Source organism: Rhineura floridana, chromosome 3 (assembly GCF_030035675.1).
Source record: "Rhineura floridana isolate rRhiFlo1 chromosome 3, rRhiFlo1.hap2, whole genome shotgun sequence".
NCBI classification, from domain to species: Eukaryota; Metazoa; Chordata; class Lepidosauria; order Squamata; family Rhineuridae; genus Rhineura; species Rhineura floridana.
The window spans coordinates 71,971,943-72,044,031 of NC_084482.1; the positions used below are offsets into that span (position 1 = coordinate 71,971,943).

A 72,089-nucleotide genomic window follows, 5' to 3' on the forward strand; every position below is an offset into this window, starting at 1 on the left:
TCCAGGTGTGTGTGAGGGAGAGGCTTAAATAACCCAGATCGTGAAGACGAACTTGCTTCTTAATCCCCATTTCCCATTATGTTTTTCAATGTATTGATCAACATTTATTAAATGTAATATTTCTCATGACACGGATTTATGCCCTTGTTTGCAAATCTCTTTTAGGTGCCATTACTGTATCTGGTTATAATAATTATTAGCATCGTTATTATTCATTTTTAGCTAAAACTAGACCCTAACCTGTCAGTGAAGAATGTCATTCTTGTCCAGGTTTTCCTATAAAAATGGCAGCTGCTTTCGGTTCATCTGAATTTGCTCCTTGTGTCAGCCATTCTGAACAGGGCTTCCAGATGACCCTTACTTCAAAGCACTGATGCTCAAAAGAAGGCAGACTGTTAAAAATGTATATAAAAAAAATCATACACTCACAGAACATTCGCCAGCACAAGTGAATGTTCTGCATGTATGAAAAAAGTCATGTACAGTGGATGTTCATTGATCACAGGCATGTGAGCACACATGCACATGTACACACACACTGAGTTATTACCAAAATTCACTACTTGTGGAATATGAGGAAAATATCAAGTTTCTGCAGAAGAGGGCTCCTTACTCTTTTACCCCAACTGTTGGAGATGTCAGGGATCTAAACTATTCCTTCCCAGAGGGGCAGCCAGCTGCCAGAGACAGCAAGAGTAACCGGCATATCTGAGATCTTTACAGGGTCTGAGGATGGGAGCAAGTATGACCCCCTCCTTTTTGGGCCATTCCTCTTTTTTCACAGAAGGCAGCTGTGGCTCTCCAGATGCTGTTGGATTCCAACTTTCATCAGTCTTTTCCAGCCTGGCCAATCATTGGGGATGATAGGAGCTGGAGTCCAATAACATCTGGAGGGCCATATAGGTTCCTCATCCATGCAGTAGAGAGCACATGCTTTGCACTTCTAAAGAAGGAGAAACACTTATAGTCAGGAAAACCTAAATAGGCAGGTCTTTTATCTTGATCCTGTTGGCACCAGCATCAGGGCTGAGAGGATGGGACAAGCGTGCAGGTTTTATTAGCTATGAACTTTTCCCCTGACAGGAGTGTGTTTCTAAAAGAGCAATAAGTGCAGTAAGTTTTAAAAGAAAAAGAAAAAACTGCTAAAAGAGTAAATAAAATCTTGTTTATAATTCTAAAAGAGAGCCAAAAGTAATATAAACTTCAAAACAAACAAAAAGAAGTTAGAACTTAAAATGGAATAGTATGTTGCCTGACCTGGAAGAGGTATCGGCTGCTCATTCAGTCTCTGAGTAGGTTTTCTTTAGTGTATCAGATTTTATTGGATGAATTTCCATTTCTGAAACTGAAAGCTGTGAATAAAGATGCTAGGCTCTGCTGTCCCATCACACGTCTGCTTGATTCTTCTTTGTTGTCTTCATTTTGAAAAGTGAAGAGAAACTCCTATCATTCCCAGTCAACACAGCCAATGGTCAGGGATGATGGGAGTTGTAGACCAGAATGTCTGGAAGGCCCCAGGTTTGGAAAGACTGATCAAGATACTTTTGATTATTGACTGATTGTGTTTAATCTAGCTTCTGGCCAAGGGTTAGAACTGAGACCACTTTGATCATTCTTTTTGGTAACCTTTTATAGGGAGAATGTGGCCTTGTTGATTTTCTTCTACTATTCTGTGGCTATCAGTATAATTAATCATGGTATTCCCCCTTATCAACTCCTTGGGTTGGGGATAAGAGGCACTGCTTGCCAATGGCTGTGCTTCTGTCTTGCAGGGACAGTCTATGTGGTACCAAGTAGTGTGTTCTTCTCTGGAAATTCTGCATGCAAGGCAGATACTCTACCACGGACCTATGGCCCTTTCCATCTCGTCTTTTTACAACTCATCCCTGAATGATTGCCCACAATTGAGAATAAGCTAGATAAGCAAGAATATATCGAAATTCAGCCCAGACAAATCGAATGTGCTCTTGGTGGGTAGGTTTACTACTGAAGAAATGACAAAAATGCCTGTTCTAGATGGGGTCACACTTGCATCTCATTAGTGCTCCTGGATCCAGGTCTCCTCCTAGAATTTCAAGTGGGGGGCATGGCCAGGGATACATTCTGTCAGGTCACATGCAAGCTCCATCCTTCCTGGTAAAGAGAGACCACATTGTGCATGTCCTGACAACCCCTGAAATTGATTAATGTAATGTGCAGTATATTGGGCTGCCCTTGAAGACAGCTTGGAAATTTCATTTGGTTCAAAATATGTTACCTGATACTGGCATTAGCCATTGGGGCCACATAACATCAGTGCTGCAAAAGCTCCCCACAGGTTACCAAGTGGTTATGGGTCAAATTTAAAGCACTGAGCCTTAACTTCAGTTTTTTATACAACCTGGGTCCAGAATTCATGAGGGAACACTTTCCCCCAGGTGTACCTCGCCACTCTCTTGAGGTGCAATAACGAGATCGTGTTGTGGGTTCCCCTCTTTTTAGATTATCCTCGAAAGCTAGTTGAGGGGATTTTCAGTGATTGTCCTGAATGTATTTGCATTATTTACCACTGGAGAGGTCTGGGAGCCTGGTCTGTTTAAATGGGCAGTTGAAAAACTTCCTGTATTGGGAGGCTCTTAATCTTTGAACATTAAGCATGATGAGAACAGATTTGGTTATATAGATTTGTTACCGTGATACAAATTACAATTGATTATAGGGGTGGGGGACTTTTTTTCAGCCTGGGGCACATATTCTTAGGAGCCACCTTCTGGGGGCTGCAAGCCCTTCTAGGGTGAAACAGAAGCAAAAGTGGGTGGAACAACAGATGTGATTCCTACCTTTTGTATAGGAGGCAACATTTCAGCCATGCAAAAGTCAAAGGTTTACACACACACAATCCAGGCAAGCAGGAGGTGTTATTACAGTTCAAAGACACCTTCCAACTGGGCAAAAACACACACAGTGTGGCCAGTGAAGGGTGTGTCCTGGTGAGAGCACTGAGGGCCAAATAGAGGGTCCTGAATGGTTGCATTTAGCTCCTCTGCCTGAGTCCCCCATTCCTCATTAGTTGTTTAAACTATATTTTTCCATTTTTAAACATTATTCTCTGCTTTAAGAATTTATATAAATTGAAAAGAGTCAAACAAACTATACAATATACAAACTATGAATAAGTTATCTGCTCTTAGAGGCTTGTCATTTGCTTCATGGGCACATAAGATGATAGATGGTTTATCTTTTTAAAATGAAGAAGTGTTTGTCACACTCTTTAACTGCTTCCCATCCTCTCAACAGCCTTGTGGCTTAGGTAATTGTTCCTGTTTCATAGGCAAATAAACAACATCTGAAAATATTGAGACTTGTTGAAGGCCACCAATTGGGATTACATCTTATACTCATGCATAGAAATTAAAATCATCAATCATGTGGTATTTAGAACAAAACAAATGTCCAACACATATCCTAAGAAAGATTTATGGCACTCTGGTATGAGGGATGAAGACTCTGGACTAAGGATGTCACTAACACATGAATTCCTGAATCATAGTAGAACACACAGAACCTCATAGGATTTTTTGGAATGCTGTGACAGCCTCTCCCTCATGGCTGAAACTCCTGCTGTTTTACTAAGGTTTGCAATCAGGTATGAGTGGTGGATCATATGAAAGAGTCACATCAGCTTTACTAGTGCTAGGGAGGTGCAAAGATGACATGCAAACAGGGCCTACCACTAGTCAGAGTGAGGTGGCCACCTCAGGCAGATGATTTTGAGTGACATGAAAGAGCAGCAAAATGTTATGTGTAATTGTTATTATTGAATTTGTACTGCCAGTAAAGGAAGAAGTGTTTATGGGATCTTCTGCCACAGGTGCCCAAATAACCTTGCCTTGGCTACTACGCATCTTGTCTTGGGGTGTGCATACAGGCACATGTGTCATTTACAGGTCTGCCTCAGGGAGAAGGCCCTGCATGGGAACTTCCCCATGTGACATACACACATTTCATACATCAAAATGTTGCCAGAGTGGTGTGGGGTTGAGCTATAGGGAAGCAGTAATTATGCCATTCCTGTAACAAGCAGGACCCTAAGCCAGGGTTGGGAAGACTTTAGGCTTGTGGAATTTACTTTGTTGTTTACTAGAGCCCTGAGGTCTACCAACAAAACATTTTTTTAACACAAGTGTACCCGGCATGTGACCCAGTTTTATCTTCTTCTGATCTGTGTCTTTTTATTATTTATTTATTAATTAAATTTATATCCTGCCCTTCCTCCCAAAGGAAGCCCAGGGCAGCAAACCAAAACACTAGAAGCACTTTAAAACATCTTAAAACAACTTTAAAAAACAACTTTTAAAACATCTTAAAGAGCAATTCTAGCACAGATGCAGACTGGAATGTCTCTACTTAAAAGGCTTGTTGAAAGAGGAAGGTCTTCAATAGGTGCTGAAAAGATAGCAGAGATGGTACCTGTCTAATATTTAAGGATTAAATTTAAGGAATATTTAAGGAAATTCCAAAGGGTAGGTGCCACAACACTAAAGGTCTGCTTCCTATGTTGTGTGGAATGTACCTCCTGAAAAGATGGCATCTTCAGGAGGCCCTTATCTCCAAAACACAGTGATTGGCTGGATATATAAGGGGTAAGATGATCTTTCAGGTATCCTAATCCCAAGCTGCATAGGCCTTTGTAAACCAAAACAAGAACCTTGAACTTGGCCCAGTAGCTTAAGAGCAGCCAGTACAATTCTTTCAGCAGTGGGGAAACACGTTGGCGATACCTTGCCCCAGTGAGCAGTCATGTCACTGCATTTTGCACCAGCTGCAGCTTCTGGACCAACCACAAGGGCAGTGCCACATAGAGTGCATTATAGTAATCCAGCCTGGAGTTTACCAGTGCATGGATAACAGTGGTCAGGCTATCCTGGTCCAGAAACAGCCACAGCTGTCTTTCCAGATCAAGCTGATAAAAGGCACTCCTAGTCACTGAGGTCACCTGGGCCTCTATGACAAAGATGGATCTCCCAATTCAGATACTACAGAGAAATAGAGCTGGGTATCATCAGTGTACTGCTGATGCCTCACCCCACAACTCCTGATGACCACTCCCAAGGGCCTCATATAGATGTTAAACAGCATTGGGGTACCCTGCGGTACCCCACAGTACAAGTCTGGGGGCCAAAAGACAATAGCTCAGTGCTATTCTCTGACAACAATCCTGGGGATAAGATCAGAACTACTGTAAAACAGTGCCTCTGATATCCATCTCACCAAGTCAGCTCAGAAGCATATCATGGTCAATGGTATCAAAATCTGCTGAGAGATCAAGTGAGAATAACAGGGTCGCACTCATCCTGTCCTTCTCCCGATAAAGATCATCCATCAGAGCAACCAAGGCTGATTCAGTCCCATAACCAGGCCTGAACCCAGACTGAAATGGGTCAGCATAATCTGTTTCATTCAAGAGCAATTGCTGCACCACAACTCTCTCAATCACCTTCCCTAAAAAGGAGGTATTTGCAACCAATGGGTCCAGGGTGGGCTTTTTCAGGAGGAGTAGGATCACCACCTCTTTCAGAGTGGCTGGGACCGCTCCCTCTTGCAAAGATGTATTGACCATACCCTGGACCTACTTGGTCATGCCCCCTCAGCAAACTTTAACAAGGGCAAGGGTCGAGAAGACACACTGCTAGCTGTATCAACACAAGGGCCTTGTCCATGTCATCAACTGAAACTGATCCCAAGAAGTTGCGGCAGGCGTTGCACTGGACACCTCATTGGGGACTACAGTAGATAAAGATGGGGCATCAAGATTGCTATGGAGACAAGCAACTGAACCCTTGAAGTGTCTTGCAAATAATTCACAGTAGGCTTCCGAAGGGTCTAAAACCCAATTTCCTGGAGTATATGTTAACAGACCCCTGACAATGCAAAAAGCTCCACTGGACAGCTACTGGAGCATGCAATGCAGGCAGAGAACTCAGCCTTCTTCATCGCCATCACTGCCACACAGTAGGTGCAGTTATGATGTTTTACTCATGCTCGATCAGCCTCACAGCATGCCTTTTGCCACTTGTGCTCTAGCTGTTTTTTGTTTATACTTTTTTATGTACAGTTTTGAGAATTTTTCCCCTTGATTAAGTGCTATAGACATTTTTATATAAATAAAAATATAAATAAAATCCTGCTCTTTTACCTCTAGCAGGCCTAACATAAAAAACGACTTCAGTCGGGAGGCCAATAAAATGCAGATTTGCAATAAAATGTTATAGTGTGGAATGTTTCTCTTCAGGTTTCTAGCCACTCCATCCCATTCCTGTACCCCACCCCCACCCCAGTTTTTCATTTGACTCCTCCTCTAGCAGTCATCCAGCATTCTCTGCCCACTGAACATGCTCAGTCCACACTGGGCTGTTTTTTACCCAGATCTACTGTATTCTATGATTCAAACCACAAGGTTAAATGTTGGAATTTTATTGTTGTTATGTGCCTTCAAGTCAATTATGACTCATGGTGACCCTATGAATTAGCGACCTCCAACAAGCTGTTTTAACCATAGGCTGTGCATTGTTGAATAGTGGCTCTCACATTGTTACACACTTTAGGTATAACATGCTTTCCCCTCAAAGTGTTCAAAGCACACCAAGAGTATTATCTCGGTAATGTTTAGATTGTGCTTTACAACAATCCTGTAAGGCAGGCTAGTATTTATTCCCCTGTGTTAAGCACCAGGACTGAAAGACAGTGACTTGCCTAGGGCTATCCAGCAATTTCAAGGCTTATATAAGATTTGAGTCAGGCTTCCAGCTCAAAGTTCATACTATTTATAGCCATGCCACATCTGCAGAGGGTTGCTTTGGTTCATATACAATTTCCATATCTGGAACCATGAAAACATAAGATAGTCTGCATAAATAAGACTTACCTGCTTAAGAAACAGAATCTGAGGTCTTCAAAGCAATTAAATTACCAAATGCACTTTTAACTAAGGAAATAAAATGAAACAGAGCCACACTATCTGCTTTCCCAAGTCAACATTCTAATGAAGAAAATAATTTGTGTATGTGTCCACTTCATGTGTGTATGTGTACAAAGCCTCTTTTCCAGCACAGGAGTTCAAACAAGTCATGTGGAAAGACAAAACCAGTCTTTTCATATGCAATACCATCTAGTCACTTCTCTGCTTGCGCCCTACTTTGCTAGATTAAGAATGAAAGTCACAAATGTCTCAGTTTAGAGTTAGCAAATACAGTAGGGCCCTGCTTTTCGGCGTTCCGCTAATACAACATCCGAGAAGGGCATTGGGCTCCATTTTTGATTCAATTTGGAGTTTGCAGTGGCGGCGGTTTCTCTCCCTCTTGTCCCCTCTGCGCCCATGTTCCCGGGGAAATCTATGGGAAAGCTGCAGCCTGCTGCAGTCCTTTCTCTCCTTTCCTGCCTAAATAGAGCAGTACCTTCCCACCTCTGAGAAAGAGCAGCAACGATGGGAAACCCCCCCCACACAGGCCTGGGTATGGGTGGGCTGCGGCCAGCACAGCAAGGCCGTCCCCACTGGGTGTCAGCAGCCCAGACTCGTGCACATGCAGCAGTGGAAAAAGAAGCTTCCCCGGGAGTGGGGGGGCATGGCTGACAAGGCGATAAAAGAACACACACGGCCCATGTGAGTCCAAGGACAGTTCCTGGCATCTCACTGGGCACTTGGCGCCTGAGGCAATCTGTCCAATTGACTCACTCCTACCATGACTAGGAGGCGACCGGGGGGGGGGCTGGGACGGTTCCCGGCTACCCCTCCACCATCGAAGACCAAGAGCTGTGGTGATAAAGGGGACGCCTCCCAGCTGCCTTCCGCCTGATCGCCATTTACCTTCTCCGCTGAGGAACTGTCGTCCGCCACTGCTGGGCAGCAACAGAGGGGCCAGGGATGACTCCTGGCTATGTCCTGAGGTAGAGGCAATCTCTGAATAGCAAGGGAGGGGCCTGTCAGTAAGCAAAGGCTATGTTCCGCTTTACGGCGATTTTCGCTTTTCAGCGGGGGACTGGAACCTAACCTGCCATATGAATGGGGACCTACTGTATTTGTTTACTCAGTAGTCTCTTTTATATATTAGGCACACACCTCTAGGCAGTTGCTTCTTGCTAAATTGTTTCGGGCAGGAATAAATTTCATTGAAATGTAGTTGGAACTTCGCAGAAAATTAAACCCATAATAATTGTTTTATAAATGTTTACGGCGCTTCACTAATGCGGCAGTCTAGATGCAATTAGACTAAAGCCCCACTCATACGGTGCTTGTTCCGCTTTTACGGCAGTTTTCGGGTGTCGCACACAATTCTATTCAATGAGTTCTGCTTTTCGGCAGTTTTCGCTTTTCAGTGGGGCTCCGGAATGTAACCCACCGTATGAGTGGGGCCCTACTGTACAATGATGCTGCCTCTTCAGCACTCAGCTCAGGAAGCTTCATATTTATTTATTTATTTATTTATTTGATTTCTTAGTCACCCATCTGGCTGGCTAACCAGTCACTCTGGGCGACATACAAAATAAGCAAAATAGCACAAAATGACACATCAGTACAATAACATTAAAATCTAAAAGCAATGATGTTAAAATCTAGCCCACCCCAAAGGCCTGCCTGAAGAGCCAGATCTTCACGGCCCGGCGGAAACTCATTGTAGAGGGGGCCTGGCGGAGATCTTTTGGAAGGGAGTTCCATAGGGTGGGGGCCACAATTGAAAAAGCCCTTTCTCTAGTCCTCACCAGTCTAGCTGTTTTGACTGGTGGGATAGAAAGAAGGTCTTTTGAGGTCGATCTTGTTAGGTGGCATAGCTGATGATGCTAGAGGTGCTCCTTCAGATAGGCTGGGCCGAAACCGTGTAGGGATTTAAAGGTCAAAACCAACACCTTGAATTGGGCCTGGCAAGTAACTGGTAGCCAGTGCAACTCTTTGAGCACTGGAGTTACGTGATCTCGCCGGCGGCTGCCTTTAATCAGGCGTGCCGCCGCATTCTGTACCAGTTGCAGCTTCGGGACCATTTTCAAAGGTAGCCCTACGTAGAGCGCATTACAGTAGTCAAGGCTAGAGGAGACCAGGGCATGTACCACTTATAGGAGCAGATGATTGGGAAGGTAGGGGCATAGCCTCCGTATCAGATGGAGTTGATACAGTGCTGCCCGGCTCACAGCCGAAACCTGAGCTTCCATGGACAGTTGGGAGTCAAGAATGACCCCGAGGCTGCGGACCTGGTCTTTTAGGGGCAGTTGTACCCCATTGAGCACCAGGTCCAAGTCCCCTAACCTTCTCTTGTCTCCCATGAACAGTACCTCGGTTTTGTCAGGGTTCAGTTTCAGCTTATTCCTTCCCATCCAGGCAGTCACCGACTCCAGGCACTTGGACAGGGTTTCTACAGCCAACCTCGGTGAGGACTTAAATGAGAGATAGAGCTGTGTGTCATCTGCATATTGGTGACACTTCAGCCCAAATCTCCTGATGATAGCCCCCAGCAGCTTTGTATAGATGTTAAATAGCATTGGGGAGAGGATGGAGCCCTGCGGCACCCCACAGGTGAGACGCCAAGGATCCGAAACCTCATCCCCCAGTGCTACTCTTTGGTACCTGTCAGAAAGGAAGGAACAGAACCACTGCAAAACAGTGCCCCCTATGCCTAACCCCTCCAATCGGTCCAAAAGGATACCGTGGTCAACGGTATCAAAAGCCACTGAGAGATCCAGGAGGACGAGGCAGGTGCATTCACCCCTATGCAACGCTCTCCTCATATCATCCACCAAGGTGACCAAGGCTGTTTCAGTCCCATGTCCAGGCCTGAAGCCCGACTGAAATGGATCCAGATAATCTGTTTCCTCCAAGTGCGCTTGCAACTGCTTTGCCACTACCCTCTCAACTGCCTTGCCCAAGAATGGTAAGTCTGAGATTGGGCGAAAGTTGTTCAAATCTTGGGGATCCAAGGAGGGCTTCTTTAAGATTGGTTTTATTACTGCCTCCTTGAGAGCTGATGGCATCATGCCCTCTTCCAAGGACTCATTTACCACTGCCTTGACCCCCTCGCCCAGTCTATTCTTGCAGTTTGATGGGCAGGGATCAAGTAGGCAGGTGGTTGGCCTTAAGGTTGAAAGCATCTTGTCCACTTCATCAGAAGGAAGAAGCTGGAACTGATCCCACATCACCAGAAAACCACTGGCCGACTCTGGCTCACTCACTGTATCCACAGTGTGCGGAATCGTACTCTTTAGACAATCGATTTTATCCGCAAAGTGCTTTGCAAACTCATCACAGGAGGTCTTAGAATGTCCCATCAGTTCCGAAGCAACTGGACCGACCAGGCTTTGGACCACTTGGAACAGCCTCCTGGGACAGCACTCTGCAGACGCAATAGAGGCAACAAAAAAACCCTTTTTTGCTGCCCTTATTGCCACATGGTAGGCCGCTGCAGCCACTCAAAGCTATGTCCGATCGTCCTCGGAGCGAGATTTCCGCCACCGGCGTTCTAGCCGTCTCACCTCCCGCCTCAGAGTTCGCAACCATGGAGTATACCACGGTGCTGTCTGAGTCCTATTCGGGGGAGAGGTCGTTTCAGAGCCACCCAGACTAATGCCCCAGTGATTGCCTCATTCCACTCCTTCACCAGGGATTCAGCCGAGTGCCCATCTGCAGGCTCCATAAAATCCCCAAGCGCATTCAGGAGTCCATCTGGATCCATCAAACGCCTGGGGCAGACCATCCTAATGGGTCCTTTGCCCCTGCGGAGGGTGTGTGGCATCAAAAGGTCTACTCTCACCAGATAGTGATCTAACCATGACAAGGGGGTAAGAGATGTAGCCCCCATTTTCAGATCACTCCCCTCCTCTCCCAAGGCAAATACAAGGTCAAGTGCATGACCAGCTACATGGGTGGGCCCCATGGAAATAAGGTGCAGCTCCCAGGAAGCCATGGTTTCCATGAAATCCCGAGGTGCCCCTGTGAGGGCAGTCCCAGCATGTACGTTGAAATCCCCCAGCACCAGCAAATTTGGGGACTGCGCTCGTACATCCAAGACCACCTCCAGCACCTCGGCCAGGGAGTCCGTCGTGCAGTGGGGTGGACGGTACACGAGCAGAATCCCTAAGCTGCCCTTTGGGCCCAACCTCCAGTACATGCAATCCACAACCTTGGTCTCATGGAGAGGAGGTCTGGTGAGAACCAGGGACCCCCGATAGAGGAGCGCAGATGATAATATGTCTTAACAGACAGAATATCAACAGGTGAAACTTTCCCCATAATTATATTTCCATACTAGGAAAGGGATTGCCAGATCTCCTGTTTTTGCCCAGAGCTTCTGGATTTTTGGGGTCCTCTCTGGGTGAGTCACCCCAATCTCCAGACTCTCCACTTTCATTAAAAAAAATGAAACCAAGTGGTCTGTGTGACGTTCCCACCTTTGGCTCCACCTGTCAGGTTCCCACCTGCTTGTGGCTACCACCTTTCACGAGGCACCACCTCAGGACACCACCTGTCATCGTATGCTGTTAATATAATTGTTTTTATATGTATTGATGACTGTCCAGCATTTTTATTTACTGTTATTAATATGACTGCATTGTTATTGTTGTATTTTATCTCATTTTAATGTACGTCGCCTAGAGTGGCCATTTGCCAGATAGGCGACAAACAAATTAAATATTATTATTATTATTACCAGTCAGGATCGTTGTTTTTATTTTTTCCTCACTCCACTCTAGCACAGATCTCTCAAGATCCCACTGCTAGGCAGCAGCACCAGCCACTCCCTGTAAACAATACTGCTGGACACTTCGCCTGAGTCTCCCTATGACTTCTCTATAAAGCATACAATCCTGGGTTGCTCTGGATACTTGACGATGTTACAGTTTCTTCCTTCACCGCTGCCACCATTAGATACAGTTTCCCTTCAGTCTTGGTAATTACCCTGCCCTCCCTTCTGGTCTGTGTATTCCCAGCCAAGGATCAGGCTTTTGGTAAACCAATAAAAGTATTTATTTGATAACACTAGGAAATAACAAGATTACTCTAGGAATGTTTAACAATCGTATGGTTTCATACAGTGTCACTCTTATGTTTCCAGTTAGATATATTCTGTCCAAATATCAGCCTAATAGAATCCAAACCTCCCTCAGAACTCTGTCAACTCAATCCCAACTGCCTCCCACTTCAACTCCTTTCCGATCACACTCCTCCCAACTCCCTCCAACAACCTCCCATTTATACCTTCAACCATTCAAACACTCAGCCAATCATCATGCAACATTCTCCAGCATTCCAGCCCATGTACTCCCCCATTTTACTCAATTCACTTACCATATATCCCTATATAAACCCGCACTTACCATATTTACAGTTTTTAACATATAAGGACATCACAGTCTGGTTCAGGAGATATACACCAAAACGTTAGTCACTGCTCCCTGCTAAATCTATTAAATGAACTCGTAGCTGGCTGCTCTAACCCTGTTCTTTCAGGTTTGTAGCCAATAAGTGAGGTCAGGGTTGTGATTGACAAGGGACTTGTTGCCCTCCAGGCAAAAACTGGAACCCCTGCAAGTCCAGAAAACTGTTGCCTTTTCCTGCTTGTTTGAAAATCTCATAATTTGAGTAAGTTTATAGCTTTCAGCAATAGCAAACATCCCTTTCTCTCATTGTGCAAGAGATCTAGAACAAAAGATCACAGTAGGATCTTGGTAGGCATGCACAGTAAACAATTTCAGTTGTGATTATAATAAAAGTGTACATGTAGTTTTTTTTAATTACTTGCAAAAATAGCATATTATACATTTTATCTTTCAAATAATTTTTGAACAGAAATTTTTAAAAAGTGCACATACAGCTTATGATGCCATTACAATATGTTATACTTTTCTAATTATGAGGAGTCAAACAACCTTAAATTTTCCTGAGCTGTTGAAGATGGCAGTTTAATTTGTCTAATTCAGCCTTTCCCAACCAGTGTGCCTCGAGATGTTGTTGGACCACAACTCCCATCAGCCTCAGCCAGCATTGCCAATGGTCAGGAAAGATGGGAATTGTGGTCCAACAACATCTCGAGGCACACTGGTTGGGAAAGGCTGGTCTAATTCATAGCCTGTTTTGAAAACCTTCCCAATATGAAGCTTTAATCCTATGCTTTCTTCTCTGGGAGTAAAGCTGCAATGCTAATACCACATACCGGGAGTAAACCTTATTGAATTCTAGGATTTACTTTTGAGTAGACATGGTTAGGATTGTGCTGTAAATCAGTGGGACTTTTGAGTGAACATATCAAGGGATTGTGTTTGTGATGTAAATCTTTCTCTCCTCTCCAATCCTATTTTTAAAGCAATTAGGCAGGACTTACTTAGGGGTCATTGCTTTTATTTTGTAGGAAACTAATACTAATGCCCAACAGGTTTTGACAATAAACTATAAAATGGGGTGGATGTATTCTTACATCTCTGTGTATATGGAGTCTTTCCAACAACCCTGTGAGGTAGGGTTGCCAATTGGAAACCAATGCAGCTCACAACAAGAAATAAATCCACTTAAATTCCAGTAATTATAAAAACAAGTATAAAACAGTTGAAAAACTGCTTAAAGTGGCATGATTCTGACTTTTGTGTTGGGTGAATGAAGTTCCTTATCACTTGAGGTTGCAGTCCTTTGCACACCTCCCTGTTTGAGTAAGCCCCATTGAATACATTGGGACTTGCTTCTAAGTAAATATGCATAGGACTGCACTATAAATATCTTTACAGGTTGTGTTAATAATAAACATCTCTGACAGTCATCCTTATATCATTTTTTTATGCTATGCCCCAGTAAGTATCTGATTTCACACTATAGTTGTATATTATTATTTCCTCTACATTTTGAGTGTGCCCTTCTTCCTTGGATGATCATGGTCCCTCTGTTGTTTTCATCTTGAGGGGCAGATTAGGGTGAGAGAAGGTGAGTAGCCCATGGTCACCCAGTAAACTTTGTAGCTGATTTCCATTTTGATAAATTAATAAATAAATTTTAAAAGTTTACATGGAGGCAAAGTTTATGAAGTAGATCCACACAATACATTTAAAGCACATCCAACTCACATTTAAAGCGCTTGTATTCCCCCAAAGAATCCTGGAAGTTGTAGTTTCACCCTTACAGTTATAGTTCCCATGATCCTGTGGGGGGATTCATATGCTTCTAATGTGTGTTGAATATGCTCTAAATGAACTGTGTGGATCTGCCCTAGGTATGCTGTGCATTCATTAGTGAATTGAACAGAACAATTTTAAAAGATACTTTTTTAAACAGGAAGGGCTGTAACAGTGGTAAGGGATATGTTTTGCATGCAAAGGTCCACAGTTCCAAAATCCAATCTTTAGAAAATACTATTGGCTGGAATCCTGGAGAGCCAATGCTAGTCCATTTCATCAGTACTGAGCTGGATGGTACCAAATGGCCTTAGTCGGTATAAGGCCGATTCCTTTATTCCTAAAACAGGAAAGAGACCTAAGGGCCACAGTGACTCCAAAATTTATTTATGTATTTTATTTACAATATAAATATATATATACCACTTAATTGTAAAAAACTCAAAGCAGTTTACAGAAGGAATTAAAACAATAAAATTATTAGCAACAGTTAAATACAGGTATCTAAAAACATTCAAATTAATAAAACCAACAATGAGTTAAAAAACAGATAAAAATGTAATAGCTTCCACATGTCTGGGTAGGCTTGCCTAAATAAAAATAGCTTACAAGAGCAGAAAAGGTACTATGCAGCGCCCGTAACATGGAATGCACATCTTGAACTTGGCCTGGTAGCAATTGGCAACCAGTGCAGATTTCAAAGCAGAGGTATTATGTACCAACAGGGTCTCATGACAGCAATCATGCCATAGCATTCTGCACTAGCTGCAATCCCTGGGTCAGGTTGTGCTGCATGGGGATTTCTGTGACCTTGGCTGACTGGCTGCCAGGATTTTTTTAGTTTGGGTTTTTGGTTAGGAATCCTTATTGGTTGTGGGATGTTGAGTTTTCTGCCTTACTTGTAGGAATCTTGTTGTAGTTAGTATGGTATTGCATTTAGGAAATCATCACTATCATTATTTTTTCTATTTGAATTTCGTTTACCTTCAGCCTCACTCCCTTACATCCATAGTAGCAACAACAGGGTTCCATGCGCTCAGCTAACTCCCTTAAAGCCACTGATGATGCACCTTGTTGGTTGCATAACAGCTTGTTTCTTGCCCAATACATTTTGTAAAGCTTTAAAGACCTGGCTCTTTCAACAGGCCTTTGGGACTTCCGGGGAGGGTTAATTACTGAGATTGAAATGCCTCCTACCCTGTTTTAATGTTATTGTCTGCTCCTGTATTGTTTTTATACTGTTTTTATATTGTACCATTGTATTTTATCATATTGTGTTTTAACTGCCTTGTACGTCGCCTAGAGTGGCCATTGGCCAGATAGGCGACACAGAAATTAAATTTATTATTTATTATTTATTATTATATACTGGGAAGTGTGGCTGCAATTGCTGTTGTTCCCAAGCTACTGCCTGTGAAGGTAGACCAAACCATGTCTGTTTTCTCTCTGTCAATTACTACTCACTGAAATTGGGTTGGCTGTCAAAGTGAGTTTATAGCAGCCCACAGGATAGGAAGAAAAGGGTAGAGAATCTTCTTACCCTTACTCATTTCTTAAACCTCTTCCTGAAGTGAATGGTCAAGTCTGTAAAGAGGTTTGGGGCAGCCAGGTTAAAAGGCAGGGGCAGGGCATTCCAGGCAGGGGGTTGCCAACCCTGGTTGGATATGGATATCTTTGAAGAGGATCCCTAGTCAAGCTTTACCAACAGCACAATCCAAACCATATCTACTCAGAAGTGAGTCCTATTGAGTTCTATGGGGCTTAGTAAGTGTGTTTAGAATTGCAGCCTTCAGGGGCATCCATCTTTACTCCTGAGTGCTCCCATCTAACATATCCACAACACTAGGCTCCCTTCTTTCTACATTGGCCTTCTGGTGCCTGGCCTGGTCTGAAAGCACTCAAACCCTTCTTGCCAGAAGCAAGTAGGCCTGATTAAATGTTTGCTGCTCAGGCTCCCTAAGCAGGTGAGAAGGAATGATTCTGTCACTTTAACTGGATCTGGGAACACCATCTTTTAGCTACGATTTCTACCTTAATTTTCAATCAGAGAAATGTTTTTGTTTGCATGGTATGCTCCAAGCAACTGTGGTTGATGCTTAATGTCTTATGTTTAATGACACCACTAGGGCCCGCCTTTGTGACACCACTAGGGTCCACCGCCGCAATCTCAGGGTTTGGGATGCTTCTACCCTGGCAATCCTTCACACAGCTGTTAAAAACACAAGAGCCCTGCTTTCCCCCAATGCCAACCCTAAATCTTGCATATAACTGAAGAGTAAAAACAACATAATTTGTGCACCTTAATATATTTTAAATTAAAAAAATATTTAAAATGAACACATACAATTGTATAAAAACACATTCAAAGCCTTGATAAACAGCAACAAAATACACTGAGCGTGTGCAATTTCACATTTTAAAACTCACTTTACCCATCTTTTTTTTTTTTGCTCACTTACTGCCTTGGGCCAGCCACTAACTCTCAGCCTAACTGTTGTGAAGATATAGAAAGCAGAATTAAAATAGCTTCAAAAGGAGATTGGCTGCAATCTTAACCCCACTTAATAGGGAATAAGCTCCATTGGATTCTATAGGACTTCTGAGTAGACCTGGTTAGGATTGCACCAAAGGCTGCAATCCAATACACAATTACCTAGGAGTAAGTCCCATTGACCAAACAAGAGATGGATTGATTCCATAAAGGAAGCCACAGACCTGAACTTACAAGGTCTGAACAGGGTGGTTCATGACAGATGCTCTTGGAGGTCACTGATTCATAGGGTCGCCATAAGTCGTGGTAGACTTGAAGGCACATAACAACAACAACAAGTCCCATTGAACCCAATGGAGCTTACTTCTAAGTAGACATGGATTGGATTGGAGCTGAAGTCCTTGTATCAAAGACATAAATCTTTTACTTCCTTTAACCAGAATCATGAATGTTTGTACTATTAAGCCCCATGTCCCCCCTCCCCAAATAGTACAGCTTCAACAGAATCTTAATCTGGTTTGATTACTGCAATTTGATTTACCTGGGAGTAAGCAACTTACTTCTGAGTAGACACGTATACCTTGTACTATAAGTTACTATACAGTAAATTTTTAATGAGTGCCCAGGTGTGTATTCATGGATGGATGCTCCGGGACTCTGTCCCGTTACTTTTTTTGGCAGGTGGCCTTCCAGGATCCCTCTGTCTCTACAGCCAGAGCCATTCCGGTTGATTGATCTTCCCTCACTGCTGCTGACAAAAGATGGGGCTGAAGCGCCCAGCCAGCCCCTTCCCTTGATGAATTCACACCACACATGCCTCACTCATTTGTGTGCCGTGCTGCTCAGCTCTTTGTGTGATGGGAACCCACTGTGCCAACCAGAAGGAAAGAAGGGGAGGTGAAATGGCTGTGTGCACACTCAGTGCAGGCTAACATGTTGGTGGTGAACAGACCAGCCATTAATTACTTTTTAAAATTAATAAATAATTCCTCTTTTGGCTCTTTGCGACACCCCCTCCCAGGATGACTTCCCAACCCCCAGGTTAGGAACCACTGTGCTACAACCCCGTCTCTCTATATAAATTTAAAACAACTTGTCATGTCAATATTAAATTTGACACAGACTGCGGCAGGGTATAATTTGGCTGAATTTTCCATTTTACAATGGGCTTGTAATTCATCAGATGCATTTGTACCATGTGTTGGGAGAAGCTGCACCTGCAGTATTTCTGCCTGGGCATTCACTACACATTACCATGGCAAGGGAACACAATGGGTTTTATGGATTTAACAGGCAGAAATTCTTAGCTGTGTATATAAAAACAGTGTTTTGGGAAGCTGCACATGTATAATTACTGGTTATCAGTTAAATACAGACATTAGCTGAGGTATTCTGACTTTGCTCCCCATTTTAGGAAGAATTTGCTGTTCCAGAATTTGCTGATAGAGAGGGCTTTTTATTTTATATTTCACTCTGCCAGTGTGGTGCAGTGGTTAAGGTGCTGGACTATGACCTGGGAGACCAGGGTTCGAATCCCCACACAGCCATGAAGCTCACTGGGTGACCCTGGGCCAGTCACTGCCTCTTAGCCTCAGAGGGAGGCAATGGTAAACCCCCTCTGAATACCGCTTACCATGAAAACCCTATTCATAGGGTCGCCCATAAGTCGGAATCGACTTGAAGGCAGTCCATTTCCATATGCCTCTCACACTGTTTTTACTCCTCTCCTGTAAGGCTAGGGACATTACCGGCTTAAAATGCAGTCACCCCTTTTTTTTAATTCAGGTACACTCAATGTTACCCTGCCCACAATCCACCAGTTTCTTCTGAAATAAACGGCCTTGGTCCAATGGACCTGAGGGACCACTTACGCCCAGATGTACCTGCCCGGGATTTAAGATAATCTGCCTCTGGTCTCTTCTCTGTGCCTGGAGTGAAAGACGTTAGACTGACAGGCACGCGGGAGAGAGCTTTTTCAGCTGTGGCTCCCAAGCTTTGGAACACCCTACCCCAAGAAGTCTGCTCTGCTCCCTCCCTGATGGTTTTCCGGAGATTTCTGAAAACGACGTTCCGGAGAGCCTTTGGGAGGCACTGAAGGTAGAGCCTGACACTGATTTTATGCCTTCTACATTAAATTTTACCCTTGTAGTCTCCTTTAGTACCACTCCCTGTATATGTGTGTGTGTGTATAGTATTATGAGCATGGGGGTTGGGATGGATGATCTGTGTGGGTCCCCTTTCCAGCCTCTGATTGGGAATCCTGTGCCTTGGAATGAGGAACTCTGTGCTGGTCAAATGAGTCTTTTGTTAACCAAATAGATTGGCGAGGTAAGATAATGGGCCGATCAGTTGCCTAGCAACAGTGAATGAGCCAGGGAGACCCTTTTGTCATTGAAACTCTGCAGGAGAGCCTTGTGATGTTCCTATATTAATGTATATATGGTAAGTGTTGGTTGTTTAGAAGATACATGGTAAGTGGAGTGAAAGAGGAGGGGGAGTGAATGGGCAGTAGAATGCTAGATGATTGGCTGAGTGTTTAAAATGGCTGAACGTATAAAAGGAAGAGTGAGAGTGGAATCGGGGGGGAGAAGAGAACTGAGTGGGTTGCTTGGTGGGGTTTAGAGAGTTGTTTGACAGGAGAGAGTGGAGAAGGAGGGAGGTGGAGTTCGGATTAGTATTGAGTAAAACCATATGCTTATGTGCTTTAAGAAGAAATCTTGTTAATCTTGTTAGCTTTGTTATCTTTAATAAATACTTAATTTAGTTTACCAAAGGCCTGATCCTTGACTGGGGTTTCACAGACCAGAAGGGAGGGTAAGGTAATGACCAAGGCTGAAGGGGAACTGTAACAAATGGTGGCAGCGGTGAAGAGAATAACAATACCAGTATTCAGAGTCTCTGGGAATACTAGTATTGGGACGTTACTGGTGGTTGCCTAGCAGGGGGATCTGTTGAGATCTGTGCTAGAGCGGGGAGAGAAACCATAAGAGAGAGCAGTCTGGACTGGTGGAGTCCCTGGTGGTGCCTAGTGACAGGCAGTAGCCACGCGCAGGTAGGAACCTGACAGGGAGAGCCAGGGAAGGACGCCTCACACGTGGTGGTAGCGGTGGGATACGAACAACAGAGAATCCAGATCCGAACAAAGGAGACTATGTCACAGGTGTTGGCTGTAGCAGTGAGATACGAATACTAGAGAATCCCTACCAGTGGTGTGGCAAACAGAAATAACAAAACAAGATTACTTGTGAGAGTGACTGGCAAAGAGTGAGTGAACTCAAACACCATGGCTGAATATATAAAAATGAAAAGAGAGGAGCTGGTGGAGAAGTGCGTAACATTCAATTTACCTCACGAGGGTAAAGGGGTAGATGAATTGAGGGTAGCACTTATAGGATTTGCAACTGCCCAGCAAAAACAACCTGTCAGAGAAGAGACCCCAGAAGGATATTTAAGCAATCCCGCTTATATAGAGTACTTGAGAGAGAAGTTGAGGATGGAAACTGAGAGAATGAGGATGGAGGCTGAGGAAAAAGACAAACAGAGGGAGTTGGAAACTGAGAAGTTGAGAATGGGGTTTGAGGAGAGGGAGAAGCAACGAGCAGTGGATGCCGAATTACAAGTAGAAAAGTTAAAATTTGAAAGAGAGAAGTTTCATTCTGATCAAACAAGAAAGGACAGAGATGGAGCAAAAATAAAAATTACTCCAAAGGACTTTGCTGTCTATGAGCCTGGTCAAGATCCTCAAATTTACCTCAGCACCTTTGAAAAAGCAGCTCAGTTGTGGGGGGCTACCTGAAGATAAATACATGCAGTATTTATCAAACCTGATTAAAGGGGAATTGGCTGAGGTATACCAATATTTCCCCTCAGACAGGCCCGTCACCTATGCTGAATTCAAAGAAGCAGTGTTTAAAAGATTCAGACTGGGGCCTGATTATTTTAGAAAGCTTTTCAGAAATTGCCAGATACAGACAGGGAGGTCTTTTGTGGAGCTGGGGGCAAAACTGATGGACATATTTGGGAAATGGCTGACAAGTGCAAAAGCTCAGTCTGTGGAGGAGGTGAAAAACCTCATGATATTGGATCAATTATACCATCAGTTACCACCAGAAATAAGGCTCCTGGTCAAAGACCGTTCCCCTACATCTGTGCAGGAGGCCGCAGAGATGGCGGATCACTTCACCTCCAACAGAACTGGCTGGGTGGGGAAAACATCAAGAGATTTTAAACCCAGACCATATAACGCTGGCAGAAAGGATGTGGTACCACAGCGAGTGAGTCCTCCATTAAAATCTGAAGGGCACAGGACACCCCAGAGTGGATCTGTGTACCCTAAAAGTGAGGAGAAATTATGCTACAAATGTGGTAGACCGGGGCACCTACATTTTCAATGTGAGGTTGCCAACCCCATTAGTAATCCTGCTCAGACAAGGGCAGTGAAAACAGAGCCCAAGGCTTTAGAAACAGCGAAAAAGGTTCAGTTCTGCCAGATAAACTGGACAGAAGTGACAGACCTTGATTCAAGTCTGAGAGAGGAAGTGAGTGTACAAGGGGCAAATTATTGGGCATTGCTTGATACTGGTGCCGCTCAGACATTACTGAGGCCAGATTTAATAAAATCTGAGGTAATATTACCTCAGGAAACTGTGACTATCCAAGGAGTGAGGGGTCAACCAGAAAGTTTGCCTGTGGCCCTGGTGGAAATGACTTGGAGAGGCCGAGAGGGCCGATATAAAGTAGGCATTAATGCCCAGCAACAAGAACCAGTAATACTGGGAAGAGATGTAATGGGCGCCCAAGGAAAGATCTATGTAGTGACCAGACAGCAAATGGGCAGAGAAAAAGAAGCCATATTAAGGGGGGCTGAAACAAACAGGGTGGAATCTTTTACCCAGCCTCAGGTCACCATAGCAACCACTAGCAGGCCTGCTGAAGGAGACAAACTGTATCAAGTGGTCTCTGGGGAAGAAGCAGATCAATTCAGGGAAGAGCTGCATAAAGATATAAGTTTGAAGCAGATAAAGGAACAAGCCCTGACCCAACAGATTCCTTTCACTGACAAACTGAGGAATCAAGTTGTGTGTGAAAATGGGATTTTATATAGACTGTGGATGCCTGCTGAGAGAAAGGGTGAATGTGAACCAGTGAAACAAATGATGGAAGTGGTGAAAGAGAATTTGAGTCAAGCTCAGCAGAAGCAACGTTACTGGTATGACAGAACAGCCAGGGAACGTGTGTATGATGTGGGAGATATGGTTATGGCGTTCATACCCAGGAAACATGACAAATTACAGGCTAACTGGGAAGGACCATCTACCATCAGAGAAAGGCTTGACACAGTGACGTATGTAATCACCACAGACCAATTAAACAAAAGCAAAGTGGTTCATATAAATATGTTGAAGCCTTACCATACCAGGGATGCACAGGTGTTGCAAGTTACCTTATTCCCTGAGGGAAGTGGGCCTGAACTTCCAGATTTGGTACAGGAAAGCAAAGACAAAGGAGGGGTAGATCAAGTGGAATGGTCAGAGGAGGTGAAGGAGGAAGTAAAAGAAGAGATTCGGAGAGTTTTGAAAACCTATAGGAATCTCTTTAGCAACAAACCTGGCTGAAGCAGTATAGTTATACATTCCATTGATACTGGAGATCATGCCCCAATCAGATCTGTTCCGTACCGTGCGAATGGGAAAGTTTTGAATGAGATCAAAAAGGAGGTGGAAGATATGCTGGAATTAGGAGTGATCAGGGAATCCATCAGTCCCTGGGCCTCAAGTATTGTCCTGGTTCCGAAAAAAGATGGAACGACAAGGTTTTGCATTGATTATCGGCTAATCAATAAAATTACTGTCCCAGATGCGTATCCTATGCCTAGGGTAGACGCAATGTTAGAGTTATTGGGGGCAGCAACCATTATCTCTACACTAGATCTCTGTAAAGGATTTTGGCAAATGGAACTAGACGAGCAATCCAGAGCCAAAACTGCCTTCAGTACACCAGATGGGTTATATGAGTTTGTGACCTTACCCATGGGACTAAGGAACTCACCAAGTTCATTTCAGAGGCTAATCAATACTGTGTTGCGAGGCATGTCAGATTTTGCAGTGGCCTATATCGATGACGTGGCCATTTTTAGCAAGTCAGTGCCTGAGCATGTCCAACACCTGACAACAGTATTGGAGGCCTTAAGAAAAGGAGGCCTCACAATAAAAGCTAAGAAATGCCAGTTTGGACTAAAGGAAGTAATCTATTTAGGACATAAGGTGGGGAGTGGGAAAATCACCCCCTTATGGAGCAAGGTGGAGGCAATACAAGCGTGGCCGATCCCCTTAACCAAAAAACAAGTAAGGGCATTTCTGGGTGTGGCTGGATTTTATAGGAAGTTTGTGAGAAATTTTGGGGAAATAGCAACCCCCTTGCATGAATTAACAAAGAAGAAGTGTTCTGAGCGTGTGGTATGGACGGATGAATGTCAGAAGGCTTTTGATCTACTGAAGCAAGCCTTGTGCCAATGACCCATATTAATAGCACCAGACTATGAGAAACCATTCATCGTGGCTACAGATGCGTCGGACCTGGCGCTGGGAGTCGTCTTGCTGCAGGAGAGAGAAGGCACCAGACATCCAGTGGCGTACCTGAGTCGCAAGCTGACGCCGAGGGAGAAAAACTATTCGTCGGTCCAGAAGGAGTGCCTAGCGGTCGTGTGGGGACTGAACAAGTTGCGCCCATACGTGTGGGGACGAAGATTCACAGTGACTATGGATCATCGGGCCTTGTTATGGTTGCAGACTATGAAAAACCATAACACTATGCTGCAGAGGTGGTCCTGGGCCCTACAGGACTATCAAGTGGACTTCCAGTTCATCAAAGGCAAGGACAATGTACTGGCCGATGGACTTTCCAGGCAAGTGGCTGGGACTGCAGTGACGTGACCAGATGGAGGAACAAAGAAAGACATTTTCCCCATAGAGACTTTTATTTGTTAACGTGACGTATAAATCCTGGAACAGGAATAATACTCTGCCGTTGTTTTAAGGGGGGGGGAATGTGATGTTCCTATATTAATGTATATATGGTAAGTGTTGGTTGTTTAGAAGATACATGGTAAGTGGAGTGAAAGAGGAGGGGGAGTGAATGGGTAGTAGAATGCTAGATGATTGGCTGAGTGTTTAAAATGGCTGAACGTATAAAAGGAAGAGTGAGAGTGGAATCTGGGGGGAGAAGAGAACTGAGTGGGTTGCTTGGTCGGGTTTAGAGAGTTGTTTGACAGGAGAGAGTGGAGAAGGAGGGAGGTGGAGTTCGGATTAGTATTGAGTAAAACCATATGCTTATGTGCTTTAAGAAGAAATCTTGTTAATCTTGTTAGCTTTGTTATCTTTAATAAATACTTAATTTAGTTTACCAAAGGCCTGATCCTTGACTGGGGTTTCACAGACCAGAAGGGAGGGTAAGGTAATGACCAAGGCTGAAGGGGAACTGTAACAAATGGTGGCAGCGGTGAAGAGAATAACAATACCAGTATTCAGAGTCTCTGGGAATACTAGTATTGGGACATTACTGGTGGTTGCCTAGCAGGGGGATCTGTTGAGATCTGTGCTAGAGCGGGGAGAGAAAAAATAAAATAAAGGACAGTCCGGACTGGTGGAGTCCCTGGTGGTGCCTAGTGACAGGCAGTAGCCACGCACAGGTAGGAACCTGACAGGGAGAGCCAGGGAAGGACGCCTCACAAGCCTCCCCCCCCCCGACTCTGGGCAGCTAGCAGAAGTTGTGCTTGTAGTTTTAGTGTGTGTCTAGAGAATTGCTGGGAACTGGAAGGCAGGCAGAGAGACTGGCTCTCTGCACCATGGCGTTTGGGGTGCCTCCTGCAACCCAGATGGAAAAGCTGGATATTGGACTGCTGATGCATTGAACCCCTCCATCCTTGAGCTCAAGTTGGAATGTGTGTAAATAAATAAACCATATTTCATAAAGACACCGCAGTCTCCGCTGACCTTTTCCCCAAAGGAAACCAAACCCTGGAGGAGCACAGGGACCCCCAAAATCTCACCGCTCGGAGATTGGGGGAGGCGCACAACAGTATTTTATGTACTTTAATTTATTTTAATATTTTTGTGATTTTATTGTTTACAATTTTATTATGTATGTGTTCGATTTTATTTTTGTAAGCTGCCCTGAGTGCCCTGTTATAGGGTAGAAGGGAGGGATAGAAATATTTTAAATAAATAAATAAAATATTACATTCTGATGCGGTATAAACAAAACCAGCTTCACTCTAACCTTAAAACTGTTTGAGTGGTGAATCCCAGATGTATACAGTGGAAACGTTTCCTGGGGGTGGTCCTACATGCCTGACATCAATGGTGTATATGTGTGTGTGTGTAACACAGAGGAGCATCCCGTTTCCCTCCCACTCACCACCTGCCCACTGTCTACTTAGAAGTAAGCTGCAATGAATTCAGTGGGACTTAATCCCTGGTAAATGTGCTAGGATTGCAAGTCTCATTAATTTTCAAACAAGAGGTGGCAGTGGGGAAGGGAAATCCACTCTCATCTCTGCCCATCAGTCTCTGTGAACAAGAAAGGTGGAATTTCACTCACTTTGATTATTTAAAGTGCGAACATCAGAAGAAACAACAAGATGATGATTTCCAAGGGGGAGGAGTTGGAGGAATGAAAGCTCCACCAATAGGAGCTAGCGGTGGGTGGAGGAGTGGGGGAACCGAATACAGACAGCAGGTGGCTGGAGACACTGGGATTTGCAAACTTGAATTGAAAAAGCAGCCAGGAAAAACAGCCTTGCTGCATTTTAAGCCTCAAATGTGTTTATTTATTTATTTATTACATTTATACCCCGCCTTTCTTTTCATGATAGAAACCCAAGGCGGCTTACATATGGTTCCCAGGCGGTCTCCCATCCAGGCACTGACCAGACCTGAGCCTGCTTCAGGAGGGAGCTGGCCTTATGTGCCTTCAGACCATACCCTAATTCTCCTCCCCTTTTCCTTTTACACTTAATTTGTATCTTATTCCTTCCCACAAACAAACTGCAACTTTCTCTTCCTACTCCTATCACGTTCACTTCTGTTATTTTTGAATTAAATTTTAATATCCCTTTATAATGTGCTCTATGTGGGCCTGCCCTTGAGGTTGGTGCGGAAGCTGCAGCTAGTGCAAAATGCTGTGGCAAGACTGCTTACTGGGGCAGGGTATCGCCACCATGTTACCCTGCTGCTAAAAGAATTACACTGGCTGCCCATTACTTACCAGGCTAAGTTCAAGGTTCTGGTTTTGGTGTACAAAGCCTTATACAGCTTGGGAACAAGATACCTGAAAGATCATCTTTCCCCTTATATACCTAGTCGATCACTACGCTCTACAGGTGAGGGCCTCCTGCAGATACCACCTTATCAGGAAGTCCGTTCTGCACAACATAGGAAACAGAACTTTAGTGTAATGGCCCCTACCCTTTGGAATTCCCTCCCCTTAAATATTAGACAGGCACCACCTGTATCTTTTCAGTGCCTACTGAAGACCTTCCTCTTTCAATAAGCCTTTTAAGTAGAGACCTTATCCCAGTCAGTGTTGGAATTACATTTTAAGATGTTTTAAAAGCTTTTTTTAAAAAAGATATTTTAAAGGTGTTTTGCTTTAATATATTTTAAAGTGTTTTAATGATGTTTTAGAGTGTTTTGATTGCCACCCTGGGCTCCTACTGGGAGGAAGGGCAGCATAGAAATTTAATAAATAAAATAAAATAATTTCCTTCAAACCTCCTCCAGCCCCTTTCCCCCAGAGCAGAGAGACCTCCCTTCCTTACCCCACCAACACAACTTCTCAGATTGTCAGCCACCTTTACTCACCAAGGCAAGGAGTTGCTGATGTCGACACTGGGTTCAACCAAAAGGCTACAGCACTTTTAAGCTGTTGCTAGGCGACAGTTGTTCATACTGAGCATGTGTCAATTTTCTTTTTGCCTCCATAGACCAACATTGGCTGGAAAATGCCTTTTTAATAAAAACTACAAGCATGGTACGCTACTATTAGGCGATAGTACATGCTAGACTTTCCCCTTGACCGAGCACAGCAAACCATTTCCCAAAAGATACAAAACGGACAAATCTTTCTGGAGTATCCAACCCTAGTAAAATCTATGGAAAAAACCCTGCAAAGTACTTGCTGAAAGGCTAGTCACTCAAACATTTAACTGAGTAAGACATGGCTTACTTTGACCTTTTCTATCCAAATTTGGTATGGATTATCCTCAAACCTACCTCTCCTATGTTGCCAAGTTTGAAATCAACCTGTTGAGCCATGTTAAAATTATCAGCTACAGAATCCCTCTCCTTTGATCCCCTGCAATTTCTTATTATAATGGCGGAATACAATTCAGCTGACTTGCCCTTAACATATAATTACAGATAAATTTAAGCAAAGGAAAAAAGAATAATTAGGTCCTACGTGTTATGGGATCAGATCTACTCAAGCCATAATAGTTAAGGGATAACAGTGCAAGAAATCTCCTTGGGGAAGGATAAATGGAGAAGAGAAAACCCAAGAATGTAGTCTTGAAAACTTTCTGTTTAGGGAAAGCAGCCTAAGATCTGCAGCTTTACTTTTGCATCATAACGTACAGTATCAAAACCCATTTCAGTACAGCCCAAAGACCATGCAAAAGCAGCCAGAATACACTTTGGTTTTTTAAAAATACATTATTTTATTATAAAAATATCCGCAGTCCTCACTTTTCTTGTAAAAAAGTATACATTTGCACAAAGCAGTCATACCCAAAGCTTCATACAGAAGAGAGGCCAAAGGGAATGTTTGTTTGCATAGTTTAACAGTTGTGGATCAGCAATAGTCTTCAAGATTTTAAAAAAGCAAGCCGTATTGGGCAGAGAAACCACCACAGAGTACTATAGAAAACACAGTACAAGACTCAGTCAGGCCTATGAAAATCCACCATGAAGATTCCACACCAAAAGTCTCTCAGCAGCTCAGGGAGCAGCTGACTCCATTGTGAAGATAAATTCTCAAGTCACCGTAGGGGCCATTTCTGTGCAAAGAGTATTCAAAGAGCTGGCAGTACAATGCTTTGGCAGAGTAGTCTTTGGCAAAAACACAACAAAGCTCATCGACCAACTATGTGGATGCCCCACCAATTAATGGCAGCATGACACACTCTGAATTGGCGTATGATGATGGCTGTGGCTGTCCCATGTTGACCTAGAAGGAGGAGGAAGAAGAAAGTATTACCAACTTGCATTACGTCTACATGAAGAATGTATAAGAAAAGAGAAAGCTGAGCACTTGTTTGGTCAGGACCTAGGAGAGAATCCAGCTCAATATAAAAAAACAAGACAGGGTGGGTTGTGTAAGCTGCTTGTGCAGAGCAGAGAGCAGCTGCCCCATTCAGTCCCACCACTGCTGCTTCAGTAAACAGTCTCAGGAGGACCCCAGGGCTTAGCTTGATTTTCTTGCTTTGCTGCCTGCCTTGAGTTGTGTGTATCGAGAGTTGGTATAAGCGGCCTAATCCCCAAAGAGAGTCCTAGAGTCCAAATGGTGCAAGTTAGATAAATTGATCCCACCCCAAGTAGAAAGTATGCAGGCAATAAATTCTAGACAGACAACCCCAAATATTTACACCATCTTTAAATGTTGACTCTTATCTCAAGACAGGTTTTTGTTTTTTTAAAGCACAATGTGGTTACTTTCCCCACCCCTTGCACTCTGCCTTAAAGCAGGAGTGGGGAACCTGTGGCCTTCCAGTTGTTGTTGGATTCCAATTCCCATCAGCCAGCCTTGCTTGTTAGGTGGGGCAGCCACCATTCTAGATGGGGTATTTTGGTGGGAGAGGCACATAGCGGTGGAGAGGATGTCAGGGCCAGGCCAGGGGAAAACAGAGTGACCTTTCCCCTCACTCCTCCATCCAGAGTGGGTATTAACTTACAGGAATGATGTTTAATCTGTTTAATTGTCTCACCCTTTTTCAGAGATTCCTAGGAATACCAGACTCAATACCTTTGCCTATAGCTACACTCCCCTTTCATCTGTGGTCTGTCCCTGTGTTCTGATTCTTCATGAACTAAACTACTTTGGTAATGACAGTGAGCTCCTGAGCTTGGCTTTGATGCTGCATTAGGTATCTCAGATTTAGATTCCACCTGAAAAACAAATTTATCCATACTAAAAGTTTAGTGAAGGGCAGAGAGAAAATAAACAATTTACATGTGTTTGTTAACTCCTCCTTGAGAGTACTCCTTGTTCCTGACCGTTAGATTTTCCCTCCTGTTGGACAATCAAAGGAAAACTGGCTGCTACATAAAAGACTAACAAAGTAATTGGAAACTAATTGTGGAAAGCAAATGGATTTTTTTTTACTGGTTGCTGGGTTGATTTTTCTGTTCAAAAACCTTGAAAAAAACTCATGCTGCACATATTGGGAAAATCAGAAATTAGGTCTGAGTTACAGCCTAGGTAGCCAGCCAGCCATCTAGTTAACTGTAGTTTACACAGCAATATTTCTATTCCTCTGGGGCTTTGCCATCAAGTACTCAAGCCACTATGATTGTAAGTTTAGTGAGTACTTTAAAAGAGTAAAGGGTATCTTTGGGTAGATATCTTTTCAGGTGACTTTAAGTTATCTCTTTATTTGACCCTTTAGCAATAATAAGCACCCAATCCTCCTCTACTTATTATAGTAACTGCAGAATAAATAAACTTTTTACTGCAGGCATATTGCTGGCTGGGTAAAGAACACAACTGAAATAGAAAAACAGAGCAAAGGTAAGTCTAAGGCCAGGCCACATCTACACTAGACATTTATTTCACATTAAACAGTCATGGCTTTCCTGGGAAGTGTAATTTGTGAAGGGTTCTGAGAGTTCTTAGGAGACTATTATTCCCCTCACAGAGTTCCAGTTCCCCAAATTCTCTGGGAAGAGGGGCTGACTGTTAAACTACTCTGGCCACTGGAGTTCTGTGAGGGGAATGAGTCTCCTAATAACATTCAGCACCTTCACAAACTACACTTCCCAGGATTCTTTGGGGGAAGCTATGATTGTTGAAAGTGAAATAAATGTCTGGTGTGGATGGGGCCCAAGGGGTGAAGTCTAACCCTAGCCCATAATACAAAGTTCTAATATTTAACTCTTTGAGGGTCATGTTACTATATTGGCTTTCCCCCCAGGATCACTTAATTATAGATTGTGATCATGAAAAATCCACCTTTAGTTAGGGACAGTCTTGAGCGAGCAGAATTTTGAGGGGTCTTCTAGATGAAGCTTTTGTTGTGTACTTGCCCTCGCTTATTCACTGGGTCCTACTCTTAAATTGCTCATGTTCTTAAAAAAAAGATCATTCTTTAAATGGGAGGTTGTCACTGTCTGTCATGTCACAAATTAAAAAGACAACAATTTCTCAAGAAAATCCTGTGGAGGGGCAAAGCACAGCTCGGGAGGGGGCAGTGCCCCCATCCCCTACAGGGATGCCATCAGCCCCTGCTAGCCAGGCCAATGATCAGGGATTATGGGAATTGTAGTAGTGCAACGTCTGAAGGGTCACAAATTCCCCATGCCTGCCTTAACTGTTAAAATGGCCCAGGAACAGGCATAGGACAAGTTTTTCTCTTTGCTAGGGCATCACAGGAGGAGTTTAAACTTCAAGGAATAAGGAGTAGCAGGTTAATTAAACAGATAATTTAATTCACCAGACAACCAACCTGGCAAAAAGCTTATCAGTATCTATGTACCTTCCTTTTAATGAAAGGGAGTTACCTCAGTGCTCTTGTGTAAATGCCACTTTATCCCAGAACTGGGAAAACCTTCCTGATTCTGCACAAATAGAAAGCAACAGGTTGCTTTTCTAAAAAAAGGCAGGGGGAAGGAGAAAAGCAAGGGTCTGTTTCATTATTTGGGTTCTGGAGTATACGCAAGCACCTTGAATGATAGATGGTTTGTTGCGCCTGTGATGAAGATGGAAACTCTTCCTCTGCAAGCCTAAAAGTGGTTTTCAAAGATGATGGGATAATTTGCAGAGAACCCAGATAAAACAGGTGGAACAAGAGTGCCCAGTTCCCTTTTGCATTGGAGATTTCTTCAGCTAAGATTTCAACAATGTGTTTAATGCCAAAAAGACAAAGGCAATGGCTGAACCATGATATCTTCTCACCAAGGGGCAAGCTAGATATCATTGTGGCAAAACCCAAGATGAACCATTTCAAGCTCACAGGGGATGGGGGGAAGAGACTTAAAAGTGCTGTGTGGGGAAGCAAAGGTGGGAAAATATGTTGCCTATGCTCCCCTCCCTCCCAACCCCCCTGTTTTGCCCAGGGGTGTAGTGTCCAGGGTCTCAGGAGGTCTTAGACCACTTACTTTTTTAGGAGCAGGGTCCCTATGTTTTCAGCATTCTGCAAGCCAATCAGCATGAAAGGGGAGTGTGTTACCCACTGAGAAGGGTTGTCTAATGTACTTCCACCTGCGGATTGGAGTCAATCAGAGTGAAAGGAGATGAGTCAGCCACTGAGAAGACTCTTTTCAGTAGCTAACACTCTCCCCTTTTGTGCTGATTGGCCCCTAGGGATGTCTGTCGTTGTGGGAGAAGGCATTAACAAGGATCTCATTCTCAACTCAGGAGCAAAATAAAAAGTGGGGGGAGGGAATGTGGCTATGATTGCCATGAAGGGACCCTGCACTTCTGAATTTACCGCTACATTACTGGTTTGGCCCAAAGTGTTTCTCTCTCAGTAGGGTTACTGCCCATTTTTGAGCCCAACTGGGAGGAAAACAGCTGGGGTAAACAGTTTTGGGTGAAAGTACAAGCAGAGAGAGGATTCCGCTCCTCTACATTACTCATGCCATTCTTTAAATCATCTCCCGCAACTGTATATGAATTCAGCTGCAACCTGTGTCTGTCCCTGTGATGTCTAGTTTGCACGCAGGCAAGCTTTTGTTACAATCTATACAGCCTCCAGGGAGCCAGGAGCAGAGGCTTCTGCTGAGAGGAAAGGCGGGATGTAAATCAAATAACAAATAAATAAATAAATAGAGCTTTGTGCATTTCAGGAAGAGGGAAAAAAGGATTGTTTGGGGAATATTACATGCTGCTTAAGGGACAGTCATCGCACAGCATCTAAATGCTTTTATTCTATTATACAATTGCTGCTTGCAATAGGGTAGTGAAGCAAATGGACAAATGCAGCGTAGAGTACCCAAGGGACAGAGATATTAGATTCCAGGTCCAACTGAAGCAAAAACCTCAGCAAAAGACTGGCATCGTCAAAGTAGGCACATAAAAAACCATTTACAGTCATTCATACCACCGCTATCCCATATCAAGCGCTGGAAGTTGGCATTAAAATTTTCAGGAAACGTCTCTTGAAATTATACATGCTCTATCACTTTGAAAATCCATTAAGGACAGAGAATCTCATCATGTTTCTGTGGTTTGGGATAAAGAAATATTAAGTTTTGTTTTGTTTTGTTTAAGAAGGTGGACTACAATGCCACTCGCTCACTGTCATTCAGGGCTGGGTTACATAAAGGATTTCAGTCCCCATCAGTTGTAGACATTAAAATCTATCAAGCCAAGATGGCAGCTCAAAAGCTGCCTTTTATACAAGCCACATCATGAGAGGCCTGCACCACAGTCTGAGAACCAAGTTTAATTTTCCAACACTGAAATTAATCTGTGTTACTTGAAAAATGTAATATAACTCCAGGGACCTAAACATCTTCTATTATACAGATGGTGCTATATGTCGGATAGGAGTAAATGTATGTCAATTATGGCTCCAGATATTTGTAGACATTGAGGCCCAGCTGGTACAAATCTGAAGCACATTTTGTGGAATCATAAAAAGAGAAACTACAGAAACTGATATTGGAAACCATCCTAAAACAATAGGGTATATCTTGCCTCAATCAGCAATGTTTGTTTTTTTAAAAAGGTAAAACGTGCCCTTTTGATCTTGGGGTGAATTTGGTATCAAGAGCCAGAATATGCACAGCAAAAAATAGGAAACTAGCAAATGTGTCTTTGGAAAGTTTATGAACAAATGGAAAGTATAAAAACAGTAGACAGTATAAAATGACTAAAAAACAAAAGGAAACTAAGTGTTTAACTCATTCTTTGGAAAATATGGAAAATGTTTGTTACTGGAATGCAACAGTGAAAGGATGCAAGGCTTTGAGATATACAACATCATTAGATTTGTGACAGAGGTTATTTACTATGTTTACTCTATCCAGCGATTTTTAAATAAAAACTTTAAACTGTAATATGCATATTGCAATCTGTGAATAGCATTGCAAGTATGCAATGCACCTACATACCAATGCTGCCACACGTGTTACAGTTTCCTGACATGTGTGCTCAATCAGAAACATACATCTATGCTGAAGTACAGACCAGCCCCTTCCAGACACCACCCATTAAAGTATGCTTGAAAAAACAACCTTTGAAGTGTCTCAGAATATAGGCAGATGAAATGACTCAGTACATGTCTCCAGCTGATTTGAGGCATTCACTCAAAGCAATGAAGAAGCATGACTTGTGCTTCCTCTATGGCTGCTTCTGTAGGTTGCATGAAGGAGAGGGGATGCATACCATTCCTGCAAGAGAGGCTATGCATCTTCCGCCAGCCTTCATATCAGAGTTAAAAAAGGGATGGACTTGTCTGCTGCCACTTTGGATGGCCATTCAAAGTTGCCTTCTTACAGTGTTTCTCCAATAGCGGGTCAAGACTCACCAGTGGTCCCTTGGCCACTTTCATGTGGGCCTGAGTGCCACAACCTGCCCAATGTCTTCTTACTTGCCTTCCCCCTGCCCCTAAGCTGCGCCATAGCCTATTGGTTGAATCAATACCATCAACTCCCTGCATGTTGATGCTCCATGTTGAAGAACGGATAAAAGAAACTGGCAGCTTGGGGGGGGGATGGGGGAAGGAATGAAGAACAGATTGAGTATGAGAGGAGGAAAAATTACAGAAGATAAGTAAAAATCATCTGAAAGGCATGTGGGGGTGAGAATGTAAAAGAAAACGTTATCTCCACTCTGAGCCTCTGGATGAGGGCCTTTTGGCCATAAGGCGGGGTATAAATTTAATAAATAATAAATAAATAAATAAATAAATAAATTATCAAATTCTTCCTAAAATGAGGAAGCCGACTCATAATATCTCCAGAGCAAATATCTGTATATAGCTTGAGAAAGGCAAGCTATAGAACTCTTTGCCACAAGGAAAACACTATGGCAAAGAATGTAGCAATTTCTAAAGATGGATTAGATATCAGTAGAAAATGATGTCACTGCCAGCTGATTCTGCCAAACTCTGTCTCTACCTGCCACCTTTTGTGACTGGCATCAACAGTCTGTGACTCATGGGCTTCAGTAATTTTCAACTGTTGCAAGTTGGCCCTGGAGGTAGAAAGTTTGAGAACCCCTGTTCTAGGAGATAGTGAGTACTGGAAAAGAGATGGTGGACACAATAAAGGCTATTCTCTGTTTTTCTTCTATGTCTAATGGCTACGCTTCAAGTCAAACCCTGTCCGGGCCAGAATAGAGAGCTAAACATCAAGAAGATTGTATACTTATGCATTTCATGCAACACTGATAACATTATACATAAGAATCAGACAACATGAGGGCCATTGCTTTTCCAGCATGAAAAAATCATGAGACCACTTAGTTCTTGAACAAATGCTTAGTGACTACTTTGCTTCAGTTTTTTTAAAATTAATGCTGAAATTACACCTTACTGAAAGCTCTTGAAGAGCATGCAAAATGGAATCAATGCCTCAGATTGTGGAAAACATTTAATGTTCTTAATGTACTCAAACATGGGGGGGGGAGAAGGAAGGCGACAGACCAAAATTTCATCCAAGGTTGGGGAAGAGCAAGCACAGCATAGTAGCCTTCCTTGCAAAACATGTTCAATGTTTTATCTCTGGGTTGGTAGTTGACAATATGTGGCTATCAATAGATAAAAGTGACTCATGCAACCACAGACCTTTTTTGTTTTAAATTCTATCATTGTGTTAATGCCATAGAACAAATACTAGGAGAAAAAGAGGAAAAAGTGAAATAAAGATATGATGGGTACAAGTTGAATGTACCAGCATTGGGAGTCCACCAAAGATTATGGAGCAGATTCTGTCAAAAAGCCAAGCTTATTTAGATTACAGCATTTCCCCAAAACAAAGTGTAGGTTGTAAACATAGTTATACAACAAAGCTATATACAAAGGTTTCCATGCAATTAAAAACGAAGAATTATTCTTAATCAGAATCATCTGTAATAGAGGATGATGTTGGTAATCCTGGCTTTTCCACAAAAATGATTTGCATGGTTTCTGAGGCCCCCCAAATTAGGCTTTGTGATTTCTGCATCTGAGACCATGGAAATGCATCCATGTTTTGAGCCTGAGAAAATACCCCCAGAAGTTCAGGGGTCATTAACATGACAGTTGTTTGAGCCAAATCACTGATTAAGCCAAGTGTGACATCAGTCATGCCAATCAGCATCCAGCTGGGGAACAAGCAAGGCAAGAACAAGTTGTTTTAAGCAGGAAACTGCTACCGAGGGAAACAAACAATTTGCATCGCACAGCCAACAGGGCTTAGTGCTTTCTTCCCAGAGGCCATGGAATCTTTCACAGACATAAAGAGAGGTGAAGTTCTTTTGCAGAAGCTCCGTCTTCCCTGTGAACAGAACCCAGTTGAGACTAGCAGGCATGTAGAATGCCGGACAATTTAAGAATACATATCAGCAGGAACGAGGAATACACAGCGGGGCAGAGAACGTAATTTACTACAGCAGGGGACCAGAGTATTTTTATTTTGTAATGCCATCTCCCAGCCGCACATCTTATTGTCATATACAGCCATGCTTCAGAGAGAGGGGGAGAAGGAAGAACAGGATCGAGCGGGGGTTACCTGGCGGGTTGCGCCCTGAAAGAAAGAGCTTTATACCAGCCGCTCTTCCCTCGTCGTCATCCCCTGCTCGGGCTGAACAGCCTGGCGGAGGCGGCTGAGCTCCAGGGGGCCGGCAACCCGGACAGAAACTGCCGCTGCGGTTCTCGTGCTCTTCGCGGGAGGGCCGAAGTCAGGCGGCAAGAAGGGCGCAGGCGCGGGTCGGCGCCGCTGGGATAGGCGCTCAGAGAGCTTGGCAGCCAGGCGCAGGAGGCTCGCCCGGCTGCGGGATTGGCTTGGGCTGGCGGTGGAGGGCGCCCCGCGCGGCAACTCTTCTGCCGGCACCCCGCGCAGGTTCCCCGAATACCAAAAGAGCCAGCAGAGGAGCGACAGAAAGAGCAACAACGCCCCGCTTAGTACCAGGAAATCCTCGAAAGAGCGCCCGTTCAGCGCCGGTTGTCCCACGGCGCCCGCCAGCACCAACGCCAGCCCAGCCGCGTCTAGCACCAGCGCGGCTACTAGGAAGACCGCGCAGCGCCCGTAACATGCGTGGGCCATGCCCGCACTGGCGGCGCACCAGCAGCGGGCAGGCAGTGGCCAAAGTCCGGAGCCAACCACACCCGTTCAGGTGTAGGCGGCTGAGCCACGCCCCTTTGCCTACCCGATCTCACAGTAAGCTCAAGTGCACATCGGACCACGCCGGCCCCTTTCAGGTTAAACAGAGACCAACCTAGCGGCTCTGCTATGGTCATAATTACTTTCCACAACCATCTTCTATAAGGCTATATAAGCCACAGTCACAATCTCTGATTGCTTCCATAGTCGCGCAATCATATCGCGGGTGGATCTCGTTCTTACAGTCCAAGGACTGTTTGCAGTAATCCTAATGCCCTTAATTAAAAGAAACAAAGCAAACTATAGTGCAGCCACACTTTGAATACTGTGTGCCGTTTTGGTCACTCCATTTCACTAAAGGATGTTATTGTAGACGCGGAAAAGGTACAGAAAAGGGCAAGCAAAATGATCGGAGGGTCGTGGTGGAGCGATTCTCTTAAGAAAGACTAAAAAAGTGGGCCTTTTTGGTTTAGAAAAATAGCCATTAAAAGGAGAGGCGGGGAGGGGGAGAGAGATGGTGGGCTGAAGTTTTTCTATCCCACTCTCATAATACTAGAACCCAGGGCCCATTCAGTGACGTTGATTGGCAGGAAATTCAGGAGCAACAAAACAAAGCACTTCTCTTCACAGAAGTGGCTTCTGGAATTTGCTACCACAATGTGGTGTGGTGATGACAAATTACCTCAGATGCCTTTAAAAGGGGCTGAGGCTCTGACTGCTAGTCTGAGGTAGTGGTTAGAGTGCAGGAGACAGGGATCAAACCCCAGTCAGGAAGCTCATTGGACCAGTCACAGTCACTCAGTCTTAACTTATCTTACTGGGTTGTTATGTGGATAAAATGGGGAGGAGAGAACCATGTAGGCCACCTTGAATTCCCTTGGAGGAAAGGTGGGGTATAAATGTAATAAATATATAAACAAACATACAATGCCTGTATGGAGCTTTCAGTATGCTCTCAGGTCCTTTGCTGATGGGGTAATTATAGAACTGACTGGGGAGCCACAACTACTACAGTACCTTCATACCCTGCTTGTGGGCTTCTTACAGGCATCTGGTTGGCCATCTGCAGGCAGCAGGATTCTGGACTAGACAAGACCTATGGCTTGATCCAGGAGGGCTATTCTTATCTTTTATCTTTTTATTTTCAAGGAGCTCAGGTGGCATATATGGAGTTTCCCCCATTATCCCCAAAATAACCCTATGATATGGGTTAGTCTGAGGGGTGGTGATAGATCCCAAGTCATCCTGTGAAAGGGGGACTCAAAGCCAGGTCTCCCCCTTTCACAGGATGACTTGGGATCTATCACCACCCCTCAGACTAACCCATGTCATAGGGTTATTTTGGGGATAATGGGGGAAACTCCATATATCCATTTGTCGTCTTTGTTGGAATATATGTGGTTTAACTCCAACTTGGTGAGTTGAGGCTGCATGGGGTTAAAAAGGGTAGCTAGAGAGGAGACCTCTTGGTTGCTAGGCTATATCTGTCCTCCTGCTTTCTCCTCCTTCCTGCTAGACCAGACTGATATGCAAAGGATGTTGATCACAACTCCATCCCCCCTTCTTACTTCTTCTTTCTCTTGAGAGGGGAGCAGACATATTCCTTTGTTTCTCCCTCTCCTCCAAAGCATGAGGGCAAGCACTGGGCTCAGTGTTTGCAGCTCCAACTTAGCTAGTTAGCTAGATATAGGACTCTTTCCTATCAAGTATGTACTTCCAGGATCAAGTAGTTATTTCTTATTTTAAAGCTTAAAATCTCTGTCTGACTAATTTGCAGGGAAGGTATAATCTTTAGCAAGGATTCAAACACACACACATAAGCTTGCTCAGTACTCTCCGTTCCCAGCATCGGGACTCTCCAACAATCTCGTTCATTATTGTTGTTGTTGTTGGTATTTATTGCCCAGAGGTCCAGAGCGGGTTAAAATACAGTGTTAAAAACTGTTAAAAACAACCAGAATCACAAAATAGGGTGAGTCCTAAAAACATTTCCCTCAGGTGTCAAAGGCCAGGGTAAAGAGGTGAGTCTCCAGCATTCACCTAAAGCTGTACAATGACTCTCCTGGGCCGCTGCCACCCCAAGCTTGAGGCTGGTGGAACTACCAAAAGGGCCTTCTCTGCTGATCTCAACACCCAAAGGGTCTGTAGGGAAGGGGGTGACCTTTCAGATATCATTGTCATTCATGGTAAGTGAGAGGAAGGATGGAGGGAAACAAGGAACAAACACACCCCACACTTTTGTCATTCTTCATCTGATCATCTTGATGGTGAACACAAAAGGCTGATAAATGAGTGTGAACAGGTAATGAATGAATACCCTCAACTGTCCGAGCGTAATTCACATTTATTCACTCACCCATGCCACATATACAAGGTCACACCCTTATCGTTCTCCATGCTAATTAATTAATTTAGAATAACTTCCTCTCCTGATCCAGCACTCACATTTGCAAACAGAGATGAGCATCATTTTGGTCACCCCAGGCATTCAGCAAAAGGTCCTGAAAATCATTCCTTTGTCACTCTTCAACTGCCCTTGTTGTGAGTCAAACAAAAGGGTGTTGAAGGATAACTAATTTATGTTGCTTAATCTTCAATACCTGATTCCTTAGTCATTTTTAAGCTTTTACTTGAACCAGGCCACTTTGCTCAATTGCTTGGTGACTCTAATTAAGTCAGTAAAGGACCTGAGAGCCTCAAGGTTGGAGGACCTAGTGCTGTGTTCTTCAGCCTTGGGTCCCCAGATTTTGATGGACTACAATTCACATCATCCCGGACTATTGACCACGGGTGTCTGGGGATGATGGAAGGTGTAGTCCAACAACATGAAGGGACCCAAGGTTGAAGAACAGTAACCTAATGTGTCTAGTTTTAAATTTTAAGTATCAGGGATGGGGGATGAGAGAAAGATATCAGGACTGGGAGTCCCATGGGCAGAGAGAATGGAAGCAACGTTGAGGAAGAGTGATTTTCACTGAGACCACAGCAGGGGAGGCTGGGTCTAATGTTTAAATTTTATAAAAACTGGTCACTTTAAGTGCAATCATGCATTAAAGTCTTAAGATCTCAAGGCTCAGGTCCTTTGCTAATGGGGGAATAAAACCAGCTGTGTTGTGTCAGATTGTGTGCGAGAGATGTAATTCCTCTGTTTCTGTAATGTTTATTTCTATTGGATTGTTTGAGACTGATTCTAACCAGATGTCACTGGAAAGCACAGGAGAAAGCCTGTTTGGGTGACCCCCCCTGCCCAGATTCCAGACAGAAGAGACTCGTATGCAAACAGATAAGCTGGGAGAAGTGTTGCTGACAAATTGAAGCCCTGACCCCAGCTTAGAACTATAAAGCAAGGTTCAGTTCACCCAGGGCACTGGCTGGTCCCAATGGCTGCCTGGCTAATGGATTTGCAGAGCTGGTTTGTGTTTCGCCAGGAAGTGCACTGACAAATTTCTTCTTTGTTCTTGTCAGCTGAAATATGATCTTTCTGTGTGACTCCATCTCTTACCCTGCTGTAGCAAGTTGGTTGTGATCACTGACATTTCCCAGAAGTATGTGTGTGTGTCCAGTGTGACTAGTCTGTCCAACACAACCCCTTTTCTACCTTCTCAGTCAGTTCACCTCTCTTTGCTGTGTTCTGCCTGGAGGGCTACAACCTGTCCCCGGCATTTAGCAGGAAAACATGAAGAACAAGCTTTTCCGGGGGCTATTAAACTTACTTTGAAGTAATTGGGGAGAGGAAATTACCCAACCCTTTTGTGGATCTTAAGCAACGGTCAGATTTGGGACTGTAGCACAGAAAGGGCTTTTATTTAAATGCTTCAGATCAAGATGATTCATGCTTCAAATGCATCCCAGGGTAACTCAAGTGTTCCCCCCCCCCCACGGGTAGCATCCAGGCCAGGGACAGCTTCAGGATTTCTGGGGACCCCAGACAAAAGACCATGAGTGGGCCCCTTTAAGAGCTGTGAGGGTGAGATGCACAAATAGGGGCTCACACTGGAGTCCTCCGCTCAGATGACATGTATAAGTGAGCCTAGACATATGCCAAATGCAGTATTGACCTGGAGGTTTATTTACATATTTTGTTATCTTCCAGTTACAAGCCAAATAAAGACTACAGAGACACTTTTGAAGATATTCCAGTAGTGTAATGGCAAATTCAGAAGTGCAGGATTCTCTCATGATAGTTACAGCCATGCCCCCTCATAGCCATGCCCCTTCTAAGATTATGCAGCCTTCTAAGATTATAATCTGGCTAGGCTTGAATGCTGCTTTAGAAGACTCTTTTCAGTGGCTAATACACCCACTTCCATGCTGATTTGCTCATAGGACACTGGAAGCATAGGGACCCTACTGGGATCTGGCTCCCCAAAAAGTAAAGGGTCTAAGACCCTCCCCCTGAGACCCTGGATGACTACACCCTTGTATTTCACTACCTTCCCCAAATCACCTCAGTGCCCCCCGTTAGTGGCCTGGCAACTGCCCCAGAGGCAAATCAAGAGCTGAGGTCTTTGAAGCCTCTCTGGCTTCCAGGTGAGAGTTTACTGTCCAAGGTAAGCCAGTATCCACAAAGTGAGAGTACAATTGGAACTACACCAGTCACTGTGTTGTAGTAGTTAGAGGGTTGGACTAAGATGAGAGATCCAGGTCCAAATCCCTACTTGACTGCAAAGCTCACTGAATGTTCTTGGGCTGTTCACTCTCTCTACCTGCCACATTGGTATTCTCCCTATTATATTGGGTGGTGCAGATTCGTGGGATGTGGGTACCAGGCTGGGGGGATTCGCTCTAGAGCTGGTGTTGGGAATCTGTAGCTCTCCATATGTTGAGGGAACCCTTCATCATTGGCTATGCTGGCAGGGGCTAATGGGAATTGGAATCCAATAACAACTGGAGAGCCACAGGTTCTCCACCTTTGCACTAGAGTCTATCCATTGTACAGCAATTTGACATACAGAGAGGGTGTGCAGTCATAGTTATTCCCCATCTCTCTTGGTAAACTCTTGTAGAGTTTGGACCAAGCTTGCAACACTGTCTGATGCCAAGAAAAACTAATTGCAGGTGATTTATTGCCTTCAGGTTCAGCATGAAAAAACCCCAAGAGTAATTCCTTTGCTCGTGGATCACAATCTAGAGATTGTCACATACAGTACAATGCTGTGTGCAACCAGATATTTATCCTGTGTGGTGGTTCCCCTCCCCCCTGACAGGCATAGGAATGGATATTTTTATCTGCGTCACATATTAGTTGGGAAGGGACATTTCCACCCATACTGTGAAGCTGATGGGAACTGAATTCATGTGGATATGCATTAAACAGTCTGATCCTAGTGCCTCTGTGTTAAACGTGGCTTGCTCCCAAGTAAATTTACATAAGCTTTAATTTGTGCAATCTGTGCCCTTGACACTGATCTAGCATCAGATTCAGCATATACAACCCTATTTCAATGCTGGGAACCACCCACTCAGTCTACTGTCACTGAACTAGTGCTTCACTCAAGCTAGGGAAGATAGTTAACACCAAATACTCTAACTAAACTTAGGAGGAACTGGAGTAGGATAGGGAGTGAAGGCCACCCTCCAAAGCTTAGTAGCACTGTTACAAAATCGGATGTGTAATGTTAATGACATCCTGAGAAGAATACAAAGCCTGATAACAAGCAGCACTGAGGTCTCTGCATCAGAGTTGCAGAAACAGTTACTATTGGAAAGAAGAAAGCTTGTTTCTAGAGTCCTTTCTTTGTCTGGTAGTTCATGCTATAGCAATGAATGATCTTCTAACCTCTAGCTGTTGCTGGAATACAAGTCCCATCATCCCTGACTATTTGCCATGCTGGCTGCGGCTGATGGGAGCTGGAGTCTAACAGCATATGGAGGGCCAAAGGTTAGCTGCTCCTGCACTATAGAATGCAGTTGCCTATGTACACAGGGATGTAAGAAGACCCAGGCAGTCCTTTCCATACTGACACCAAGAGTACAAGGTTTGTTAGCAAAGGATATTTTAGTCAGGTTCTCAAACAACAACTGCCAGAGATAAAACAGGAATTTTTCGGCAAAAGCACCACATAAAATAGATTTATGGGGGAAAGCATATTAAAGATGTTTTGTTTCCAATTGGGAGTAATGGGAAAGTTTATGGGAGCGGGAAACTACAATAAGCTACTTCCAGTTGTCCAAATAGAAGTTTGCAAAAGCTCCATGTCTGAAGGAAATGCAACCTTGCTTGAAACACAGCGTGGTATAGCGGGTTTTAGGGTGTCAGACAATGACCAGGGAGAATCATGCTCAAATATTCACCCAGCCATGAAGCTCACTGCGTGATAGGGATAGGTCAGAATTTCAATTCAGTTCGCATTTCAAGCTGAATCTCTTAGATCTGCACTTTCTGAAACAATATGAGAACCAAAACACAACCATCCCTTGAAATTTACACTTACTCAAATTTTGCAGTGCAATTCCCCAATCAAACAACGTTTACAAAAATGCATATATTAGGGGAAAGTATTCTTAAAAGTGAATACATGAGTGAAAATAGCATGCAAAAATGTATTATATGGTGAGCAATTGCTTGCAAAATGTGTACATTAGTCAAAACTGCCTACAAAAATGTGTTTAATAGGAGAAATTTGCAGTAAGATGCTGGAGAACTTTCATGAGGATTTTTTTAAATAAAAAATGCACAAATTGCTGCAGAAATGTGGAGAACTGAATTTAAGATTGGAAAAATGAGAAACTGAGAGAACCAAAATAGACAGATGTTTCCATTGCTACTGGATGACCTTGGGCAAGTGATTATCTCTCAGCCTAACCCAATTCACAGGGTTGCTGTGAGGATAATGTGAGTGGGGGAAGGAACGTGGAGCTCTCGGAAGGAAGGGCAGGATAAAAATGCAAATCAATCAATCATCCACCCATCCATCCACCTTTTTTAGCTGTGTCTCTGTTCCAGATAGGGATGGGTGAGAATTTCGATTCAGTTCGCATTTCAAGCAGAATTTATGAAATTCGCAATTTCCGAAACAATATGAGAACTGAAACACAGCCATCCTTCGAAATTAGCATTTATTCAAATTTTGGGATACAGTTAGCCAACTAAACATTTACAAAAATGCATATATTAGGGGAAAGTGCATAAAAATGAATACATCAGTGAAAATAACATGCAAAACGGCATGAAATGATGAGAAATGGCTTGAAAAAAATGTCAAAACTGCCTACAAAAATGTGTTTATTTGGAGAAATTCACACTAAAATGGTGGAGAATTTTCATGAGGATTAAAAAAATGCAGATTGCTGTAGAATGTAGAGAACTGAATTTAACATTGGAAAAATGAGAAACTGAGAAGCAAAACAGACAGATCTTTCCATCCCTAGTTCCAGGAGCTGTATGCTAAGCTTCTATACTTGTGGAACAGATTGAGAGAGAGGCAAGAACTGTTCTTTCAGGTGGGTTTTTTGTTTTGATAGGACCAGGACAGGTGACTCTTCACTTGTCTGTGGGTGCAGCTGCATTGAAGTCAGAGGTGATAAACTGGGGCTGCAACACTGATAATTTGTCTGGAGATGGGCACTATTCAACTGGCATTCTACTCCTTGGAGGTTACAATGATTTAAAGCCAGAGCTGCATTTCTTTTTGTTTTAGTTTCCTACCTGCTGCTATGACTGGGCAAATATGCAGCTCATAGGATTTATGGTCTGAGTTGGCCTGGCTTTCATTGATAGCCTGGCTCTAAAGATGCCAATTGCCTAGAATTGCCTGTCATAGTTGTGCATTCTTGGGGTCAGTTAGGAATACAGGAAGGTGTGTTTTAGTGAGTAAGACCATTGGTCCATCAAGCTTAGTTTTCTTGACACTGACTGGCAGTGGCTCTCCAGGGCTTTGAATGTGGACATTGCCAGCCCTACCTAGAGATGTTGGGGATTTAACATGAGACCTGCATGCAAAGCAGATGCTCTACCACTCATCTACAGCCCTTCTCCAAATCGGGGAAATCTAGTTTGTTCTACCTCCTGGACCTCTGTAAATCCCAGAAGTGGGGAGCCTTTCTTAGCTTGATTTAACAGCAGACTGCGCAAGCTGAAGCAGTGCAGTAATTTGAATGCATTGATCCCCGGGAGAAAAACAGCTTTGCCAATGTGGTAAGTGTCAGGAAACACTTAGTGTGCTCAGATTTCAGCTGCTGCCCTCCTGCTGAATAGAAATCTTGCTCTCTTGGTGCCAAGTCCCATCATGTTTTCCAAGAGTGCTGCAGAAAGCATACCACATGCTCCCATTAACCTCCACCCCTCGTGTTCTGCAGGAGAAACGTGCACTTTGAGATCAGCTCCTGTAAGGGGTGATTGTGTCAGCACAGCTGAGCTCCATAATGACGCACAATTGTAGAAATGCCTTTTTTTTAAAAAAATGAGGGGGAGAAAGCTATTACTGGTGTTAGAGGATCCTGTGACACGCTGCACAAACTGGACTCCTCCCCTCTCTTGCCCACGTCAGAATGGATCTTAGGCCTTGAAGACTCTCTGCAACTAAAGGCACTTCCAGATTCTCTCTATTTTGGGGTGGGATTCAACCACATACCGGCAAATTCGGGGTGCACAGTTAAAGCTGATTTGGAGTTCTTGTGCAACAAACTCACTTCTCCAAAGGATCAGCCTTTTTGTGATAAGGAAAGTGACGGGGAAATGCACTGGGAGGTGTGGGATAACACTTGCTTTGATGCAACATCATCTAATCTCCCTGCAAACAAATCAGAAGGAGTGCTTAACAATCAAGTTGTCTGGAAGTGTCCTAAATATGGTTTTGAAGGAAAAATATACTGCGGCTGACATTTTGGTTCTTATGGAAATGGCTGCACAGCAACCAGGTGGGCAGTCAGTGGTGATACTACAACAGTGTAAGTGTACCTATGCTCCATAGAAACAAGAGGCAATATGCACCAATTATCCCTATTTATACATTTATTTGTTTGTTTGCTGCCTGTCCTTGGTAAACATGATGATACATGTTCATTTCCTTTTTCTTTTCTACAGAGCTGAAAATTTTCCTTTGAGATTGCGCTTTTGTTATGGGAATATTACATTATTCCAGATCTAGACACATTTTACTCTTCCCATGGATGCCCCGTGCATCATCACTGCAATCAGCATGTGGTTCCATGAGTGTCTCAAAGGTCTATTGTTTATTGCCTTGAACAGAGTGACCAGTAACACAGACCCACCCAAATGCCATCTTATGTACTTTTTAGTTACACTTCCTTTAAATGCTTTTACTAGCTGTGACCTGCTACACTATGCAGTTCTAGTGCTGGTGTTGGAGAAGAGCTTTGCGCATACCATGGACTGCAAAAAATACCAATACTTGGGTGTTAGAACAAATTAAACCAGAACTGTCACTAGAAGCTAAAATGATGAAACTGAGGTTATCATACTTTGGACACATAATGAGAAGACATGATTCATTAGAAAAGATAATAATGCTTGGAAAAACAGAAGGATTAGAAAAAGAGGAAGGCCATACAAGAGATGGACTGATTCCATAAAGGAAGCCACAGACCTGAACTTACAAGATCTGAACAGGGTGATTCATGACAGATGTTCTTGGAGGTCACTGATTCATAGGGTCGCTATAAGTCGTAGTTGACTTGGAGGCACATAACAACAATTTTTATTTTTAAAAAAGAACTGGCCTCTTGCCCTGCCACTGAGTTACAATTATACTTTTTATTTAATTTATTTATTTATTGCATTTATATACCGCCCCACAGCCGAAGCTCTCTGGGCAGTTTACAGCTCTTTAGAGGTGCTTCCAGATGGAAGCTTATTGTGGAATTAGTGCTGCTCATGCATATGGTTGTTTGTTTGTGTACCATCCACCCAAGCCATGCCAGCCCATAATTTTTCTGCAGTTAAGCCAGATTTAACCATTCTGCAGAAAATCTGATAAGTAAAAATAACCAGTTTTACAGCTGGAGTTAACTGCTGGTGTAGAAGCCTTTTAGTGCGTTATTATTATTTTATGAGCACTTTGTCACATCTGTAGCAATGTTTTAGTGGGTGGCCTCTGATGCTACAATCCTACTACTGTTCTTCATTTGAGCAGAAACTAGACATTTTGTTTATGGTGACCCAAAAAATACAAGTGTGCCGTTTCTACCAATTGCCACTTGCAGAAGGCATGCTTGAATTTCAACAACCCATTTCAGGGAAGCTGCTTTCTCAAGATCTCCAGGCAGTACCTGTAAGGGACTACCTTGGAGATTGTAATCAACAGTACATGCAAAAAATAATGGGTTGTATCCAGTGGTAGTCCTATTCAGAATAGACCAATTAAAAGTCATAAACACGACTAAGCTCAGTTTATTAATTTCAGTGGGTCTACTCTGAGTATGACTAGCCTTAGATACAATCCAATAATAATATCATACAAAGGTCTTGTCCAGTGACCTTTTTATCTCTCTTGTACAAGCCTTATTCAGGCAAATATCAGTCTTGCAAAAGCATGGATGAATCTGTCAGTTTTGGTTCTCTGTTTCCCACTTTTCGAATCTTAAATTCAGCTCTCAACATTTCTGCAGCAATTTGTGATTTTTAAAAAAATCTTGAAAATTCATCAGCAGTTTTGTGCAAATTTCTCCTAATAAACACATTTTTGTATGTAGTTTTGATCAATAAACACATTTTTGCAAGCCATTTCCTCAATATAATGCAATGTTGTATGTTATTTTCACTATGTGCATTTTCATACATATATTTCCTAATATATGCATTGTTTGGTTGGAGAAAAAATGAAATGGACTGCCTTCAAGTCGATTCCGACTTATGGCAACCCTGTGAATAGGGTTTTCATGGTAAGCAGTATTCAGAGGACGTTTACCATTGCCTTCCTCTGAGGCTGAGAGGCAGTGACTGGCCCAAGGTCACCCAGTGAGTTTCATGGCTGTGTGGGGATTTGAACCCTGGTCTCCTAGGTCGTAGTCCAACACTCTAACCACTACGCCACACTGGCTCTCTTTGGTTGGAGAAGTACATTGCAAAATTTGGAAAAAATGTGAATTTTGAAGCATAACTGTGCTTCAGTTTGCATTTTGTTGCAAGAAGTGAAATTTAGGTAGTTTCTCCCCCTTCTCTTCTGCAAGACCTTAGTATTAAAAAATAAATACACACAAAAAACAAATGGAAACTGGTATCTCCCCCCCCAAAAAAGCACATTTTGCCTGTTGTGAAACATGATAATGAAGGGCGCCATCTAACTGCTATTTATGCCGGGCTGAGGGGAATTAGATATGGCAGCTCCCCAGCTAAGCTGGCTGTGTCCTGGGCTACGCCAGCAGAAGCCCCTCATCCTGGTTCAGCCATGGTGGAGCCAGGACCCAGACAGCTCTGCCGGGGGACTGCCAGGGAAGCCCATCCCAGCTTAAGGGGATCCAGCAGAAGCTGGCAGAAGGCCTAAAAGGGGGTGCTCTGGGGGGGTGTTGGAGGAGGAGCTGGGGGACTTAAGCAATAACCATGTCTCTTTCGGCTCCCTCCCGCGGCCCTCCATCATGGCAGCAAGTATGCCAGGAAAAGAGGTGGCAGAAGGAAACATGTATATTCTTTCCTTCTGCACACCCACTTGACGCAGCCAGCATCCTCCCCTCTGAGAGGCCTCTGAGTGGCAGCTGCATGCGGTGGCCCCTTCTGCCAGCTCTGCCTCCACCACCAAGTTGGATTGCTCTGTGGGGTGGTCATGTTTGCTCTCAAACACTTTCTGGGAACTTTTTTTTAAAGTGTGTGCACAGGTACAGAAATAGCTGCATGCATGCCTACAACAGGAAAAGGGTAGTGAAGGGTGGGAGAAAAATGATTGAAAGGAGGGACAACAATAACAACAACAACAACAACAACACACATACACACAGCCTCCACTGGTGTGGATGGCAAGCAGTGAAATGGCAATGAACATCATGACAAAAAATGGAAAAGTGTGCATGCTTGCATGCCAGTCACGCACGCACAAAAATAGGATCTGAACAACCCATTTGCAAGGTAATACCTCTGTATGGAAGCACCCCAGGTTTCCTTTTTGCTGCACACTTTGCTCCCTCTCTTTAAACTGAGTCACAGAGTGTTTTTAGCTAGGTCTCTACCTCAACCACCCAAGTCCAAATATTTGGGTACCCGGATGTTAGACTATGTACTGGCATTGAATCCGTGTTTGCAGGAGCACCGTGCTCTGTGCTATGATACGAAAGCAGTCTCCGCATGTTTGAAGGGCTGTCATGTAAATGATGGAACAAATTTGTTTCCTGCTCCACCAGAGAGTAGAGCCCAAAACAACAGGTTTGAAGGACAAGAAATGGGATTTCAGTGAAACTAGGAAAAACTTCCTGATGAAACACACACGTTGACATTGGAACAGACTGCTTCAGGAAGTGGGCCATTCCTTCATTAGAGGTTTTAGGGGAAAGAGTGGATGGCCACCTCTCAGAGGTGCTGTAGCAGTGGACTAGATGACATTTGAGACTGCTTTCAACTTTATGATTCTAAGTGTAAAATATAATTGGGAATGGGTTTTCTATTTGCATGGAAAAGCCCTTAGAATCTACTGGCTGCATGGAACCTTGAGGGACTCAAGCACTAACGAGGATCTGAGAGCCAATGAGAGATGTTCAGGGACTGGAAGATAGTAGGCTTAAGAGTGTCGCTCTCTACCAACTTGATTGCATCATTGCCATTAGCACAAGGAGAACTTCCACCTAGGCTTTTGGCCCTAAATTTGAAGGGCTTTAGGTATTAATGGGCTCTTTTAACATGGCAGGTCTTGCAAGACCTGTCTTTATTTGTACTGATCTATGTTTAGGTTGTGTTGTGTTTGTTGTTTTAATGGGTTTATTATAATTGGTTTTAATCTTGCTGTAAGTTGCTTTGGGTTGCTTAGCAAGGAAAGCAACTAAATTTATTTATTTATTATTTATAAATAATAACAATAACAATTTGTGACTGAAGGTTGTGTGTGTATAAAGTGTTAAAGAAGAGGGCTTCTCTATTCCTTCCCCAACTGATGGAGTAAGGCATGATTTTTACAGGATGCTACATGGACTGACCAGCTTTTGAGAAACACAGCCTGACTTCAAACATTGAAGCTCTCATTGAATACTTGACTCTGTGGGGAACTAGGAATTGAAATGGACCTTAAGAAAGCATCCTGGTGCACTATCTAAAATGGATTAGAAATGCAGGACATTTGGTCGGAATCAACTATCAGTGCCAGGAAACTGAAAGCTCTGTCTCTATGTGGCTCTTCAACCAATGCCAGTGGAAGTAGCTGAGAGGTGCCATTTGGAGGGGGAAGAACACACAAAGCAGTACTGGAAGGAGGCACTTTGGTATAATCTGGGAATGAGAATGATTTCTAAAAGGCAGCTTCTGAAAATGGTTCAGAATGAATGAATTTAAGGCCTCTGTAGGCATAATCTAAAGCCTCTAGGTTGGTTGCACCTCTGATTCGTTCTATGTAGAAACATTGTAATGCTTCATCATAAGAGCCATATAACCAGCACAGTCTAATAGTCTTTGAAGCAGTTTCTCAGAGAGTCCCAGAGACAATGTGGATGTGATCTCTGTGCAGATCTTTTTCCACTCCTGTCTTCCAACTGGACCCCAGGTACTTTTAATTTCCTTCCTATTTGCCAAGTCCGACACACTGCTAATGCACAGCGCCTGGACTTGGTGTGCAGTGCAGTCTTCCAGGACTGAGAAACTGTGCATGATCACAGGTTCAACCAGGCATTCTTCTCACGGCAGCATAGGGTGTTGGCAGTTAATCTCCCTGACCAAGGGGTAGATTCTTGGAGGAACAGTAATGTAATATTGTAAGCCGCTTTTGGAAGGCAATGCCCCAAAAGGTGGCAATAACAATGTTTATACAAATGCATGTATAAAGAATATGGATGAAGGCCGCTGTTAAGAACACCCATACCTATATACCTCTCCACATGTTCATATTTTCAAAAACTGATGTCATGTTCATGATTTCAGATATTGTTCTTGTGTAATTTACTGTACTTGACAAGTCACTGATCCTGACTAGTTGCCTCAAATCAACTTCAGTCCATCTGAGTTTTCCCCCAGCTATGCTGCATAGTTGCTGGAGGCCATTTTGGTGATCGCCATTCTAACAGGGTCTTTGTTCAGATGCTCCCCTGAACAAAGGAAGAGCAGGATAGAAAGAACACAGTCACAAACAATGCTAGATTAGCATGGTGCAAGCAGCACAAGAGATTCTATACACAGACCCCTTTTCCTTACAAAACAGCCTGCCATCTCCACAATAGTACATCTCCATGGTCCTCTTTTTCAGACATTTTACAATGATGATCCCACATTTTGAGAGCATTTATCTCCGATTTGGGAGTCTAGATCCTTGAAGACCCTTTCAGACATTGCCCTCTCGTCCCAAGACTGTGACTTTTGCACAATTAATATTTGTACTCAGACACAGTTGTTGCTCGCAGAATGGCTTCTTTCCATGAACATTTCAATTGGGGGGTGAGGGAGAGAGGGTTTGTTTTTTTTAACGCAAAAGCTGTTTGTTAGAAAAACATTATCAGACTGCTCTCTCACAAAAGCTTGTGACAGTTATTAGTCCCAGTGGAGGGCCTTGGGGACAGGTCTCAACATTTTGGTGAATACAGTTCAAAAATCGGCTTCTTGAAATATAGGCAGTATATCCTTTAAAGCAATATTCGGTATGATAAATTCACAAGTTTTGCAGATATCTGTTCTGGGATCTGATCTGTCGGTTTTCACTCCTGCTCACCTCAAATTTTCCTTGTGGAAAATGTGGAGAATTTATTCTCTGGTTAAGGGCCCAAAGTCACTCAGTAGTGCCTCTGCCTGGAGATGGAGGAATCCCATGCACACAGGAGGAAGAAGGGGATTTTAGTGAGCTCCCCTTTAGGGCAGTGTTGATTTTTACTTGCAGGTCTAGGGAAGAAAGGCAGAGCCCTGTCCTGCAACACAGTCCTGTTCACTTTCTGGCTGAACGTGAGAGCTGCTTTCAGCGGTTGAGGAAGAAAGATTTGATGCTCTGGAGGATGTGATACTTCTGCTTCTGTCTCAGCTTTTTGCGGATGATGGGGATCCAGACGAGCCCGCACACTAGCAGCATGAGGCCCAGGGAGAGGAAGGCCGGGCCGCACAGTTTAAATGCCTCCTTAGTTTTGTTGCTCATGCTGGGTTTTTTGTCCGTGGTGAGGCAGGTCAGGCTGGTGATAGCCACGCCAAAGAGAAACACGGCTCCACCCACTGATAGTACAATGACTGGCTTGTGATAAATATCCCACTTGTTCTGGCGGGGAGCATTCCAGTTGGACTCACTGCGTGAGCTGATGCACAAGCTGCTGGCTGTTTGGCTGGGCAGCAAGTCCTTGGACTCTGGGGACTTCTCTCCCTCCTCTATTTCTTTTGGCTGGGTTTCCATGGTTATCTGTTATACAGTCTCAGAACATTAATACCTCTAGAAGAGAGAGAGAGAGAGAGAGAGAGAGAGAGAGAGAAACAGACAAAGGGGCAGGTTATTTGGGTAGCCAGTGCCAAATATGTCCCATCACTCCCATCCAAGCTCTTGGGCTCTGCTTTTATCAAAGTAGTGAACGGGTATGACTGGCTCCTCATGGGCTTGAACGTTCATGGTTTCTGTCACAGACCAAATCTAGGCCACAAGTCCAGGCCAGGCTTGCTATCTCCCGGACTGCCTCTCTGGACTTCCTTAGGCATCAGGACTCTGACCTTAGTTCCTCTGAGGACAGTACATAGTACAAATGTACATAATTCTAGCGGTGAGCCTGCTGTGGAAATCTACTCACCACCTTTCTGATATATGTACTATCTTCCTCCTCAATAGGGCTCAGGGAGAATCAGTCTTTTTGATTAGGAGCAGAAGCTGGATTTGAATAGCCCTAGATGCATAGCCCTGATGCCAATAATGTAGCAGTTTCCTTTCTTTTTGGAACAAGGCTGGGCACAGAGCTGATTGGCTGGCCCTTGAGTCATCTACAAAGCTAACCCCCTCCACAGAGGTGTTTTTTTTAAGTGAAAAAGCTTTACAAACTAAAAGTGTCAAATATTTGAGCAGGTTCTTGGGACTGATCTTCCCCCCTAAAAAAAGAAAATCCCCCCAAATGAACAGCTTGTTCAAAGCATTGAGGTGCAACAATCAGTGTTTGATCTGAATCCAGATAATGTGTCAGTACCTGGGCAGAAGCAGAATTTTCCCCATACAGTAGTTACAGGTGCACCTGGATACAGTGTTGGAATATATGAGGTTCAACTCCAACTTGGTGGGTTGAGACTGCATGGGGTTAATAAGGGTAGCTAGAGAGCTAGACTCCTTGCTGGTTGAGACTATACCTATCCCTTTGATCCTGCCATCTCTTCTCTTCCTGCTAGACTGATAAGCAACAGAATGTTTGATCCCAGTTCCTTCCCACCTCTCTCTGTGTTCTCTTTCTCTCGAGAGGGGAGCAAACACCTTCTCTTTGTCTCTCCTCTCAACCAGGATGAGGGCGAGTACTGGGACCAGCGCTCGTTGCTCCAGCATAGCTAGTTAGCTAGATATAGAACTCTTTCCTATCAAGCATGTACTTCCAGAATAAAGTAGTTGTTTCTTATTTTAAAGCTTAAAGTCTCTGTCTGACTAATTTGCAGGGAAGGTAGAATCTTAGCAAAGATTCAAACACACACACACTAAGCTCACTCAATACTCTCCGTTCTGCAGCGCTATGCAACTCTGCTACGCTTCTCAATAGAGAAATTTCGACAGGTTATGGGCCCAGCCATGCAAATGGAGATTTGAGCAATTAAAGAAGCTATTGTGTTTGAATCAAGGAAGCTATTAGAGACCTTCAGAGTTTTAGTCAATGAAGAGTTGAGGCTTTTACTTCAGGATGGCCAGCATGACAGAGTGGCTAGGTCTCCAGAGACTGGATCCTGGAGGATGGAAACTGTGGGAATTTTGTATGCTAAAACATCTAAAGCAACAGAAGCTGTTGGAAGTTATTACTGGATTGGAACCAGGAGAAGGTGCTTCTCAGGAGGAACAAAGAATTTGGACTGAGAAGGATGAAACGGTACAAGAGTTCATCACTAAATGTGTGAGTAATGCGCAGATTCCTTTGATTATGAATAGTAAAAATGCCAGAGGGATGTGGAAAACTCTTGAATCCCATCATAATCCGAAAAGCCAGGGATTGCAATGTTAAGAAGTCTTACTAATTTGCAAATGAGGGATGATTTTTTTGAGGAACATCTTACAAAATTCATGGTGTTAATCTAAGGGATAGAAGAGGCGGGGACGCAACTGGACCAAAATGTACAGATTGCTTTATTCCTAGACTCCCTTCCAAAATATATGGAGACTTTTGTAGTTATAATGCAACAACAAAACAAAACTCTAAACGAGATTATTATTTCTGAAGTTAGAGTGCAGTTCTTTCAGAAGAACAAGGGAAAAACTGATGCAAGAGAAGACGGAGTCTCCTCTTTCTTAAGCAAACAAACTGGCCAGGCTTCTAGCCGACAGCCAGTCAAATGCAGATTTCAGGAACAAAGGGAATTCAAAGGTGTGAAAGCCAAGCGTTGCTATCTATGCAATTCAGAAAAACACCTTAAAGACCAATGTGACAAGAAAGGGAAGCCTGAAAGAAATAAAGAATTTAAAGGGACAGAAAAGAAAAGTGCAAAGGGCTTTCAAGTAACTCATGTTGAAAAATATTATGACAATAAATTCCATATTGATTCAGGAGCCAGAAGGGGCACCATTCCAAGATCACAACAGTGAAGAAGATGAAGTAGAAATACCATACAGCACTACAGATTACAGCAACATGCCAGCACTGGAGGACAGTGAGGAATCAGAGCAAGAAGGGGAACCTGCACAGCCAGAAGGGGCAGCAGAGAGTCCTGTACCAAGATGCTCTAACCACACCAACAGAGGTGTACCTCCACTGAGACTGTCTTACCTTGCAAGAGCTGATGAACTTCCAGAGCCTGAGACCTGGAAAGATATTGAAGCCTTACCCAAAGTAAACAAACTGGCCAAGCTTCTAACCGACAGCCAGTCAGATGCAGATTTCAGGAACAAAGGGAATCCAAAGGTGTGAAAGCCAAGCGTTGCTATCTATGCAATTCAGAGAAACACCTTAAAGTCCAATGTGACAAGAAAGGGAAGCCTGAAAAAGTAAAGAATTTAAAGGGACAGAAAAGAAAAGTGCAAAGGGCTTTCAAGTAACCCAGGTTGAAAAATGTTATGACAATAAATTCTATATTGATTCAGAAGTGAGTGCTCATCTAATAAAGGAAAAAACTTTGTTTGAAGATTTATCCCCATATGAAGGCACAGTTAAATTGGCTGACTCGAGAGTCCTGCCCATAAAGATGCGGGGAGATGCTAAGCTGTTTTGCCAGACTCCAAGCAGCACTGAGGAAATTTATCCAGGAATGTGCTCTGGACCTCAGGAATCTCAAACAATTTAATTTCTGTTAATGAAGCTACAAACAATGGGTGCTCTGTGTTATTTGAACAAGATTCCTGCACAATTTCTAGAGATGGTGAAATTTTATGCACAGCTACCAAGAGAAAAGGCATGTATGAAGTGGATCAGGAAAGTCCACAAGCTAATGTTGTGAAAGAATGCTGTAACAAGTCTTGTTTACATTTATGGCATCGGAGATTAGGGCATAGAGACATTGCAAAGATAAATACCCTTCAAAATAATAATGTAGTAAGAGGCATGAAAGTTGAACCCTGCCAAGAAAAAGGGAGATGTACTTGCTGTGTTAAAGCAAAAGAGACCCAGCCCAGTTTTCCTGAGCAGAGTGAAAGGAAGACTAAGTGCCCCCTAGAGTTGATTCACAGCAACATTTGTGAAATGCTAATCACTTCAACTGGTGGAAACAAATATATTGTCAGCTTTATTGATGATTATTCAAGATTCACTGTGATATATATGTTGAAGGAGAAGGGGCAAATGCTTCAGAAACTCAAAGAATATGTGGCAATGGTGACCACTAAATTTCAGAGAAAACCACAGATTCTACGTTCTGACAACGGGGGAGAGTACATGTCACATGCTACCCAGCAGTTTCTGCTTGAAAATGGGATTGAGCATCAAACCACTGTACCCCACAACCCAGAACAGAATGGAGTCTCGGAGAGAAAATTCAGAACCCTAATTGAGATGGTGAGATCCATGCTGGAAGATGCCAATCTCCCACAGAAGCATTGGGGAGAGGCAGTGTATACTGCCACGTATCTACAAAATTGTTTGCCAACAAAGGTGAATGGCAACAAGACTCCATTCAAATTATGGTATGGGCGCATACCCAGTTTGGCTCATATAAAGGTGTTTGGATCAAAAGTGTATGGTCACATTCCACACCAGAAGAGAACCAAATTGGACAACACTACAAAAGAAGGAATCTTTGTTGGATATTCTTCAAAGCAAAAGGGATACAGAATCCTAAATCCCAAAACAGAAAGGATTGAAATCCAAAGAGCTGTCTACTTTGATGAAGGTCAAGGTGCATTCCAACCAGAAGGGGCACCATTCCAAGACCACAACAGAGAAGAAGATAAAGTAGAAATACCATACAGTACCACAGATTACAGCGACATGCCTGCACTGGAGGACAGCGAGGAATCAGAGCAAGAAGGGGAAACTGCACAGCCAGAAGGGGCAGCAGAGAGTCCTGCACCAAGACACTCTAACCGCACCAACAGAGGTGTACCTCCACTGAGACTGTCCTACCTGGCAAGACCTGATGAACTTCCAGAGCCAGAAACCTGGAAAGATACTGAAGCCTTACCCAAAGCTGAAGCTGAGAGGTGGAGGCAGCCAGCCAAGAAAGAGCTGGAAGCTCTACACAAGAACAAAACTTGGACACTTACCAAGCTTCCTCAAGGAAGGAAAGCTTGTAGGTTGCAAGTGGGTATGCAAGAAAAAGCCAGATGCTGAAGGGAACATTGAGAGATACAAGGCAAGACTAGTGGCCAAAGGATACTCTCAAAAGTATGGACAAGACTACTATGAAACCTTTGCTCCTGTAGTCAAACATACAACAATGAGAACTCTCCTAAGTGTTGCTGCTAACAAGAAAATGCAGGTGGAACACATGGATATAAAAACAGAGCTCTTGCATGGGGAAATAGAAGAGGAAATCTACATGCAACAACCACCAGGTTTTGAAATACAAGGAAAGGAAACCCTAGTATGCAAACTGCAAAAGAGCATCTATGGACTGAAACAAGCTGCAAGAGCATGGAATGACAAACTGAACCAAATGCTCTTGAGACAAGGCTATAAAAAAGGCGAAGCAGACCAATGCCTATATAGCAGATTCAAGAACAACAAATGGACTTATATTTTGATTTATGTAGATGATTTACTACTGGCTTATGAGAATCCACAAGACAAGCAAGAGTTAGTAAATAATCTAAGCAAGGAAGTTGAAGTGAAATGTCTAGGCGACATCACGTACTACCTTGAAATACAAATTGAAAGGGAGGATGATGGATCCTTTCTTCTAAACCAAATACAAAAGATTCAAGACCTACTTGAGAGTCTAGGACTGAAGGATGCACATCCAGCACCTATACCAATGGAAGTAGGATACTTGAAACCAGACCAGAACAATCAACCCTGGGAAGACAACGAAAGGTACAGACAAGCTATAGGGAAACTCCTGTACATCAGCACAATAACCAGACCAGACGTGGCAGTAGCAGTGGGATACCTTTGCAGAAAAACCAGCTTGCCAACCAAGAAAGACTGGGAAGCAGTCAAGAGAGTGGCAAGATTTCTGAAAGGCACTGCAAACTTAAAACTAAAGCTATCAGCTACTCGAGATCCTAAACTTCTAGGATATGCCGATGCTGACTGGGCTGGAGACACCAAAGATAGCAAGTCAACCAGTGGAAACTTGTTCTACTATGGGCAGTCACTTATCTGCTGGACAAGTCGAAAGCAAGAGACTGTAGCACATTCACCTACTGAGGCTGAGTACGTATCAGCTGATGAGACATGCAAGAAAATGCTGTGGCTACGCAAGCTTCTAGGAGACTTGGGCATATCTGAACCGGAGCCTATCAGAATACTTGAGGACAATCAAGCCTGCATAAGACTCGCAGAATCAGAAGGGCAAAGTTCTCGCATGAAACACATTGATGTGAAGTTCCACTACCTAAAGGACATAAGGGAGAAAGGATTTCTAGAGATGACCTACTGTCCAACAGAAGAGATGACAGCTGATGCTTTGACCAAACCATTGGGCAAAGTCCGACACCAGAAACTATGAGGCAAGATGCACCTTGTAGAATGAACCAAGTTCTCGTTGAGAAGGGGTGTTGGAATGTATGAGGTTCAACTCCAACTTGGTGGGTTGAGGCTGCATGTGGTTAATAAGGGTAGCTAGAGAGCTAGACCTCTTGCTGGTTGAGGCTATACCTATCCCTTTGATCCTGCCGTCTCTTCCCTTCCTGCTAGGCTGATAAGCAAAGGAATGTTGATCTCAGTTCCTTCCCACCTTTCTCTGTGTTCTCTTTCTCTCAAGAGGGGAGCAGACACCTTCTCTTTGTCTCTCCTCTCAACCAGGATGAGGGCAAGTACTGGGACCGGTGCTCGTCACTCCAGCATAGCTAGATAAGCTAGATATAGAACTCTTTCCTATCAAGCATGTACTTCCAGAATAAAGTAGTTGTTTCTTATTTTAAAGGTTAAAGTCTCTGTCTGACTAATTTGCAGGGAAGGTAGAATCTTAGCAAAGATTCAAACACACACACTCTAAGCTCGCTCAATACTCTCCGTTCCGCAGTGCTACGCAACTCTGCTACGCTTCTCAATAGAGAAATTCCGACATACAGCCCAGGTATCAAGAAAGCCCCTCTCACCTTTCCCCTGCTGTCCTTTTTTCTGGGGGAGTTCAGTCACACCTCCTCTGATCCCCAAACAAGAATATAAGAGCCCTGCTGGAACAGACCAAAAGCGCATCAAGTCCAGCATCCTGCTCACACACTGGCCAACCAGATGCCTACAGGAAGACCACAAGCAGGACATGAGTGCAACATTACTCTCCCCACTTGTCTCTGAAAGTGGGGTAGTACATTTTACTCATTCTCAGTTCCCATGTATTATGCAACATTTTTGCCTAATTGTAATGAAATTAAGATGATATATACAGTATCAAAGAGATCAGTTAAATGGAATGGGGGAAGAATATGGAACAAGTCACACATTCTGTGGAATGCAAAAGAAGAAATAAAAACACAATTAAAAATAATGCAGCATTTACCAAAGCACATTGTAATTGCTACAACAGGCACAAAAAACATTAAGTAGTCCACCAAGATCCTCAGCAATTTTCAAGTGGTCCGTTGGGTGAAAAAGTTTGGGAAAGGCTGCCCTCGCACAACACATCTACTTTAAAAAACCCTGGACTTTTTGTGGTTTGGAAAGTGACATTGAAAAGTGTGGGATGGACAAATGATTAATGGAAACATATATAAATACGCCACAGGCAAATCAGGATGAATGCCTATTGTCATATAACTGCCTAGTAAACAAATCAGTTCCAATGCTCAGTAAAGACCAGAAGCAAATCAGAATGAACGCTGAATAAGCAGATTGTCTGGAGGAGCCCTGTCTTGTTTATAGAAGGGTGAAAGAGTAGCTCATTCTCCATAGATGTAGATGCCCTTAGCACTACTCTTCTGGCTTTTGGAAGGGCAGGGTTTTGACCTGGGCAGTGATGTATCAGGCAGATGAACCTATCACAACTTAGCATACACATTCACTTTGCAATGGCCATCATTTTATCAACCCGTTTGTTTTTTAAATCAATATTTTAATTAGTGTTAAAATGCTTTAACAGCTATATTTTTTAAAAAAATTGTATTTCATTTAAATGAAATAAAGTTATAGCACTATAACTATAATGCTATTTGTTTTTATTTTAGAAAAAGTGGGGTCACCACCACTAACCACCATACAAAAAGTGTTTTTTAAAACCATTCTTTATGAATTAGCATTTTAGTGGAAGAGTACTGATACATGCTTTAAATGGTATTTCAACACACACATGCACAGAAAAACCTTTTAGTATATTTTTTTAAAAAGTTGAAAAATAATAATAGGTTGATAAAAATAGTGCCCACCACAAAGGTTAAAGTGAATGTGTGCTTAGATTCAGATGGCTGCTAGTGAATTGGATCTTCCTCCCCCCCCCCACTCTCAGAGCAGCTATATCCCACCCTTTGATGTGGACAGAACATAGAACAATGTACGCACAGAAAAATGTCAGTACTCTTGTTAGTATGGAAAGTTAATTGTGATTCTGCTTGTAGCTTACTACAGAAGAACAATGACTTAATAGCACAGGGCTGGCCCAAGACTTTTTGCTGTCAAAGGTGAAGGAGAAGAACCCCCCCTTCCATGCACAGAATCCAACTGGACTGGCAGTTGAATCTTACATCAATACTGGTGATGATGGGGTGGCATCCTCTGCCACACTTGAAGGCAGCAGTGTAGCCTACAGGGCACAGGGCAGGCTGTGTGGCATGTACAGCTCTGTCCTCCAACATCTCTCCACCACTCCCAGCCCCTGCATTTGCCACCTGAGACAGCTGTCCCACTCTGTCTAATGGCAGGGCCCTGGAGCAGCACTAGGAGCCACCTATCTGGAAGTGGCCAAAGTGACCATTTAACTTATAGTGATTTGCTAGACTAGGGGTACAATTATTACGTCTACAGCTGTGGGCAACTATTTCATGATGCACAATTTTCAAAGGCCTGGATCCAAAACAGATGACCCAGACTTTTCTCTCATACCTTTGCTTTTAATCCTATACTCATTTTTTTTTTTTAAAGTTTCATCCACTAGCCCAGGGGTGAAGAACCTAGGCCCAGGGGTGTAGCAAGACAATTTTCATTGGGAGGGGCACAGCCAAAAATGGGGGGGCAGAAGAGTTGGGGCATTGGTCGCTATAAAAGAGGATTCTGGAGGGAAATGATTTAATAGGTAATGACAAGAAAAACATTTATGCATTTTAATTAGGAACTATGACCTGTGAAGTTTACAAAAAAACAAGTCAATTTAAATACAATATTTAAATACAATATTTTCCACATGCAAAATAATTGTGTAAACTAAATAACAGTGACCAGGAAGTAAATGTATATCGTGTGAGTCATATGATAATGATCTGAACTGTTAATAAAGTCTAACGTGACGTGATTTCCCTGCAAACTGCAGAGGAACTGTTCACCTGAAATTCCTTCAAATATGTTACTTTCAAAAGCCAGGATTACTAAATTTGCTTTTCTCTGATGAAGCACTGAATGCCTGTATGGTGTGTCATAACATGTGTCAAAGTTGAGAATGAATTTTCACACACAGCAGTAGATGCACCAAAGGTGAGTCCTGCAGCATGCAAAGTGTACATGCATGGAAAGGCTTCCTTGTACAGGTATAATGTTTTAGCAAGCTTGTGAACTGTGTGTTCAGTTCTCCTGAGGCAGCTACTTCCCGGAACTAACTACCCTGGTCTCGTTTGCCATGGCAGGAAAGCAATTAATAGAAGTTTCACTTTAAAAATTAAATTAATATCTATAAACATCTGTTTTCATAAGGAAATGCTTGACAGCATGTCACATAGGAAACATACATCTCTCTGAACTACAGGTGCTAGAATCAACTGTACAAGCACACAAGACTGTTCTACAGAAAGGCCCTGGGCCAGTCATCGAACGCTGCTTCTGATGGAACTGTTATGAGTAATTGCTTAAAGAGGCTTTAAAAGAAGATTAGACAAGTTCATGGAGGACAGGGCTATCAATGGCTACTAGCCATGATGGCTGTGCTCTGCCACCCTAGTCAGAGGCAGCATGCTTCTGAAAACCAGTTGCCAGAAGCCTCAGGAGGGGAGAGTGTTCTTGCACTCAGGTCCTGCTTGCGGGCTTCCCCCAGGCACCTGTTTGGCCACTGTGAGAACAGGATGTTGGACTAGATGGGCCACTGGCCTGATCCAGCAGGCTCTTCTTATGTTCTTATGGCTCTGCCTGCAAATCTCACACAATCTATTTTGGTAGTACATAAGTTTGCATGAGAAAAGTTAAATAAGGTGAATTATTTATAATGATTTGTACAGTTGGGTGGAGGTCTAAAATTGTTGCAACTAAGGCTTCTAGCCACATTATACTCTTCAAAATCTTTTGGAAATTGAACCAGCTCGAAAGGATTGAAAGGGTATCTTTTTCAATTTTTTTTTTTTAACAAACAGGAAGAAATGCTCCCCAGACATATTCCAGCTCCCCATTGCCTGGGCTAAGTTAGTAAGTTCTCATTAGGCTTTCAGGGCTTTGGAGAGCCAGCTTACTCACCTCTCCGCTTCCTTTCAGGTCCTGCCCTGAACTAGATAAGGCCCCAAAGCCTAGGCACACCCACTAGATCACTAATAGCACCCACTACCTACAGAGGCTGCCTGAGCACTACAGGGGAGAGGGATATCTGTGTTGCCAACAAGATTTCCCCCCCCCCCGCCAGACCCATGCCTCAACCCCCCCAAAATCTGACCTTAACCCACTAGACACCGTGTTTGATAATATTTTTGACTTAGTGTGAACTGTTATGAGTAATTGCTTAATAAGGTGGATAACAGCATTTAAAAGTACTAGCAACCATTGGTGTGTCATATATAACTTTGGAACTGCAGATGTGTGTGTGTGTGTTTTACTTCTGAGAGAAATATGGAGGTTTTATATTCCTGGGTTTTTTAAGTTTAAAAAATTGTGTGTGTGTGTTTGGTTGGCTACTTTAAGAACAGGATGATGGACTAGAATGGCCCTTCGCCTGATCCATCAAGCTCTTCCTATGATGATTATAATAAGTACTGTTTATACAAAGGATACATGTTGTGGATCCTTACTAAATACAAGCAGAGGTTCCTCATTAGTGAGGCAAGTGCACTCTACGCATACTCAGGCCATTTATTTCTGAGGCTTATAGTTCCTAATAATCATGTTTCCTTTGGCGGTGCTTAGGCTGCATCACACTTTGGGTAGCATATTGCCTGCACATTTTTCTTCTCAGTCAACCAACTGTCAAGAACCGCCTTGTCTTTATACCTTTAAAAAACAAGCACACCAGAGGATCTGGAGACTTGACTTTAAAATCCTTCTCTCTGTCACTTCCTCATTGTGTTGTAAATTACTCTGCTATTCTTTCAAACAAAGGGGTAGTCAACTAGCAGGGCTTACAGCAGAAATCAAACAATAATCAAGTGGCACTTTAGAGACTGCATATAGGAACAGAAATGCAAACAATGAAAAATACAAGAAAATATCAGAAAGTAGCTTAAAAAAAAAGGCTAGATTTTGGCTAGACAGTTTCATGAAATACATAATGGGGGGATGAAATTGAAGTATTTGTAAAAACCACCAGATTCTGACCATAAAATGTTTGACATCCACTAGATCTCCTACATGCCACTATAGACAGTAAAATTAGCCACCAGACATACACCTAAAAACACTAGATTTTAGTGGAAAAATCATTAAATTGGCAACTATGGGAGAGATGCTCTGCAATGCATAACAATATTGCCCTTCCCGCCTTGCCTTCCACCAATTGCAAACCCTTAGTTTTACCAACTCCCTCCCCCATCCATCAAGATCTGTATTCACTTCATTCACACTTTCAACTCTTATATTTGGTGTGTTTGGTATCGACTCCCTTTTATCCATGATACAAAGATACTGTGGATTCTTGAGGAAAACTTTATTGATCACATCCAGTCACATTCTTAGCCTAATCCGTCCTGCTCCTTTTCCCTCTCCTCCCAGCTCCTCTCCTCAACTACTGGGCCCTTCTCAAGACAAACGTCTAAAACACAAACTTTTATTAGTAAGAGCACTACATGGTTTTTGCATTCCCTTGGTAACTTTGCCCTGCCCCTCTCTTTAGATGCCTAAACTGTGTTTGTAAAAGCTCAACTGAAGTTTTAAGTTACTACCAGGGCCAGCACCAAAGGGGGGCCAGGTGGAGCCTTAGCCGAGGGCCCCGCAGCCCAGTTAGGGTGTGGGAGTAGTGCTCCCCTTCCACGATCTGCGGCAGGGTCCCTTCCATGGATCACAGGGAGGGAGCTGCCTGCCAGCTCACTCACTCGCTCATTTGCCGGCCTGACCGTACCTGCTCGCTCGCCCTCGCCCTCCCCCCCACCCATCCACCTGCCCTCCCCTTGCCCACTTGCTCACTCGCCCTCTCTCCCCACCACCCACTCGCTCACCTTCCCCTGCCTACTTACCCTCCCCCTGCTCGCCTGCCTTTCCCCCTGCCCGTTCGCCCTCCCCTTGCCCGCTCACCCTCCCCCCGCCTGCCCACCTGCCCTCCCCCCACCAGCTCACTCACCTACCCTCCTCCTGCCCGTTGTCATGCCCCCTGGCCCACTTGCTTGCCGTCCCGCCCCCCCGTCCGCTCGGTAGGTAGGTGGGGTGTGCATGTGTGCGGGTGCCATGGCCCAGGGCAGGCTGGTGACCAAGGGCCCCGGAATGCCTGGTGCCAGCCCTGGTTACTGCAATGCTAGAAATTTGGGGACTGAAGAAAAACTTCATTTGGGGGGGCAGAAGTAACATTTGGGGGGGTAACACCTTCATTCCCCCCCATCATTACACCCCTTCCTAGGCCCAGGGGCTGAAAGCAGCCCTCCCTCTAGGCCTTCATCTGACCCTTGGGACACTGTTCAGGCCATGCCCCTCCCCCTGGTCATAACACTTGGTGACCCTGCCTGCTCCTCTGCACCACTCAAGTGCTTTTGCCTGATTAGAATGTGTCCTTGAGCTGTGTTAATGTCTCTTAATTGCCTGGAAGGTGTGTGTGTGTGTGTGTTTGTGTGTGCATACACACAGACAGAGAAAAACACCTCTGATTTTCACATGGCTGGAATGTAGCGTACTATACAATGTTTAGAGCCACACGCATTGGCCTGCCCACGTTTGGTTTTGGCCACACCCACCACTGGCATGTGGCCCCCAGAAGGTTGTCCATGAGAGACTGTGGCCCTTGGACTGGAAAAAGTTTGCCTTCCATAGTCTATCAAACCAATTCCTTCTAGCTACGTTTCTACTAAGATAACTTTCACTGCCCTTTGTTACAGGTGAGTGGCAGGCAGGCAGAAGAACTTACCATATGCAAGAATTGTTGGCTTAGGCGAGTAGTCACTGTGGGGCTGAAGTTCAATTTCCAGCCTCTCTATGCTTCTGGGGAAACATGGAAACACAGAAACTTGTATAGGGAGCCTGATACAGGGTTGTTGCAGCGTCCGTCATCAGCTCCTTCATAGTTCTGTAGATCTTGTGAGTCAGAGCAAGAGCCAATTTTATGCCATCACTGAATAATGCAGTTCTTAGCAACCCTGCCCTGGAAACAGAATGCTACATCTGCTGAAGCCGGCTAGTGCTGGCTTCAGGTTTGGGCCCCCTCAAGGAAGATGCGCTCAGTGGCCGCCCTTAAAACGGGAGGGATGCTTTTACTCATCTGCTGACTGCCCATCCCAGTGGGGTGGCATCCATGGTGACAGCAGAAGGAACAGTATGCAACTTTCTCCCGCTCCTTTCAACCCCATTGCAAGCTTTAAAGCACTCAAGAGCATCCTTTGCTCTCTCCAGGCACCCCTCACCCTGGGAAATTATAGATCACTCCTATGTCATTATTTATTTATTTATTCTTTAACACTTGATTGTACAAAACCATTAAAATTATACGTAAAACAGCTGAAACAAGCAAAACTGTTAAACCAATTAGAACAGCAACAGACTAAAAAGATTAATACACATCAACATCTATGTGTCTGAATAAGCTTGCCTAAACAAAAAAGTTTCAAGCAGGCACCGCAAAGAATACAGGGAAGGCACCTGCCTGATGTCAATAGGCAAGGAGTGCCAAAGAATAGGTGCTGCCACACTAAAAGAATGATTTCTTGCAAGTGCGGAACAAGTATTACTCAGCACCTGTAATAGGGCCAGTTCCACAAAACAAAGCACTAAACTGGGCACATATGAGGTAAGGCAGTCTGGCATCAAAGTGGCCTTTGAGGAGACCTTCCATTTCCCAATGGATGGGATATCTAGCTGCTCCAGTGCAGCCAAACCTGCCTAACATTGCAAGCTGTGAGGGTGCAGCCAGGTATCTATGGGGAAAAGCAGCAAGCTCAGCATTCTCCAAGTGGGGTACAACAGCTAGAACATTTCAATGGTTTTACATCATGGTCTTGTGTTTAAGGATTTTATATCATGTTCTTATGTCACATTTTATTGTATATTATGCATCACTTAAGTTTTTTTTTAAGTGTTAAGTAATCTAGACATTTTTAAAATAAATAAACACATACAATTGAGTGCCTGTTACTGTGGAATATCCCTGTCAGAAGCTGGTGAAAGGCTAAAGCCACCTTTGCCAACCTGGCACCCTCCAGATGTTTTAGACTACAAGCTGTCTGGGGCTGATGGGAAGTGTAGTCTAAAAAATCTGAAGGGTGCAAGGTTGGCAAAGGCTGGGTGAAAGACTTTCTCCCAAAATCATGATGGGGTCAGTCAGGCCAGCCCCAGAGGCAAATGTTTAATGATTATATATCATGTTTTTGGGTCATGGCTCATTGTATATTGTACATATCTTAGTTTTTTTATGTTAGGTGGTCTAGACATTTTCTAAATAAATAAGTAACACTGAACTGTTGACGTCCTGGTGCTGTGGACTAGCCCCATCAGAGCCTGGTGAAAGGCTAATAGCTTTTTCCAAAAATCATGGTGGAGCCAGCCAAGCCTGCCCCAGAGATGTATGTGTTCTGGTGTTCCACCCATGGTGAATGGCCACTGCCTAGCAATGGGCTCTGTTTCTGCAATAATCAGATTTGCCATCAGATTAATTATTATTTCCGATATTATTTGTTTTAGCAGAAAGAATGTGCCTGGTTTCAGATTCATTCTTCTTTTTTCCCCAATTCATTTTTTAAAAATTGCTTTGAAATCATCAATAGTGTGAGTGATACTTTTTTCATCTACTTTCTATGTGAGCTCTGCAAATGTGTTATTCCCTTTCACTGATGTCAATGAAGTGTTGATTGTAACTGACAGACAGAAAGCAGCAGGGGGGAATGAAGTGTTGATTGTAAACAGCAGGGGGGAAGACACTGACTGGATTATCTGCCAGAATCTGCTCTGCAATGCACTTGAAAAGGAATGTAAACAGGCAATAATTACAGAGTTCAGAATAAAGATCAATATCAGTGGAGATTGTGAATAAATAGCTATTATAATATGGATAATTCTCTGCAAAGCAAAAAAAAATAGAGATCGGGAAAATGAACAGATATGGGAGGAAAAAGGAATTGGATCATTAACGGCCACTAGTGGGCCACACTTAAAAATGAAAAGTAAAAAAGGAGAGGATTCCATCCCTACCGCTGCCCAGAGATGGTGGCAGAACTTTGTATTGCTTTGCTGATATAATATTAATGACCTGTTCTGTGCCACTCTGATTGTGTTACTAGCCAGGTGGCTGTTTTGTGCTTTAGGGAATTAGGACAGAGGAGGCACTCAAACTGGAAAGAAAGCAAAAAGGAGAACTCAGAAGTGCCAAATGGATTCCTCCCAAAAAGAACAGTGCCCAAGAGCACTTCTCTGCATCCCATCTGCTGCTCCTGGAAGTGCTGCCTCCTATATATCTCTGACATATTCTGACTTACTGATCTGTCTGCTGCTAGTGCTTTATACTGTATTGTGCTGTCTTTTTTATCCCGGCTGTTTAAATGTTTTAACTAAGTTAGCTGCTCTGAAAGACTAGGATGTCAATTAGTCAAATAAGTAAATATCCATGATTTGTATCCCTTCTTCTCTGCCTGTCTTGGGAATTCAGAATGGAACACACAGAGAAAGTTTAGCAGTAGTAGAAAAACACCTTTCACAGGCACCAGAGCATAGAATCCCGATTAGGGTTGATTTTTTTTAAAAAATAGCCTGCCATCAGGTACCTCTGCCCTCATTGTTATTGCATGATTTGTTCAATGCCATGCAAGTAGTAATGCAAAGAGACTGGCAAAGACGGCTTTTATCAGTAATAATCACACTAATCACACTAACACACACCCTGAGGACTCATACCCTACCAATGATTTCAGTTTCCCCAGCACACTGACAAATTCTAGGATTCTGCATATATTTAAAATACTCCAGTTTTTCCTGAATTTTCCCTTTGTCTATAAATGGGAAAAAAAGCTGGTGCAACGGACAGCACACAGAAACACAGGAGGCTGCCTTAAACAGCTAACACATCTGGCTTAATATTGTCTACACTGACTGGCAACAGTTCTCCAGGGTTACAATGGGAACATTCCCAGCCTTACTCTTTCAACAAGCCTTTTAAATATGTATATACATACATACATATGCATACATACACACATTAAAGATGTTTTAAGGTGTTTGATTTTTATGATTTTTTAAAAAAGAAGTTTTTATCTAATGGAAATTAGATAAATACACAGATAAATAAATGCTACTTGGAGATGCTGGGGATCAGACCTGGGATCTTCTGTATACAAAGCAGGTACTCTACCACTGAGCTACGGCCCTTTTCCAAGGTAGCATTTGAGGACTTAACATCTAGTTTTTCTCTCATTGTCCAGGTGAGACTTCAAATAGAAGCTTTTGCTCTCTTGTTGCTGCTTCTAGAGAATTTTGGGAACTAGATTTATGAGTGTGCTGAAAACTCTGTGAAGAGAACCCGATGCCACCCAGAGCTACAATTTCCACTAGGTCTCTCTCTCTCTCTCTCTCTCTCTCTCTCTCTCTGTGTGTGTGTGTGTGTGTGTGTTGATATGCAAAATGTGCAAGGGAGCAAGAAGGGGGGCAGTTGGGGCCAAACTGCATGTTACTTTAAAGACGTTTTGAATCCCATCCTTGGGATTCCCCACATCTTTATATATAAAAAAACACCCATGTATGGGGGGGGTCAGTGCCAGATTGGGACCACAGCACAAGGAGAATTTGTTGGACAGTCAATCTACCCATCCAGAAAAAATTAACCTGTACCATTTTCCCACTGAAAATTAGCCTCCACCTTGGAGCTGCCGTTTCTGCTAATAGCAGTCCCAAACACAAAAAGCAGCTTCGCTACAGTCTTAATCTGGAGTGGGGCTCCTGTGGCTCCTTTTTATAAAGAAAAAGATGTGGGGAACCCCAAGCACCAGATTCAAATACACCTTTATGTTAAATGTGTCATTTGATGACGTGATCCTTACTGTGAACTTTTTCAGCTGCCCAGAGAGTGATTTCCCTTTTCCTTTGCTTGGCTTCCACTTGACCCACTCCTCTTCCTCTTTTTACATTGCACAGTGTGCTATCTAATAACACATTCCAGGGTGTCAGATCACCTTACTGAGCAGGCCATGAGGAACCTGTGGCCCTCCAACTTGTTGGACTCCCACAAGCCTCAGCCAGCATGGCCAGTGGTCAGGGGATGATGGGAGTTGTATCCCAGGCTCATCTGGAGGGCCACAGATTCCGCGTCCCTGATTTACATTGCATGAAGCTGTGATGTTCACCTGGGATTTCACTTCTCTCCCTAGCCTCCCTTGGCACAGTCCAATCATTTTCCTAGAGGTCAGCTGAGCAAGAAAGGGCAAATTAAACTTTGCAAAAAAAGCAGAATGCCCATCTTGGCCATCCTGTCCCTACCTCCTCAATGTAATGGGCTCTTATTAACTTATTAACTTATTCTCCTGCTAGTTTCCCCAGAGGCAAGCCTGGCAGGGAGATCTTACTACCCTCCTCTCAGGCAGTGCAGCCCGGCCTTGATCATCTCCCAGCCAGCCTGGTTTTCCTGGCTAGGAAGAAACTAATCAAGCTGTGCCATCCAGAGGAGGATCCCTCATTTCCTGGGAGCTATTCAGACTATAACTCTCCCTTCCCTTACTTTAAAAAAGGCAGAAAACAAAGGAAAGCATGAAGGCTCCCTTTGTTCCTTCTCCCTCCCTCTATTGGCTCCTCATACCCAGCAACACAGAATTGGCCTTGAAAACTCCTTGGTCCTTTGGGTTGATCTTGTGGGCAACGCTATGGATGCAGGCTGTTCAGAAGTGTCTCATTGGGAAAGGCATCGTCTCTTGTTCTTGCCAGCTCTGCTCCAGTGGTTGAAGAACTGTCTTCTGTGCCTTGGGTGTGTGTGTGTATCCAGAGCACACCTGAAAAGAGTCCCAAGCACCTGGCAATTCAAGGTTTCAGGACTGGGATTGCAGCACTCTCAAGTTACATATTTCCTACAATTATCTGCAGGTTTTTTCAGCAATGCAAAACCTTGCAAAAGCATGCCAGCCGGGCCTCAGGACTCTGGAAGCAAGCCTGATAATTGGCTCTCTTAACCGAGGGTGAGCAGGAGAATCAGGGCTAGCACTTTTATCCCCCCTCTCCACTTCGCACATTTCAGGTGCTTCTGGGAGAGGGTGAATCCTCACATGGTCAAAGGCTTCCAGGGAGACAGAAAGCTGCAGGAGTTTCCTTTCCAGAAATTCTTCACAAGATGAATATGCCTGGTGCCCCCCCTCCACCCCCCCCCCAGTCTTCTAACAGTGTGTTTGGTTCAATCAGTTCCCCTTGTGGTTTTGGCCTCCTGATATCTGCTTGAACCTGTTGACCGTTAGCGCCAGCCATGCTCCAGGCAAAGGGGTACTGGAGCCCTGGCTGAATCCACCATTGCTAATTCCTCACCCCTTTGGGAGTCAGGAAGTCGAGCCTGCAAACGTCCTGCTGCCCTCCATAGGCTTCTCTGTACATAGAGCGAAACAGAAATGGAGGATCAAGGGCCCTGGCAAGTTTCCTAATGCGTCTGTATTGGATTGGAAATTACTTTTATCGATGGAATGGCATTATGTATGTTTATATTGTTGATGTTTTTATTATTAAATAGCTTCAAGGTGTTTATTGGAAGAGATTCATAAATAAAAAAAATGGGCAGCACAGATGCCCAACATACACAAGCTCTTCTCCTGGCATGCATGGCCTTCAGGTGCCCAGCATATATGAAGGATGTGACTGCTCAAATCCACTGAGTTCAAATGGGTGAGCCATTGGCATATGCTGGGAGGGAAGGGGATGAGAGCTACCCAGGGCCCCATGCAAGTCCCAGATGACCTGGAAGCCTGCCGCCCCCATCAATCGTGAGAGGGTAGGCTATCTGAAAGGGAGTGTCCAAGCGATGCCTTGGAGCCCAAGAAGCGACCTGCCATTACCATGAGAGTGGCTGTAGCAGTCCCTTCCCTGCTCTCTAGCCCAGGATGCATCCTCCTCCTCAGTCCAGCTGTGAGATGGTGATATTTAGAGCCAGAGATCAGTCAGGATTATCCTGACCATGCAGTTCTTGCCTGGCAGGCGATGGAAATGGATTAGCAACTCATTCATGTCCTCTCAGGAGGCAATGCTGCCATACCCTCAGCCTGTGCAATTCAGATCTGCAGTTTTGTGCTGGCTCCCCCCACCTCCACAGAGCCAAGCAGTCCTCACACATCCATCTAAAGAGAGGTGGACAAAGGTAGGCGGCATGGTACCTGCAGGCAGCTAGTCTGCCATACTCCCTTTCCTGGGTGCCTCAAGAGAAAGTACTCCCTGGGCAACTTCTGATGCTCCCTGTTTCTGTCACTGAGCCCAGTTTCTGTGGGGTTGCTCCAGTACAGGCACTGCGGAAAGGCTTGGGTTTCAGATTGCACTGACCATCATTGTTATGCCGGCAAATCTGAGTGGGACCCAGAGGCAGCAGATCTGTTTATTTCAGCGTGAATTTCCTCAGTGCTGCTGAGTGCACCCCAAGCCCCAGCCTCTTTTACTGCAGGGAGTGAATATTGTGCCAGCTTCAAGGTTCATCTAATAGCCCCAAGCAAAAGGAAAAGAAACCCACAGAGATGTGTTCTAGGGTGGAAGGCACCTCAAAGTCCTGTCGGGATCTAAAATTTAGAGTTTGGGATTGAAGGCTTAGCCTCTGTGCTTTTGGGTCCCCTGATCACAAAGAGCCCCAGCCACCCAGTTACAGCAACACAGAAAGAATTTCCACTTACATGACCAGAGGCTTCCTGCAGTTGGGTCGCTGCTCTGCGTAGGCATGGAATGTGTCCTAAGTGGATGTAAGTAGCTTTGCTCCTAGTCTCAGATATCTCCTCTGATATCATCTGCATTGAGTGGCTCATAAACCTCAGAGCATGTTCCAGCTCAGATGAGCTCACCCGCTTAGCAGCCAATGGCTTGCCTTAACCCTTCACTTGCCAAAGCTCCAGTACACAGGGTGAGCTACAGTACAAGTTGTTTTTATTTAGCAAACAACTCTGCGTGGACCATGGCTGCACTGCAAAGGAAGGGCAGCAGTGGATTATGGTTGTCGGTACTGCAGGGACAATGGAGGGAGCATCAATAAGGTGTGGGTGGTTCTGACATCAGCATCACTGAATACAAGCACACATTCTCCCCTTCTTTCTATGTGTTCTAATAGGTGGCTTTCACCAAGTCACCAAATATGCATCTTCCTGGTATGGACAAACTTAGTTCCTGCTTCACATAGTCAAATCCAATAACTAGTGTTTTGAAGCTAGAAGAATATGGTTCAGTGGCATCCAAAGACATTTTGTTTAGTGCCACATATCTGGTGTGGAACTGAGCAGTTATGCCAATCTCTAATTAAGTTTTTTTATTGATTGAAAGTATTTATAAGCCACCTTTTAAGACCTTTCCCAGCCCAATGGCTGTATTCCTTTCTAGGCAATGCTGCAGGGGGCCACGGACCAGAGGCAAAAATAGGTGGAGTAATGAATGTAAATTTTACCTTTGTCCAAGTAGGCTAGTTTCTACCACACTCACACCCCTCTCTCCATCTTCCGTCCAGACAAGCAAGCAAGAGGCGT

At 43.8% G+C, this 72,089-nt stretch overlaps 2 protein-coding genes across 2 annotated transcripts; both read right to left on the minus strand.

Moving 5' to 3' along the window:
• Nucleotides 1-27,298: 27,298 nt before the first annotated feature.
• Nucleotides 27,299-36,259, minus strand: TMEM238L (transmembrane protein 238 like). The gene is made up of 2 exons (XM_061621854.1): nt 35,539-36,259; nt 27,299-27,832 (listed from the first exon to the last, which is right to left on the minus strand). The coding sequence occupies exon 1, from the start codon at nt 36,070-36,072 to the stop codon at nt 35,569-35,571; it is 504 nt and encodes a 167-aa protein (XP_061477838.1). The 5' UTR covers nt 36,073-36,259; the 3' UTR covers nt 27,299-27,832; nt 35,539-35,568.
• A 14,873-nt stretch (nt 36,260-51,132) lies between these two features.
• PIRT (phosphoinositide interacting regulator of transient receptor potential channels) lies at nt 51,133-58,129 on the minus strand. Its single transcript, XM_061621855.1, has 2 exons — nt 58,050-58,129; nt 51,133-51,620 (listed from the first exon to the last, which is right to left on the minus strand). Exon 2 carries the CDS (start codon nt 51,582-51,584, stop codon nt 51,162-51,164), a length of 423 nt encoding a protein of 140 aa, XP_061477839.1. The 5' UTR covers nt 51,585-51,620; nt 58,050-58,129; the 3' UTR covers nt 51,133-51,161.
• Nucleotides 58,130-72,089: the final 13,960 nt, after the last annotated feature.

Excerpts from the sequence above, each read along its gene's own strand:
- TMEM238L (XM_061621854.1), bottom strand. The coding sequence starts at position 36,072 with ATGGCCCACGCATGTTACGGGCGCTGCGCGGTCTTCCTAGTAGCCGCG.
- PIRT (XM_061621855.1), bottom strand. The coding sequence starts at position 51,584 with ATGGAAACCCAGCCAAAAGAAATAGAGGAGGGAGAGAAGTCCCCAGAG.